The sequence below is a fragment of the Photinus pyralis genome, unplaced genomic scaffold, assembly GCF_008802855.1.
Source record: "Photinus pyralis isolate 1611_PpyrPB1 unplaced genomic scaffold, Ppyr1.3 Ppyr1.4_LG3b, whole genome shotgun sequence".
In the NCBI taxonomy this organism is placed as follows: domain Eukaryota; kingdom Metazoa; phylum Arthropoda; class Insecta; order Coleoptera; family Lampyridae; genus Photinus; species Photinus pyralis.
The window spans coordinates 25,058,225-25,130,313 of NW_022170510.1; the positions used below are offsets into that span (position 1 = coordinate 25,058,225).

A 72,089-nucleotide genomic window follows, 5' to 3' on the forward strand; every position below is an offset into this window, starting at 1 on the left:
TACCTGGAGCACAAGCTCTTTTGGTTACACCAGGAACCTGTGGAATTGCCAACACAATTTATCGTTAGCGGTGACGTACCTTCTACGTTTCTTTTTTTCTTGTTTGTTGTTAAGACCTAAATATCTATGAACAGTTTATTTCACCCACATATGTAAGTAGAAATTTTTACGTGTAATTAGTATGCTTGATGTTTAGGACTGTTTAACTATCAAGTACGAATTACTCTAGAGCAGTAATCACTTGTAGGGTAAAGAGCTCGTTACTCGTTACTTCAACACCTCTAGTTACCGATTATAGTACATCAGTTCAATTTTAATTTCTATTAATTATACTTGTCGTTGCTTAGCGGTACGAGGTGTCACATAACTTCAGGGGTTGTTGGTGGGTTAATTTTTGTGTTAATAGTTCATGGGAAGATTTCATTTTTTTTTGTATTTTGTATACTCTGTGGTTAATAAACAATAATTTTTCTTGTGGGTCAATTGTTGACTCTTTTTATACTGAATCTACCTTTCCTAATATCGGTGGCTGCAGATAAAATTGTTAGCGGAATTAGGTGGCGCCCGAAAGACTTGAATCGAAGCACCATCTAGTATTAGTGGCGGAGATTTACTTGGAACCTTTTATAATAATGTGTGGTCAAAGTTTTTAATTCACTTACCTACTACCCTGAGTAAGAGCATATCTCTTTACGCTGTTAGCTATTTGGCTAACGGAGCTAGCTGGCCGATCAGCGGCGTGTGGTGATTGCAAATTGCACATGGTATTTTATAGTGCCCTGCATTCTAAGCTTGCGCGTTATACCCGACTGCAGAAGTGTATAGATTCCAGTGGAGGACATTTGGCAGATGTCATATTAAAAAAATAATTACTCACTATTCTACACTAAATGGCTACCTTTGGACTTTCTATTTGTAACCATTAAATTCAAAAAATAAATTGTGTTTAACAATTAGGTACTTATTTAGATCTTCCCGTTTCACTGGCTAACCCTGTACTATAATCCAGAATCTGTTTTGCAAATTAATCGAAAAGTACGATCGCGTTGATGTTATTACGGCACCCTGTACGCCAAAAAGCACTCATTAAATCATTACTTTTTATTTGCCGTCTGGCATTTCGTGTTCCTCGGTCTTCGCACATTTAATCTCATCATTCGGCCAGGTTGAAATTGATCTCCCGAAAATCTCCCAGAATGAGTGCTTGTCAACTTTTTCCTTTAGCATGTTGCGGTCAATTGATATCCAATTTATTTAATGAACGTCACTTCAACTTATCACAGAGTGACGTTTTTATAAAGCTTTTAGCCTCGAAGGTAGCCGTCTCTTTTGTTTCGCAATTAGAAGAAAGGAAAAGCAAGTACATAACACGGCATTTTTCTTCTGTTAATATTTTATCGTTAAGTTATGCAAATGAAGGCCTATAAATAAAATTCATGACTTCATTTCATTACGTAAGGGGAATCTAATTTGAAATTTACCTGAAGGGCCATTACATTTTCAAGAAGGTAATCTTGCGGCCTCAATTTTTCTAGACTTCGCGCGGTTTCGGATCGTAACGCAAATGACCATCCATTGTGTAGTACTCAGAACTTGTGAATTTGTAATTTATTGCGAGGCGGGTAATCGTAAAACCGTCATTGCTAATTGTTCAAACCGCTGGTTTCGTTTCGCGTGAAAATCGAGAAGCCGCTCCATAAATAAAGGCGTTTCCGATTTACATCTCAAATTTAAATATTTATTATGCGGCAGCCATCCATCTCGCGTTAAAGCCGTTCGGACGACAAACGCATAAATTTTTTCCAAAAAAAGCAGACCCTTGATAGAGCGAGGGGTTCGAAACTAATTAATCCTTTACGAAGATTGAAAACGTGGCGGCGGATTAAAAGTTTGAAATTTAAAATTGAAATAATTAAGAAGTTTTATTAATAGGTCAAACTCATTTGGTACTCTTGAATCAATTTATCATTAATCTTTATTGTATTTGGATGATTGCTAGTTAATAATGAGCGGATGGTTTCATACTGGTAGTAAAATTGAATATAAATTATATTTAATGATCGGTAGTATGTTTCTTGTTTGGATTTTGATAGACGAGACCGATTGGAAGGCTTAGATTATCATCGTCGTTGTGGAGGTATCCCTAATCATGGGTCAGGTGAGTGTAGGAGTTTCATTTGTTTACATAATTTTCGTCGTCTATTAATCATCTCTTACTCATACAAGACTAAAAAAAAACATTATACAGAAAAGAATTTCCGTACGCGAATGGTCCCGAAACATTTTTTTCAGGGCCGACAGAATATTCTCGAGGGGAATATATGAAGGGAGGGAAAATGACAAACGTACATGCACAAAGTAAAACAAAAACACCAATAAACCAAAATAGTATATTAAAACCTCGAATGCGTTCCGACAGCCATCAGCTAAAAACTGAGATTTCAAAGTTATAAAGAAGGGTTTTAAGTTGGGTGCTTCGTTACGAAGGGTGTCGCTCCGAAAATATTTATTTCTGTGTGGAAATATAGAGTAGAAATTAGTAGGTTAAAGCCGCCCGGTAAGGAAAATAAGAGGCCGTACGTAATTTGCCGTTTGCAACCGTTCCCGTAGGAATAGGAATTGCTTTTACAGCCGCCGTAAGCCCAAATTACCCATTTTAGTGTTCTAATGGTATACGAAAGTCAGCATTGAAACCGGTAAGGTCGTGTAGGTCGTGATAGGAGACCCCGCCGTTGACCCAAAATTCCAAGGGAAAAAGGGCATTGCCGGACTGGCGAATGTGGATATATATTTAATCGTAATTAGTTGAATTGGTTACAGCCTCCGACTTAGTCGAGATTACATCCGTTAGGTGTGCCCTTAAAAAACTTGAATTTTGACACCGGTCCCGTATTTTTAAGACCTCTAAGAAGGACGTAAGTAATTAAGGAAGTTGTAATTTTTGAATGTAGGTAACAGAATTAAAGGTCTACTCAAACCGATGCGGGAATGCGGGCACGGGAGCAGGAGCGGTACGGATGCGGGATATATTTCTACAGCGGCATACTTGTGCGAACCGCCGCATCGGTATGCATATCCCGCTGTAGAAATATATCCCGCATCCGTACCGATCCCGCTCCCGTGTCCCGCCTCGGTTTGAGTGAGCCTTAAGCCGACCGATTTGGAAAACCCGTCGTAGTACCGTAATTTTGAGATTTTCCGTCAATTTATTTTGCATCCGTATCATTTAAATTTTGCTGTTACATTAAGTTTGCCACACTAAATCTATAGATTTTTCTTCCACAGTAATTTCTGCCACTCCGTTAATTGCAAGGTAAGCTTTTTTGTTACTTTCCCTTTCATTACTTATAATGTGTGGGGGGGGGGGGGGGGGGGGGGTAGTCTCCCTTCCTGTATTTGCTTTCCCGTAGAAACCGCTATCGAATCCGGTTATTTATTGTTCCCGCTTAGGGAAATTTCCGTGCGCTTTTTTAAGTTTGTTTTAGCGTTCACCAGTAACCGCCAACCGCTAGCCGCCGTCACAGTCTATGGATTTTGACCTTCATTTCATTACATTTTTGTAATTATATCGTTTACTTTTTTGTTTAAAGGAGAATCTCAATTTTATTTGTCTATATTAACATTTGCATTTTTATCGTGCTCATAAACGTATCAAGTCCATGAGCATTTATTTTTGTGAATTTGGTTTTAATAGTAGGTTAGCGTTAGGGTAAATAGAGATAAAAAAAACGCAGCGCCCAGCAACAGCGGTAGCCATTTTTTCAAAATGGCGGTTTTAGCACAAGGTGATTACTAATTAATGAGAATTATGATACGAAGTCGAAGAGCATTGAGGGGAACATTACGGAACAAGAAATTGAGCAAAACTTGAGCGGAACATGAAAGGAATTTGAGAAATTTATAGCGCGCGAGGAAAACTGTTATAGACAACTGAGATGAAGTTGAATGGATTGAGGGTAACTCTTAATCGATAGAGAAAATTGAAATGACTTTAGACTTGACGAAATTGAGAGAAAGAATTTTGAGGGCAATTCAGAAGAAATTAAAAAAATAAACGTGACATATTCTTAGAAAAATGTTGGAGGAACTTGAGTCAAGTTTAAGAGACATTTAAGAAGAAAGCTTGAAAAAAGTTTGAGAGTTTTAGAAGAATTTGTAAGAAACTGGATGAAGCACAGCAACTTCAGATGCGCTCGAGAAGAACTCCACTGTACCTCCGCACAGCACAGCGCTATTGAAGAATCACCAAAATATATGATGATTAAACTATTCAACCATCTTCCACAAGAAGCCAAGAATCTGTCCTCTCTCCACGCAAATAAAAGATATCTAAAAAAGTTCCTCACTGACTTCCCGTTTTAGAATATCTCACCAATTTTTAAGATGCTCTATGTACAGGGTGAGTCAGCGAATGCGCGGAGTAACTTAATGCCTTGAAGATAAGATTTTTCGATAAAGTGCTTTTGTATTATGATATGGTTGAATATTCTACTCATTTTAAAAATATTTGGAATTATACAGGGTGCGCCCACAAAGTAGGGCGCCCAAATGGTACATTTTTTAAATAGAACCCCCTGTATTTGAATGCATTTTTGAATTCTACGTGTAATTGAACGTCTTTTTTATTATATGGTTAATGTCTTGAAAAGCTAGTAGTTTTAAAGATAATTCGATTTTTAAGAAAAATTGGGCATTTGCAAGCGTCAGTATATATTGTTAAAATTATTATTTAAATTTTGATTCCAGGTTTTATATCTTATCCTGGGTTAAGTAAAAGTCAAATAAATAGATCTACTATGAGACATTAAAAATATAGCTTACAGGGTGTTTTTTTGGTAGGTCCAAAGTTGCAAAACTTCATATTAAAAAATCTCACTTTTTTTAAATGGAACACCCTGTATATTTTTCTGTCATCATTTAGCTCCTCCAAAAACCTTCAACTTTTGATAATAATGTCCTATACCTATCTCTGATAGTTTTCGAAATATCTTGGTTTTCCTGGGTTTTATATTCTAATCTTAAATAAGTTATATGTAATTTACATAATAGTGAGGTGGACATGCAAAAAAAAGGGAATTTTTATCTGCCTCGTTCAAAAGCTAAAATCATATTTATTAATTCATTTTTCTAATATTTAAGTCTATAAAAACTGGAGAATAAATTTGATAGTAAAAACAAACAAATATCTTGGTTTTTCTACTTTTTATATTTTAATCTGAAATAAGTTCTAATTTACATACCTAATAACGAGGTGAATATAAAAAAAATTAAACTAATATCACTGACTGGATGACATTAGGAGTTAAATTAAATTTGCTTTGTAGTCAGATGTTTTTACTTATTCTCCAGTTTTTGGACTTAAAATAAATCGTTTGAAAAATAAATTAATCGATATGATTTTCGTTTTGGACGAGATAGATAAAAATGATCTTTTTTTGCACGTCCACCTCACTATTATGTAAATTACATATAACTTATTTAAGATTAGAATATAAAAACCAGAAAAACCAAGATATTTTGAAAAATATCAGAGATAGGACATTATTATCAAAAGTTGAAAGTTTTTGGAGAAGCTAAATAATGACAGAAAAATATACAGGGTGTTCCATTTAAAAAAGTGAGATTTTTAATATGAAGTTTTGCAACCTTGGACCTACCAAAAAAACACCCTGTAAGCTATATTTTTAATGTTTCATAGTAGATGTATTTATTTGACTTTTACTTAACCCAGGATAAAAGATATAAAACCTGGAATCAAAGTTTAAATAATAATTTTGACAATATATACTGACGCTTGCAAATCCCCAATTTTTCTTAAAAATCGAATTATCTTTAAATCTACTAGCTTTTCGGATATTCACCATATAATAAAAAACACGTTCAATTACACGTAGAATTCAAAAATGCATTCAAATACAGGGGGTTCTATTTAAAAAATGTACCATTTGGGCGCCCTACTTTGTGGGCGCATCCTGTATAATTCCAAATATTTTTAAAATGTGGAGAATATGCAACCATATCATAATACAAAAGCACTCTATCGAAAAATCTTATCTTCAAGGCATTAAGGCAAGTTACTCCGCGCAATAGTTGACTCACCCTGTACATTCAACTTCCTGTTATTGCATGTATTATTTGTTGTCTACTTATTTATTTATTTTTGTGACGTTCCTATACTCTTATGTAGTCTACATGGAAAATAAAATGAGGAAATCTTCGGAATGGGTTGAGAAAAACTTTAATGGGTTGAACATAAACATTAACTGTAGTCACAGAATAATTGAAATTGATGGTAAAAAATATAAAATAGAAACAATGGTTTCCAAACGTTACAAATAGAAGTTGAAATATATGAGTCTTTGAATCCTGACCACGGCCGTCTGAATTCAGAAAAATGCTGTCAGTCAGATAAAACGCAAAACAGAATAGTAGTAGTATAGAGTGCGAAAATAAACCTAAAGTTTGGCACGTTGGGTAACTCGAACACGAAATATCGAAACTAAATTCCATAGAAAGCAAAAATTCGTTTTGTAGCATCCGACAGCCCTTGGCATGGAGAAAATGACGACGATTTAATATTTTAAGATTTCAACTTCATTAGGCAATTAACAACCGATTTTACATTCATGTGTTAAATATAAATAAAACCAGGATAGAAAGGCTGTTTTGACGACTCGAAGGCCGCTGTACAACACAGATGAGCAGCGTGCTATCTTGCCCTCGCCCATTGTATTTAAATTCCAATTAAAATGGTGTTAATTGGATTTACGAATACTGGGGTTGGGAGTAAGTAAGTAAATCCGTTGCAGAAAATCCGTCCGATTGAGCTTATCTCAAAAGCAGTGCTCTTAATTAACTTGAATTTTGACACCGACCCGTATTTTTAAGACGTCTGGGAAGGACGTAAACAGTGTTAACATTGTAATATTTGGTCTTTGCGTTAAGCTGAAGCACTAGCAGAATGCGCGATGGATCCAGCGGAGCGACAAATTCGAATATATATCCAGTGGCAGCGTTACTTATTATATTTTTCCGGTACTGGTAGACATTTCTTCAAATTTGGCGGGAAAACATGTACACGATGCTTAGTTTTTTCTAGAGTGTTTACCAGCTTAACACGGGTAAACAGACATATTAATAAAATAAAAAATTCATATGAGCGAGAGAAGGAGAAAACCGATTCTGAAGACGAACTTGCCTGGAGCAGAGCTGACCAAATACCACAGATAAATATTTCGAAAGCGAATTTTCTGGGAGCGAACAATAATATAACAGTTTCATAGGACGAATATTCAGGGCGGAGAATTGTTTTGAGCGAATTTTCCTATAAATCCGTGGACAAACAAATATCTTCGTAGTGAAAATACACGGAGCCCGTGAACAAAAACCGTACTTGTGAAAAAGAATATTCCGAAAAAGTTACCGGCAGAGAATATTCCTGGGATGAATATTCCTCGGGCGAATATTCTTTCGGTGAACTTTTCGGGACCAACGAATTTTACTGGGGATTAATTTATTGTGGAATGTCGAAAATGTCACTCTTGTTTTCGATGCTTTCCGAGTTGTCTTGGTTAGTTGATTCTGCAACTCAAACTCTAATTACGGAACTGTTAGTACAGTTTTTGCTTGGAATTTATACAAATTAGCCTGCGCAGCGACCCCCTTAGATTGTATAGCACACATGCTCTGTTGAAACGTCCTTTCACACAGGAAATTAATGAAATAGCAATGCCTGCTTATAGACAAAGTTGATCATGATGTGACAATTGTTTAAATGTAAGAATGTCTTAAAATGTAAAATAACGCATTAACCTTTTAAATGTGAAAGAAAAAATGCACACCTTGTTAACCTTTTGTTCCCCGACGTTTGCATATCCTTAATTGAAATTGCAACATTTAGAAAATTAATAATAAAATCGCCCACGACGATCAGTTTACCTATTTAGCAACGATACCGCGTAAATGATAATTGCACTAAGATCTGTAACACGACGTTTACCGTGAAAGTAAATTGTTCGCCGACGTGTAATTACAGAGAGTGATCTAAATATACTAAAAAAATTGGACAAGATCCCTAATTTTTTCTCCATTGTACTTAATCCATCAATCAGGATTATGTTTATTAGCGTAACGTTAAAAGCATTATCCAAGGAAACGTCTCCGTCAATCCCTTTACAGTTAATTTACATTAATAGAGATCAAATTAGTGCACCCCATTTTAACTTGTTAAGGCGGAATCGTATTTCACGTGATTTCGAAGGCTTTAAAAGCGACGTACAGAAAGAAGAGGAGCGGCTTTTAAAATAGCAAAAGAGGAATCCCTTTGATGCCTTTACTATATTAAAATACAAGTGACACCAAAGAGGTTGTGGAAGTTTCAATTTCGCCCTCTGCTTTTAATTAAACTTTTGGAAAAGCCACTAAATTCGTTCATTAAAGATACTCTTGCTTTAATATAAAAGAAAAAGAGTGATTCGATGGGATGGTGCTCAAAGCGTTTCCTTTCCCGCGCGACTTTGGTTCGGTTTCCGCCAAAACAAACAGCGGAGTTTTAATTAACGGAATACGATTACGAAGCCAATTATAAGAGTATTAATGTAAATAGTCATGTTCGTTACACGCTTTTTTGAATGGCTATTCGGTGTGAGCTATCCTACTTTTGATTGTAGAAGAGCAATAAAGATGAATTGCGCATCATCTGACAAGCGTGCATGTACAGTTGTAGCAAATGTTTTATTTTGCTAGAAATATTTTTTTGTGTCACGGACACACATATAAACAGACAGATAGACCTTAAGGCAGGTTACACACTGGTGTAAGACATAGTGTCTTAAGACATTTGTTTCTTTGCATTGTCTTATGTCACACGTCTGATGCCAAACCGTGGATGCTGTTGTTAGTCGAATGCACTATGTCAATATATAATATGTCATCAGAGGAGGATGAAGTAATGTTATTACTTGCAGTTCTCAGACGAAGGCGTTGTGGACGTCGGATGTACATTCCACCTAGATATTGGACCCACCTCTATTGGATTGCAGATGTTGAGAGTTCAAGCCAATCTGTTACTACTCACGAGCTGGAAAGAGTAGGAAATTTCATACGAGTTCCGCTTCGTAACGAAAGAGAACAGAACTAATATTCGAGAAATAAAGCGCTTTAAGATCAGAAACACGTGTTCAAGCAGGTAAAATTGAAACGTTACAGTATTGTCAACTCGAGAAACCGTCGCGACAGAGTCTGAGAAGGGCAATGTCCACCATACTCACCTATATATAAAAAACCGAGTGAGTGCTGACTTTGCGGTGGGCCCGTTTCAGTATATTCAATCGGCGAATAAACTAGAAAAAATTTGGTGGGAGAGCGGGAATTTACGTTAGTTGCGGGCGCAAATTTTACATCGCGTAAAAATTTATTCGTCGTTGAACTTTGAAAGCAACGCGATACAGTGCGTCTTTTTAGATCGCGAAGTTAAACGAGTTCGTGTCATAAAAGGATACGAAAGACGCGGTATTGGTCGTGGACCGTTACTCAAAAAGAATAGTTACCGAAGTCTGGACACCGGCTGATATAATTTTCAGCCATAAATACATATATTGCGAAGCGTTCCCATATTAATACGTAAACGAGCATTTCTCGTTTAGGCGCATTATTGGATTAATCTGTTCGTATTTAAATAAGTTGTTACTACGAAAGTGTTGGGGTCCAAGGTGCAAAACATTCCGTTGCGGTAGCGTAAATGTGCAAAACCAATATATAATTTTTTAATCAAAGTTGTGCTTCCAATTTGTTTATATGAGGTGTTACGAACAAAACGTCTACCAATTAATTCAAGCTTCTGTTAACTCAATACAAGGGAGCATTTTTGACATTTACACACTGCGGAACATCCGCACGCTTATTTATTTATGAAGATTTTTTTTGAAATTTTAACAAAAGATTCTTCTAGTAAAGACAAGCATATCGCATATTGTAAAACACAGATGTGCGCATGCGCAGACTGCGCAATGTAAAGTTTCTTATTTATGCAGATATTTTTTGAAATTTTAATGATAGATGCTTCTAGTAAAGATAAGCATATCGGATATTGTAAAAATTAGATGTGTCTAGTAAAGACAAACATATCGGGTTTTACATGTTTGATTTGGCATCTAGGAGGTGTGTGCATTTGTTTTGCCGCATTGATACAGCGGCTCTAACGAGATATCGAAGGCATCATGATCGGCCTCATTCAAAATATCCTTTAGAGCCTTGGAGGAAACCTCTCAACCTCTCAACTGTTCCGAAACGATGACCTTTCAAAGGAGTTTCCAAGCGAGGGAACAGAAAAAAGTCGGGGGGAGTCAGGTCAGGACTGTAGGGTGGTTGGGAAATCGTTGGTACCTTTGAATCGGCAAAGAAGCTGGTCACAAGAAAAACGGTTTTTTTCACTACTAGCGTCTGATGACATGATTATTAACCTTTTTTCCACTTGTAAAGTAGGCTTTCTCGGCATTTGTAGCGAGTGCCCAGTGGCCTCGCTTTAAAGAAAATAATAAAAAAAAGGGGTCGGCCAAATGCCGTGGATCAACGACGAGCAATGTTACTCACTGGCCATATCATGTAGTAAAATTTAATAATATTTAATTATAAGATTAACAATAATAAACAACTAAGGCGTACAAGTGAGTTACTTTTTGTTAACTATGATTCTAGGTGTCTATATAATTACGTAATCCGGCCAATACGTTGTATAAGATGTAAAGCTGGGTGTCAACTAAGGCGTACAAGTGAGCTACTTTTTGTTAACTATGATTCTAGGTGTCTATATAATTACGTAATCCGGCCAATACGACTGTATGATGTTAAGCTGGGTGTCGTGATGTCTTTGGCGTGCTTTATTAGAACTTAGAAGGTGACCATCATGCGCGACGACGGTGGTCACTAAGGGGTGGCCGCTCTTCCTCGCGTGGCCATCGCGGGAACGGGGTGTTATTGTGTCCACCACTGGTTACTACCCTTGGCGTCGAAGATTATTGGCCTCGGAGACGTAATTGGAATTCCAAATGCAGCAATAACACAAAAGGAAAAACCTTGTGAAGGCTCACCTAGGGATACGCCTAATATTAGTATTAAACAAGACTTCATGCATATAACGCTCCCTGGTCAAGATAAAGGGAAAATGATAGATCTGTAGATACGCTACAGATCTTTTGTTATCGCAGACCATGGAAAGCGTGTTATGATTTCACCATATAAGCAACAGTTAAAATTAAATAGCGATTACCCTTATGGCGCTTACAGAATAGTCAGACTAACAATTCACAAGTAGCATACAGTAAATAATACAGAACAAAATCACAAATATAATGACAAGTACACTTACGTCTTTATAGATTGAAAAATGTATGATCGAGCGAGCAATAGCACTCGTGCCGCTGGTTGACAACGAAAGAGGAAAAGCCCAATTTTGGTGCGGTGTATGTGAGCGCCGAAAATTTGTAAGTGGGAACGGAGAGATAACTTACGGAAAACCCGATCTATACATAATATACAGCGTGTACCGTAACACTCCCCCTTGCCGACAAAAGCGAAGCGTCGGTAGAAGGAAAAAAAAAAAACAAACCCGGTAACCAATAACAATAAATTATACAATATACAAATATAATAAGGCATTTAAGAGTTTCTTTCTTTATACGGACGTAAAAATTGAATGTGCGACCTAGTAATTTCGTTCGTTTCGATATCTTCCAATACCACTGACACTGGGGAGGTAAATCCTCTAATAATTTTAGGACCTGACCATATAGCAGTGAATTTTTGATCCGAAACCCTTGGCACAGAGGTAGGAAAATGTTTTACAAGGACCTTTTGATTGATTTTAAACTTGGTAACAGGTAATTTGCCTCGATTATAATATTTCTTCGCCTTCTCGTGGGCTACCTTAAGATGATTGTGGATTTCTTGGAGATTAGGAGGATCGGCGCGGGCTAGAAAGGATTCGAGGTTCCAGATGTTATCCAGAGGGGTTGCTATATCCCTATTTAGAAAAATGTTCGCAGGGGAGGTACCTATTGCCTCGTGGTGGGTACTATTATAGTTTAAGATAAAAAATGGTAATACCTGATCCCATGATTTGTGCTCCAAGGCATATTGCTTAATTAAGAGGGTTAAATTGTATTTTAAATTCCTATTGCAACGCTCACTCATATTTGATGCTGGATGATAAGGTGACGAGAAAGCTTGACGTACGCCCCATTGCATGCAAAACTGAAATAGTAAGTTACTGGTGAAACATTTTGCATTATCGGAAACAAGGGTTTTAGGGGGGCCGTAAGTTGAAAATAGTTCAGTCAAATATTTACACGTTACCTTTGCAGTAGCCTTACGAGTGGGGTATACCTTAAGCCATTTAGAAAAACTATCAACGCAAACGAGCATGAAACGATAACCCTGCTCAGAAGTTATTATGGGACCTACATAATCCACGTATATTTTGTCCCACGTAACAGTCGGCGAGGAACTGGCTAAATGAACATTGACCTGGGTATTAAGGGGCTTGCATGTCTGGCAAAGGTGACAACTCGAAACGTAATTCCTAATTTGTTTGTACATGGCGTTCCACCAAAACCTTTTAGCAATCGATCTGTAGGTTTTCGTAACTGAGTTATGATTACCAAATTTAGAATCATGAAAATAGTAAATAATTAAATTGTAGAGTTTTTCGGGAATGACTACCCTTTTAAGACGATTTCTTCCCACGTAACGTATTAACAGGCCGTTTTCAATTGCGAAGTTATTAACATCTTGCCCGCTCTGGAGGCGGTTGCGGATGAGTTCGCAAAATTCATCGGACTGCTGGTGTTTATTAATAGACACGAATGACTCGGGTAATTCAAGAATCGAATTCAAAAAAGTTATAGAGTGTTGGGTGTCTGCTGAAGGTGAGGGTTCCTGACAATCATCAAACAGTCGAGATAATCCGTCTGCCACATTATTTTGTGAGCCTGGAATATGTTCAATAGTGAAATTGAATTTGGAAAGTTTTAGGATCCAACGACCAAATTTGGAAAGCTGTGAAGGGTGGTTCACGAGCCAACGTATAGCGTCGCAATCAACCTGTAATGTAAAGAGTGAGTCGGTAACGTAATCCTTAAATTTATCAAGCGCGAACATAACAGCCAAAGATTCCTTTTCATACGTCGAGTATTTTTTCTCTGTATCGGATAACTTTTTGGACACAAAGGCTATAGGATGAATTCCGTCTTCTTGTTTTTGTAATAACACACCCGATATGCCTATGTTACTTGCGTCCGTTCGGACTATAAAGGGGATGGAAAAATCCGGCAGTCGTAATACTGGGGCTTCGCAAATTGCTTTCTTAAGATTATCAATGGCTAAAATGTGTTTATCCGTTATTTTGAATTTACTATCCTTTCTTTTTAATTCATTTAATGGCGCGAGTATCTCAGAAAATTTATCAATAAATTTAGAGCAAAATGACACTATGCCAATAAATTGTTGAACTTGCTTAACACTTTTTGGAATTGGAAGATTTTGGACAGCTTCGATACGTTGAGGATCCAGCTGTACACAACCTGATGAGACTACGTGACCTAAAATTCGCAACTTTGACATGGCGAAACGAGCCTTTTCAGGATTTAATGTTATACCGCACATGCGAAAACGTTCTAAAACTATTTGTAAATGTGTGATATGCTCGGAAGGGCTTTTCGAAAACACTATGAAATCGTCAAAATAATTTATAAGAAATTTAAAACGTATATCGGCAAATTCCCTAGCGATTAGACGGTTTAGGCCCGTAGGACTAATTTTGAGGCCGAAAGGTAAATAATTATACTCGTAGTGCGAGGTAGGAGTGACAAAGGCGGTGTATTTTTTCGAGTCTTCCGCTAGTTGTATTTGGTGAAATGCGGCGTTCATATCAAATAGGGTGAAAATTTTTGCACCTTGAAGATACGCAAAAATTGCTTGCTGATTGGCGGGGGGAAATGGGTCGTACTCGATAATTTTGTTAATAGCTCTATAGTCAACTACAAGCCGTTTCCCTGAATCCTTTTTTGGTACGAAAAAAACTGGACTGGCGTACGGGGATGTACTTCGGCGAATAATTCCCTTTTCCAAAAGATGCTGAAGGTGATCGTCCAATTCTTTCTGTTTGACCGGATTTAAGTAAAAGGGAGTTTTATAAATTGGTTTACTTGAGGAAACTTTAATTTCGTATTCGAAATTTCTAACGATACCCACTTCCTTTGTTAAAACGTCGGAATATTGGGTTATCAGGGAGGCGATCTGCTGATTTTGTACTTGATTAAGGTTATATTTGACTTCGCAAATGGAAGATAAAATTCCTTTTCGCAAATTGGGTGAGGAACTAAATGGAATTTTGATATCACGATTGAATTCAAAAGAAATGTTTTTACTTTCAAAATTAAGAATAACTTTCATTTTATTTAATGATGGGATCCCCAATATCACATCAAAATTTAAACTCGAAAATTCATAAAAAGATATAGGCCATGAAAGGCTTGCTATTCTCACAAACACTTTAACCTGTTTGCGGACCCTAACCATTGAGGAATCGGGCAACATGACTACTGATGAACACGGAGTGTACTTTACTGTACCGATCTTATTTAATTTAGAAACAAATTTAGCTGAAATAAAATTATAACTGGCTCCTGTATCGAGCAATGCTAACACCCTAATATTATTTATTTCTACCAAAACTAAAGGCATACAATTAGGTAAAATATTACCATGTCTGAGGCTAAAAAGGCAAACTAGTTTTTTGGATAGCTATCATTTTTATTACTGAGTTTGCGACATTCATTTAATAAATGACCGTAATTCCGACAGTATCTACAAAATTGTGCACGCTTTTGCTCCGGCGGCGGTGGTCGAGATTGAAAGTTTACAGGAGGACTAATGGTGGGTACGATATCAAAAGAATTAGGGTGCTTAAAATTTTCCTCTCTCCTGGCGATTGATTCAATTTTGTAAATTATTGTATCCAATTCACTAAACGTGGAAGGTTCGTAAAAATGTTTGATTACATCAAAGGTTTTTTTGCTACAATGTGCCCAAATTATTGAAATTAGGTGCGATTCGGGATACGTAAGGTTTAATGCACAAAATTTTGACTTAATATCCAAAACGAAGGATTCAAATGACTCGTCCTCCCTTTGCAAACGGTTAATAAATTTATCGCACATTAGGATTATATCTGAATTATTTATGTATTTAGAGAAAAGAGCTCCCCTCACCTCAGTCCACGGTTTACTCATCATAGTAGACCACCATTCTGTAATGTGATCGTCCACTTTAATCGATAACGCGATCAGAAGACTTAAACTATCGACGTTTGGGAGCTTGAAAATCTTGTCTACTGCCTCGATAAAAAGCACAATAGCCTGGGGATTGTTATGGCTACATGTAGGAACATTCGATATTAATTTATTCGAGTCAACTTTGAACTTAATCTTATGGTACGAGGTGATATTGTCTGCTGCCTCAATTGCGACTTTCAAAATTTCGGAGCAGTTTTGATTGGTAGTTTGAATATCTTGTGCAAGTGAATTTACAATTAATGATGAATTAGGCAAAGTTGGTTTAGGTTTAGGAGATAGTAATTTCTTAGATTTCGTTTTCAAAGTAGGGGCGGTGAGTACACGTTGCGAATGTACCGAAGAATTGACAGTACTGGCAGTACTTGCCTGCGGAGACTCATCTGGAACCTCTTTAAGGCGTTGAAAGGCAGTTAGGAGTTCCTGCTCAGTCATGCTAGCAACCCGACTACCTTTTGGGAATTGTAACAGTTGTTTAGGGTTGGCTACCGCAGGTGTGGAAAATTTCGAAACTGAGGTGACACCTTTTGCGGTGCTACGCGTAATAGGAGGTGGCATCAAAGAAGTTATGTAAAATAATAACTGTCAGTATGAAAGAAACCTTAAAACGCGGAAAATACCTATACGAGTAAAATATCTAATTGACTATCAACCGCACATGCTGCATAAATATGATCGATCGGTACAAGCGCGACAAATAAAATCGATAAATTATCACAAGGTTATTGCATAAACAACACATAAAAATAATCGTAGCTCACAATACACCAACAATTTTGATAAAGATTACAACAATAAAATTTACGTTACGCTCTGCTACCATTTGTAGCGAGTGCCCAGTGGCCTCGCTTTAAAGAAAATAAAAAAAAGGGGTCGGCCAAATGCCGTGGATCAACGACGAGCAATGTTACTCACTGGCCATAACATGTAGTTAAATTTAATAATATTTAATTATAAGATTAACAATAATAAACAACTAAGGCGTACAAGTGAGCTACTTTTTGTTAACTATGATTCTAGGTGTCTATATAATTACGTAATCCGGCCAATACGACTGTATGATGTTAAGCTGGGTGTCGTGATGTCTTTGGCGTGCTTTATTAGAACTTAGAAGGTGACCATCATGCGCGACGACGGTGGTCACTAAGGGGTGGCCGCTCTTCCTCGCGTGGCCATCGCGGGAACGGGGTGTTATTGTGTCCACCACTGGTTACTACCCTTGGCGTCGAAGATTATTGGCCTCGGAGACGTAATTGGAATTCCAAATGCAGCAATAACACAAAAGGAAAAACCTTGTGAAGGCTCACCTAGGGATACGCCTATTAGTATTAAACAAGACTTCATGCATATAACGCTCCCTGGTCAAGATAAAGGGAAAATGATAGATCTGTAGATACGCTACAGATCTTTTGTTATCGCAGACCATGGAAAGCGTGTTATAATTTCACCATATAAGCAACAGTTAAAATTAAATAGCGATTACCCTTATGGCGCTTACAGAATAGTCAGACTAACAATTCACAAGTAGCATACAGTAAATAATACAGAACAAAATCACAAATATAATGACAAGTACACTTACGTCTTTATAGATTGAAAAATGTATGATCGAGCGAGCAATAGCACTCGTGCCGCTGGTTGACAACGAAAGAGGAAAAGCCCAATTTTGGCGCGGTGTATGTGAGCGCCGAAAATTTGTAAGTGGGAACGGAGAGATAACTTACGGAAAACCCGATCTATACATAATATACAGCGTGTACCGTAACAACCCAACATTAGCCGCTTTCCTTTCAAATGATCTAAGATTTTAAGTGAACCACTCCCAACTACTCTATTCTGAAGTTGAATGGAACACTCATTTTGTTTACCAAAAAACACCTAACCTAAAAATTGGTTTTGTAGTTAATTATGGATTTATTACCAGTCATTATTAATCTATTGGAAGGTCCAGAAACTAGTGGGAGCAGTAGTGAAAGTAGTACTGATTCTGAGGTTGAGGAATATGCTAGAATTGTACGAATTGAAGGATATATTGAAAGAGTAGTTGTAAATTATAGTGAAACAACATTTAAATCGCATTTTCGAATGCACAAATTAATAGTGTACCAGTTAGCTAGTAGACTGGAAAACAGTGGTTTCATCCCTGTTCATGAACACGGAAAAATGAAAATATCAAGTGAAAAGGCCATGCTTATGACATTATGGTACCTTGGAAACACGGAATCATTTAGGCAGGTTTCTGATCGTTTTGATGTGTCACTGAGCTCTGCTCACCGTGTAATTGAAAGGGTATTAAATTGTATACTGTCTCTACGTACTGAGTACATTAAGTGGCCAACGCAGGAGGAAACAGAAGTTATATCTAAAGCTTTCGCCACCAAATTTGGCAGTCAAAATGTAATTGGAGCAATTGATGGATGTCATGTGAGAATTCGGAGGCCAAAAAATGATCAAGACTCATACATCAATAGAAAAGGATACTTTAGTTTGCTAATACAAGGAACTGTCAATAGCTTCAGGCAATTTATTGACGTGTATCGTGGAGAGCCGGGATCTCTGCATGATGCTCGGTTGTTAAGGAGGTCCTCACTGTATTCTAAAGCCTAAAATAATGTTAATTTCTTTGGCAATAAATACTTACTGGGTGATTCAGCATATCCATCTCTGAGTTGGTTAGTACCTCCATTTAAGGACAACGGTGCCCTAAGTAACAATCAAAAAGTGTTTAATTTTAAACATTCATCGACACGCATTATTGTTGAACATGTGTTTGGACTTTTGAAGGGGAGGTTCCGCAGGCTACAACATTTAGAGAACTTAAATATCAATATCTGTGTGAAAATTATGATGGCTTGTTGTGTGCTTCACAATATTTGTGAAAGCAAACATGATAATACAGTAATAGAACCTTATGACATAAGTAGTGATGTTAATAGTGAAATACCATTGCAGTCAGATGTAAAAAACGTAACCAGGCATCGGAGAGAACAAATATTTGAAGAAATGTTTTCGTAATCAGATTATATGTTTTATTTTTTATTTCATGAAATAAACAAATATTTATAGTAACATATAACATATTCCCAATGTAATATTACATAATTTAAAAAACGAAATTACTATTCATATTGAAACAACATAATTACAACTATTTATGAGTTTAACTTATTTAAAATTTCTTGTAAGAGATTCACTTTCTGTTCCTCAACTTTGTTCCTTATCTCAAGAAGTCTCATTTTTTCCTTATGTCTTTCATGTTTTCTCCTAAATTCCTCTTTTTTTATTTGTAGAATGCTTCCTTTTTTTTCTTTACTTCGTGTCAGTGTGGGTGTTGATGACCGTGATGATGACGGAGAGGACATTGCAGACATCTCGGGAGGTGGCAATGTGTCGGGTAAATTTTGTAAGTTATTAGATTCTAATGTATGTGTCGCACTGCTCGATGGTTTTTCACCTAGAACCCCATCCATTTCAGAAAAAAATAAAAATCTAGTTGGTCCTCTTCCGGTTTTTAGCATGTTATCTTTTGCAGTTTTATAAGATCGCATTAAGTTTTTCCACTTATTGTGGCACACGGTAGCGTTCACCTGAAAGCCATTGCTTATCAGATCATTTGCAACATTTTCGAAAATGAATTTCCTTTTTTTAGGATGGTTTTCATCCTCAATGTGCACTTCCATTGACTTAATAAGACACAACGTCTCGTCATGCGACCAGCTGTGACGGTCGTTTTCCAAGTACTGTTCCAAATTGTCCGATGCCGGTTCCAAGTTCTCTACACGACTTTGATTTGAGGCAACTGTACTAATAGAACTACCGGTAACTTTTGCGTGAAATAATAGACTTTGTGCAAATGCATGATCTATAAAATATAGTAATTAGCAAAATTTGATTACATAGAAATAGTTATATAAACCTGTCATTGCACGATTGTAATCAGTTTCTGATACACATAATTTATATTGTACGTCGTCTTCCTCTAGGATTAATTCCATTATTGTTTCGTGATATTACCCAAGCAAAATATTTTAAGCAAAGATGTAAATAAAGAACTAAGGTTATGTTTACTGATCTACTCTAATGCTCCCGCGAAAAAGGTCGTGCATGAGGGGAAGAGGGAAACATGAACCAGATCAAAATGATCTGTGGTAATGGAACACACCGGAGCTCTTCAGAGTTACTCGATCAGCTCTGATCAGTTGAAAGGAAAGCGGCTATTATCCTCAGGTTTTCCAAATAAATTACTGTGACACATGTCATTTTTCAAGGCTGCAATAGTCTTAAAACTTGAGCACTAGGAAAATTCCCCTAGAAAATAACTAAAACGTGCCGCGGTGCCACGCCCATGCTAGAGCCTCTATGCAACTGTTTGATCAGCAGTCCATCTTAATTTATAAGTTCGTGTTCCCAATATATTCCCTCGGTTTTGATGGGACCAAAAAGAGGCCCGTCTCGAGATAGGACAGGGGACAGCAGGCCAGATGTCATCAGTGTTGCAACCTCGAAGGATTTTTGAAAGGGGGTCATTTTAAGGTATCGACCTCGTGATGGCGCTGTGTGCCGGTGTTCTACTTGCGTGCACACTTGAAATCAGGAGTCTGTGACTCTCTTTCATTAATTTGTGAATCAATTTCAGACATACGCAGACATATGTCAAACTGTAACATCCATCAAGTGTGCGAAATCGACTTCAAGTGTATTTACTTGAACCTATTGACACGGATATACTTTTTCTAAATATAATTTACATTAAAAATTTGCTTATTTCAGTCAATAAAATTCTCTATGTGAGTTATTGATTTAAGAGTTGATTGTCAAAAATTCAGTAATAGATAAAAATTTGTACAAGACGTGAACTGTGGATTGAGGTTTGTTTTATAAATAAATATATTTGTGTCAATATCACGTTGACATCGTTATTGTTTATTAACGAGGAAAGAAGTAACCAAATTCAAAGGAATATAATATGTTTTCAGCAAAAAAGGAACGGAGTCGTTCCTTGATTATCGTTGTTACCGTATCCTCATTTCATTAATTGTTAGCCGGGCATTAACTAATCATTTCACTCGAAAAAAATTCAGATCCGAAGTAAAAACTGGAGGTCGGAAAAAATTCAAAGTGGGTCTTCATCCCCCTTAATATTATGTAAGGCCTATTGTCCTGGAAACGATCTTGTAGGCATAACGGCATGAGAAGCTGCCTAACAGTCATAAGTAGGTAGGCGTTGACATGGTGGATAAACGTATTAACATTAAGATTAACCTATCTAAAGAAAAGATGTTAGATATATGGCAACACAAATGGCAAACGGCGAAAATACAGTAAAACGACAAGTACCTAAAAGGAATGTTCCGCATAAAAAACGTATCCAGACTAGGTATGGTAAAAAACACACAGACTATGGATTGGTCATATTAAGATCACGCACGAGCATCTACTGAAATTCCATGCACCTTATGTGCGAGCTGTATTAATTGATTGAAGATGCTGGGCAGAAATACACGTAGAATGGTAGTAACAATGGAATTTTGCATGTTGCCCGTGAAATGTATGCGACAGTGATTGAAAATAATTTAAAAAGCGATGTGATCTTAACGTGCTTCAAAATTGTCCAATATTTACCACAATATGGGTACTGATTCTTGTAGTGCAGACATTAAAGGCATGTCTTGGATGCCGGAATTCGCCAAGAATTAAAAAAAAACGGAATTGCACTGTTAACCTTTAGCTACAAAGTGAATATCAGATAAAAACGCTTTTCGTATACCCTAAGTTATCATTTTCTGAAACTGATCTGATAATTACTGCTTTGATTACATAAGATGTACCCGCATAATTTTAGTAATAGATACATAATTGCCTTTAAGCAGTCACGATATTGGCGTTACGTTTCTAAGATAACGAAATATTCAAACTTTAAAATAATTTAATAGCAGCGGTAATTGGCAGCCGTATGCTGAAACCGTCCATTAAATCGCTTGTATTAGCTACTGGGTTTTAATTTTTATGGCTTAGAGTGCGTTAGCCGTCAAAAAGGTATGATTTTCATTTAAAAAAAAATTTGGCTCTTGTGCTAGAAAAGGTAAGCAGAGGTACACTGGATTGAATTTTTACATAATAACACGTGTTTAATTCAATAATGTACTCAAATTTGCCCCAAAAGACAATGCCACGGTTATTACATTTTATTGCGAAATATGTAATCGACCAGCATGGTAATTCTCAAATTTAATTTAATTTGTTCACTTTCATCTCAAATCAGATCTCAGCTAGCTTTTTAATAATCTGCACGAGACGATCTTTGTAAGGACAAATTGAAAGATGGTAAATTATGTACAAATTATATAAGTTCAACAAATGTTATATCTTGGTATTTAGAACCTTTCTACCTAACCAAACAGACACATATCGGTAATCTCTTCAGCAGTCTTAATAAAATGCTTGTTACCCTTATTAGGAATACAAAATTTATTTGTAGCGGTTGATTACTGGTACGACCTTACGCTTGAGAACGATTGTTGCAATTAAAAAAAAACCTTTATGGCGCGTCACGCCCTTTACATTGGTATAATTTTATACATATATTCAAATGCATTTAGATAAGAGGAAATACTAACACAATAATTTATATAGTTGTCTTACCATTATAGGGAAATAACTTGTTTTCAACGTGCAAATTTTTTTCAACGTATGTTTGTTTATATCGTTATATATTAGGCAAATTACTTTTTGATGCACAATAATACTGTAAAGGCAGCTGGGTAATTTGAAAAACTAGAAGCGCTTCAATTCCAACCACCCGGCTGCCAAGAAATTTCTTTCAAAAAGTGCCTTTTATTTGCACCCCTAAAAAACAAAGCTATACACGCGTGCTAAAATGTTAATGATGCTAAAATAACCACTTTACTTTCAGCCATGTAGTTGAATATGGAAGCAAAATTTTATTTGAAATAATGCAAGCTTTCTTAGAGGTAGAAGTCATGTGGTTATAAAAATCATCCAGTCTCAGCAACTAAATCAATGGCTATTTCAGCGTAGATGAAAAGTCGGTATAAAAGGAGCTAATATCGTTAGGTACACCTTTGATTAGCATTCTCTAGAAAATAAATCTCTGATCTTGGGAACAATCACAAATAAATCAGGCTTGTAGTATCGTTGACGAATAACTTGCCTCGTTTCAAAGTGCATGCCATAAAGCCACAACATAATAATGACTCCAAATGGTTTCTATGCAAATTGGTGGTGTATTTACGTATAATTTATATCCAAATCCTATCCTGAAAGCAAGCATCCGGCACTTATAAAGCGTTTACTAGATTGTTTCAATTATTCTGATAGTTAAATTAAAGGATATAAATTCCAAATTCATTATAGAACAAACAATGGACGATTAGATAAAAGTAATAGTCTACATGTACTTTCTGTTCTTTTATTACGCAGTATAAACAGTTCTGATATTATATACTAGCGACTACTATTTTTTTCAAAGATTTTTTTCTGTTTTGCATAGTTTTTACATAGTGCTACCGCAATTTAAAATAAATAATAATTTCCAGAGAATGCTAACAAATTCTATTGGAACAGTATGCACGGCCGCTAGGGCGTAGGTTCTTAGCATAGATAAAAATGAGATAAGGGCGCCAGGGTCTTTAATCACTGTCACCAATTCAGTACTGCTTACCTGACCCAGGATAAGTCCATTAAAATCTCTAGTAATAAATAGATAAATAAATTACGCGGTGCTAAGATAGTAGTATTCTATTAAATTAACTTCGATACGATTCGAATACAGAATTAAATTAAAACAATAAGTACGTGAAATTGAGTTGAATATTTGATTTAACAAATTGACGCAAATGAAAATCTACGAATTCTGGAATAACTATAATAATTGTGGGTACTTATTTTAATTATGGTACCTGTGATAAAACCAAAAAAAAAAACTGCAATAATTGTGCCGACGGAAGGGCCGTAGGTGTGAGTCGGGAGCGCTCGCAACCCGGTTCCCCAAACCAAGTTTTAAAATTAATAACTAAAATACTGTAATGCTGACTTGGTTTGACGATACCGCCTAAGGGAACACCCTAAATATACACGCAACCTTATAACGCGTTCAAGTAACTTTTGGAGCGACCTCGTAGATTCCCTGACAGAATTTTACTTCAAAATTTGACTCTAATTAGTGATAATAACTTAATAAAAAAAATGTATTCGTTCGATATAAGAAAGTTAAAGTTGATATTCGATGTTCGATAGTAAACGGAAATTCGGCGACTCCAATAGTTGGTGATAATAAATATAAAAGAGAGCTGACCTTAACTGAAGCTTAGCTTATCTTTGGGACGACAGCGGCCATTTTGATAAATTGGTAAAGGTGATAATGATAATCTTCTTGGCGTGCGGCATTTCCTGGGCAATTATCTTCAAGTAGAAACGGTGATAGGGTACGTCTAATTTTCGGACGAACTCCTTTATATACGATTCCAAATCAAAAGTAGGCGAAATCCCAAAATGGGAAAGAAAACGGAAAAATAAACAGGCCTAAAATAGTTATTGACGATAAAACCGCGTAATACAATAGAAATAATACCTGAGATAACGGGCGGCCTGCAGATATAAGTTGCTGTTTAAATCAATTAATTCTTGAGTTATCAAGTCTTCTAAGACAATGCTAATTAGATACTTCTAACTACCTTTACTAAGGATAACTCAATTACTTTTATATTCGCACTCGATTAATATCAAAATGGATGCAACAACGACCAAGTGCGAAGCAACAATACCCAATTATTCCAATAATAGCGATCGGCGTTATCATTTATCGCCTTAAATTTTACTTTAAAACCTTAAACGACATCTAACAAATTTTGTATAAAGCCAGGTACTAAAATGCTATAGGAAATTGAAATTTGAACTGTAACAATAGTTTATTTTGACGAGTCGGAAAAGTGAAATCTTGTCATGAGAAAGAAAGAATATATTGCCACTTAAAACTAACTTCATTGTTGCCTTAAGAGGCGATGCTTTATTTCTATTTAACACAATGTTTCCGTTTTGTGTATTTTTGTACAGCTGCACCAGGCAAGATTTTAATAATAACAGCGTCATAGTCAGCATCATGAGTTGCAATGGTAGTGGCTTTCTTTAAAGTGAAAAATTACTATTGGCTGCACTTGTCGTCCGTCCGTCCGCCACACGTACTCTTTCTACACCAATGAACCGATTTTGGCGATATAGGGCTCATTTGAAAGGGCTTGATCCAGGGATAACGATATTTTTTGGTTTTGCGCATGCGCAGTGACAAAAGTTTGGTTAAACGCATATGTGCAATGCTTACTTTTTATTTATGAAGATATTTAAATGATATGAACACAACAAATATAGGAATAATTAACGGCATTGTCAAAATCTTGTTTTGCACATGCGCAATGCTAATTTTCTTATTTCTGAAAGCATTTAAATGAAATATCATATGTAGGCACTTTGAATGAAAGTGAAACTAATATCGGTTTCCAAATTATTTTTTACACAATATACCGTTTTATTTATGAAGGTATTCAATTAATTTTCTAATCCCGGCCATTGGGCTGGCAGAAGTCGTTTTTATGAATAAACAAATATTTAATATTCAATGACAACATTTTCGTGACTAATGAAATGACAACCCAAAAAAGAGTCGCTGACTCTGGGTCTGTAATGCCTATTTCAAAATTTGTTTATATTTGTATATGCTCCACTATCTTTCAATAAACTATATAGATCTCGGCGATAGGCGGCCCATTTGAAAGAGAATGGGGTAAGGATCTCGTGCCTACTGGTATTTTTTCCTGGTCCTAACAGTAATATTATTAGGAGGAAAAGACGCGCTCGTCATTTATGTTTGCATAATGACTTTTTAACTTGTTTAAATTTGGTAACGTGATTCTTAAATTCGTGTATTGAATTACTCCGGCTTGCTCTTTCTAAATCTTCACCGTAGGATTATAGGAAGATAAAACAAAACAATAATATATATATGTATTTATTTATTAACGAAATGACTCTTATTCTCTTAATTGTCTCGCTGGAAGAAAATTACACGTTAGCAAATAGAGATGACTCACCTGAAATAGATAAATCGAAAACACATTCCTTCAACCTCAAATAAATTAAATCTATTGATTGGCAATGAGTAAAAAGAAAACATGAATGTAGTTTACCTAACTAATTTTTTTATGATCGGGAAATAAGTTCGGCTTTCTAAAATGTTTTCGCTGTTTAGCTTTACCGATGTGTATAATTAAGGAAACCTCTGCGTTCCGAATATTTTAAAATAAGAACAATGTACGTAAATCAGAAAAGGACAGAGACGGTCACGAAAATTCACTTCTACAATTATGCGCCAAGTACATATCAAAGCTACAGCGAAAGTACAATATCTTAAATATAAATTAAGAAATAAATTCTTATTCCTTATTGGTTCTGGCCTTCAATTTCATTAATTCTACCAATTTTTCAAAAAGGAAAAAACCGAATACTGACAAATCACATTGGTTATAATCACGCTCGGCGCCAATACAAGTATTCTGGTGGCCAGAGCAAGTTTGCGATCTTGTTTAGCATGTTTGTCGCTGTTTAGTGCATTTTCCACTTTCTGAGCCTGTCCGCCCGTCCGTCCGAGACCTTATCTACTCATATAGTTTTCAATGTATTTAGTTGGTTCTTTTTGCATTCGTTAGGTTATAGCTCTGGCACATGAGTCAAAAAATCTTGGCGATTAATGTCCGGTTGCGCAGATTTCGCAATCTGAGCTTTTTCAGTTCTGGAAATATTTCTTATTTTAAACAAAGATGTTTCCAGTAAAGGCTGTAACATATCGCATGTTATAAACACCAGGTGTGCGCTCATATGCGAGTAGCCTGCTCTCGCCTTCTTAGCTGCCGGTTCCTGTAACTAAACTAACTGCAGTTTATAAGTTATAATTAGGAAAATGACTTGTGTTATCAATCAGGGCATCTTGGAATAGCTACCTACTTAGTATTAATTTTTCTCTTTAATACTAGCAAAACAAAATGTTAGCATGGCCTATTTTACATAATATGTAGTGTTAGTTCAAGTATCTACTTATCTCTTTCACTAGCAATTATGGCCGGATTTTTAATGTTCCTTCGGGGAAGACCAAAATCTAATATTTTAATTAATAATTTGGTTACAGATGACTAACAGAACTTCTATAGCATTACTTCTTCCTTAATTTTGTACCGACTTGATTTTGTGCATATTATAATGAGAGGGTTAAAGTTTAACTCCTTCCGCTTCAGATACATGATTTTAATTTTTCTGACGAGCATCATTATAAGGAATAAATTCATTCATTATCCATCTATAAAGAAATCTTCCCGAAGTAAAATGCTATCCAATGATTACCATATTTAGATTATAATACATCTACACAAACAGCATGCTATTTATTATGGAAGTTCTTTTTATTGTTTATATTGTATGTTTGCCTGTGCTATTGTTAAATACCCAACGGATGAATTCAGTAATTTTCTGGACCCTTATTGTTTATTGGTCTCCCGCCGTTCGCAATATGTAATCGGTGTTAATCGGTTGGACTAACTCGCACCTTCCCCATGGTGAATATATACTTAAATAAACCTACACAAGTGTTCTGAAATATCTCCATACACAATTCATTGAAACGACTGCTTAAAAAATATGTTTGGTAAACACACATACTTCTCTTGGTCCTTTACAAAAAGTTGGGGGAAATTTTGTGGCTATAAATTAAATGCCGAGGTAGGGGTTGGTTATGCTATTATAATTACTCTTCATATGTAAATTTGTCACTTCCAAACAGATTACAAGTGTTTGGAATTTCCCGATAGGTATATAGAACCACAACAACCGCGTTTTCTACAATAGAAACCACACCGTACGTTTGAATAACAAAGAGAAAATTGTAAAAGAATCACGTTGATTTAAGTAGCGAGGAAGATGTCTGATGTCAGGTATATGAGTTTGTTGTAGCACCGAAATCGCAAAAGTATTGTGCTCCTTTTGTACTGACCTGTCCTTCATTTTATATTTTTTGTACGCTATTTCTCTAGAACTGGCTTTTGTGGAAACGAAACTATCATAGGTAGTGATGTGTAACGCAATGAACAAAGGTTGCGCATCTTTCAAATTTCTACGAGTGGAGTCTGAGAGTACAAGTTAACGTAGCACCCTTAATCTGCAATCTCAACCCCGTGTGAATAGTATTGTAAGCACTTGTGAACTAATACAAGTTATGCATGTCTTTAACCCGTTTGTAAAGAAGAAGTCATTGGTTGCAATTCTGCCGATGCCTGTAAAGGAAAATCCGAATTAACTTAGTTTAAACAGTAGAAAGGTTTTCGCCCCAAAGTGAGCAACTTTGGCCCATTTTCCATGCATTGATCAGTACTTCCCAAAGGCCAAAAGATGACAGAACGGACTACTTTTTCCTTTAGTAGAAGGCTAGAAGCATCTGTAACTGTAAATGAGACAGTTGATATTGCACAGCATGCACACATTAATCGTCAAACTTTTTCTTGGCTCAAGTGTCAGAGCTAGAACCTACCAAATTCAAAAAGAACGAATTAAATATTGAAGTAGTTAATGCTTCGGAACGGACGGAAGGACAGACGGAGAAAGTGGTTGCAATAGCGCACCCAACTATTAATGCGATTTGTTCAAAGCTCTGAATGCTCTGATGGTAAATACCGTACCGTAAGTGGTAGGGTGACTACAGCAGACCGTGTTACCAATGTAAAACCGTTAGCATGGGAATAATGCGCTAACGCACGGTACCCATATTTACTTGTCAATATGATATACTTTGGTTAAATACAGGGTATTAATACTACATGGTGAGAGCGAACACCGGAATTTCCGAGAGTTTCGTGAAATAAACAAAAAAATTTCCAAACAAGTTTTCAGAGTCAACGAAAAATTACCTACCAGATAACACTGGAGCGAGAGGATGGTTGCTACACAAATTGCTGGTGGATGGCCGGACTGCGTCAATTGTGAAAAATGTCCTGATGTGACATTGGTAAGGTGCGTAATGAAATTAATCAAAAGTTTACTCGCCAGTAATGTATCATTTTCCAAATAACTATTTCTGGGCATTTATTTTAACATCTCGATCGTAATATTTAATTTCCTGTATTTATCAAAATACACGTGGTCACAAAAATGGATCTTGGTGCATAAGTACCGGTGATGCTCAAAATACACATGGTCTCAAAAAAACCATTTAACATCTTTTTTATTTTAATCGAAACACAGTCATCAAGATCAAGGCAATGCGTTTGAATGCTTTTGCAAACCCAAATTGTTGTATAAATAACCATTTTGGGTATATTTTGGTCCAAAACTTTTGACCTAGACAAGTCAGAGGGACTGTATCCAATTGTTACATATTTATGGGTCATAGAGAATAATATAACGAAAATTCATACTCTACGCATATGTCCTAAGTTCTAAGTAATGAAATATACCTATTTTTTTAGTAATTAATTTTTACCCTGTCCAATTCACTTGAATTTTGAATTTGAAATTTCTATCTTCGGGCCGTAACGAGATGGTTTGATATGCCTTTCGAATATCCGCTTCCAGTCCAATTTCACCATCCATATACTTCAAGATTTCGGAAAGAAGATCCTCAATACCGTTAGGACCTTTCAACCTACAGTCATTTAAACTCGGTTGTAAATTGTTCTCTTGGATTCGAATTAAGTCTAGGTTCCAAAGCTTACGTACGTCTTTCATGCCCAAAAACATCTATATATTGTCCTGCGCAACGCTGAACGCACGAGTATCACCGAAAATGGTCCATCAAAATAATGTCTCCACAGCAGCAAGTTATTTTCTAAGTTTTTTTCCAGCGATCCAATCTATTATTTTTAACAAAAATGGCCGCTTTAATTACATTATACCTACACTAACATCAGTCATTGGTTTTTTGGATGGTAGGTATATACGCTCGCATGCGCAAAACAATATTTCGAAAACGTCGTTAATTTTACTTATATTCGTAGTGTTTACATACAAAGTTTCTTTTAAATATCTTCATAAATAAAAAAAAGTTAGCATTGCACATTCGTTAAACCAAATTTCTGACACTGCGCATGCGCAAAACCAAAAAATATGGGTATACACGGAATGCTTGGACCAAGCCCTTTCAAATGAGTCCTATATCGCCCAAATCGGTTCAGTGGTGTAGAAGAAGTACGTGTGACGGACGGACGGACGATCAAGTGCAGCCAATAGTGATTTTTCACTTTGAGGAAAATGCGCTAATAAAAGACACATTATTAATTAGCTGCCCGTTGTGTTCCGGTGTTATTATGATAGCGGTTATCCCCAGAACAGAGAACAGAAGGCTTCATTTCCTATCCCGTTCAGGTTACGAAAGAAGGATGGGATAAAATGCGAACATCTATTCTTCAGATTACGGGCAGTTACAATTTTATTACCATAATAAATATTATAGTATCATATATGAATGGCGTAATTTAATGTATTAGGTAGCTTTTATCTTATACCGATAAATAAGATCGTTAAATTAGAAATAATTTACTCAATAACAATTAATTAAATTAAATTCAATTTCAATTTACATTTATACTTATCAAATTCATAACCGTGAAATTACAAATACAAGTGTAGGCGTATTTGTTTTCACTATAAAAGAATTCTGATAATCATAACGGAAGATAAAAATTAATAATAATCATTTTTATGAGATCGCCATATACAGTTTCCGTCATATAAAGTAAATGATAACACAGACGAACAGAAAATTTGCCATAGTTTTCAAATGGACATTGTAAAAAAATGTTAAATTTAACGTAGGCTAATCGCCATGCAACAATCGCGTAAAGAGAGACAGTAAATATTGCCTCTATTAAAAGGGGCAGAGAACATTCGTGTTTAGTTTGTTATTACAAAGGCGGTCTCGGGCTACCGGTCTGCTTGCTGCTCTGAATTGCACGCTAAATTACCAATTAATGGTACCCGATAATTATGTGGTAAATACTAAAAGGTACGTACCTGCCTTGTAGCTACTGTACGAAGCGTATATAATTGCCACGTATTATGAAGCAGTTTAACATCTGTCTTAGTATTTTTGAGAATTATGCCACCATTCTCAGTAAAAATTTGTTAGCGGTCCGATCAGGTTACATTATTATCATATCTAATTCGGCTTTTCTTCTCGCTATAATCAAGATTCATTTTTCAATATCGACGAGATTATGGCCAAATTTTAATTAAAAACGCCCAAAAATAGATACCTTCGTGCTAACCACGACATAAAACTAACTAGGTATGTACCTTAATTAACGGTCGTAGTGTTTGCATTACCAATCAGATTCTGACATACAGTTTTTTAATACATCATGCTAATTAATTATTTTGAAATATTAATCTTACATCTAACGTGTATGTGTGATAAATTTATTGAATATTAATGTTTAAGTGGGCATGAATTCGGTACTCAAGCTAACCAATAACTTGTCAAATTAATTAAACATTTTCTATTCCAATAAATTATCGCTCAGCAGTCTCGATTTCAAATAACGGTTTTGAAAGTCGTACAAACAGCTACTGAATATCTCTTCAACGCGGTTCAGCTTCACAAATTAATTGCTATTGCAGGTTCAATCTGAAATGAGGTAGCTTATCGGAAAAGCTAATTTTGTTCTATTTAATCCAATTATGAATAGTAACAGGCGTGAAATGGAGTTTAGTATTTTGGCAAATTAGCAAAACATTGTATTGAAACGAGCGTTGATTAATCCTTTTATTTTTTCGAACTGAATATTGGCTAAAGCTTAAGGCGGGTCCACATCAAGCGCGCCATCCGCGCCTTGCCGTGCCAAACGTTTTCGAACGTTCGCGAACAAAATTCGTGTATGTTTGGAGAATTGTCTGAACAGAGCAAATGCGCGCACGTTTGGCTATGCTCGGAAAGGTTCCACAAGTTGTGCGTTTGTTCAATTCGTAAATAGGTGATCATCTCGTCCAAATCGAACGCGCACAAACACGCAATTTCTTTGATGTACCGACAACAAGTGGATAATGTTTGCGAACGTTTGTTCGTGCTTGTTGTTGTGCGTTTGTGCGCGGTAACCCGTCCACATTAAAAGCGCGACAACGTTCGCAAGCGTTTGGCGCGGCACGGCGCGGATCGGCGCGCTTGATGTGGACCCGCCTAGTTTACATAACATTTATGAAGTTGAGGACCAAATTTAATTAATGTAAAAGAACCGCGTGGATCAATATGGAAAATTTATGTCCATACTACAAGGATGAAAAAAACACAAACAAAATAAATAGCTTTTTTTAAGATATTGGATTGATGTGCCTCAAAAACTGACCAACTACACGGGATGCCGACTTAATGGGAAATAAAATAAAAATGTGCGAATTTTGACCGTTTAGCGACCACCATCATGACAGTATTACATTTTGCACACGCCAACGTGGACAAAATCCTCAATAAAGTTCAATGCGTTCAGCAGTTGAAGCATGTCAGTTGATTGAGATCGTAGGCGTTCCTGTAAAAAATTATACGTACTGCTGTGACTCTAAGTTCGAGCCCCATAAAAAATAATTGTACCTAATGACCCGGCCAAAATGAATCATGTACCTATAAAGCACCTTAAACATAGCTTGTTCTCTTTCTCTTAAGCCGATTCCCGGCACAATAACAAAATGTCAATCTCGACTCCAAATTCCAAACTTGACAAATAATGGCCGTGATCAAAATTCCTTAAATTCCATTTATTTTTATTTAATTTACACAAATTTTGAAGACATCGGACACAAACTTTTGATACTTATCAACAAAATTAATCATAATTGAGCATGAGACATTTATCTAAATCGTTAAAGGGTTCGAATAAACCCACGATTTACATGAATTCACACAAACATCATTTATTTTCGCCACACGAATTAAATTGAGCAAAATATTCCAACAATCAAAATTGACTATAACAAGGTCCGTTTACACACCCCGCTTAAGCGTTCTATTACAATTAAACAAATAATGAGATCTTAAACCTGCATACAGTTTTCTGTTAAAACCCCAAAAAATCCGGCAAACAAACCCCTAATTAAGATAGAAAAAACGCACTTAACAAAACTTTTTCTTCTTTAACTTATCTTCTCATCAGGTCGCAGAGACGTAATTTTACTTAATTTGAATTAAACTGGCTGGCCAACCACGACAGATAAAACGATGGCTGTCCGTAAACAGTAGACGACAACTTCAATTAAAAACTGCTCCAACCAAACTTGTACGTACGTCTTCTCAAAGATTTCACTCGAACAGCAACTTAGCTTCGAAATTAGCAAAAGACCAACTCCAGTATCTAACGTGTTTTCTCTATTTTTTACAATTCGAAAAACTTCATCCAATTAACGGGACCTAGCAACATGACAACCAATCTGAACGTTTCTTGACGCTCGTGTAGTCACGTATGTATTAAAATTTTACGCAGAATTATATTATTTCAGATAACAATTTTCTACGAAAACACGCAATTTTTTGGTCGATTAAGTGCATTCTTATTGCTAATAATAATAAATTACATTTTATAAAAATTATCAATGTCCATAAATTAGAACTATCACATAAATGATTTAACAAAGTAAAATTGATAATGAAAATAAGAGAGAAATTGCTCTACATTTAACAATTCTAGGAAAACATTTTTACAACCAAACAATACAAAACAAACCACTTGGGACACAAATAGAAACGCAATACGCCAATACTCGCTTTTTGTTTACGCATAAAAACCCAACCAGCTAATTAGATAACAAGAAACAAAAATTTGATTACCTAGCAATTATTAATGACCGGTCAGTAAGTTCAGACGTCTGGACCAAAAAATCAACGTCCATATCGATATTTTTTACATAGGAGTACATTGCTCTTAAAATCGGACGCGCGCCAATAAATACAATTTTCTACTCTTCCGTATAGCATCACCCACAATGCAAACCGGCATATTAACATACCTCCAATATCAGGGACACGAGGGGTATATACGTATCAATATCTGACGCCATCGAGTATTTTCATGTGACTATTTTTTTGTACATTATTAAAAAAGTGTAGACGCGCCCCCCACTGGTGGATCATATCGTTTTTTCTTTCTACCATCTCATCTACAAAGTTCAATAGATTGCTACGATGCTTAAGTAAATTCCCATTTAGCTTCGTGGGATCTCCTACTATTATGGTACCGGTCCCGGACGAATAGACATGAAATCTTATCTCTTAACAATGAATTTAATTCAGAAAGAACCAGCATTAAGTAATTGTAACTCAAGTTAAAGTCGGCGCTCCTCCAACTACAGGAACTATGAATAATGTATAACGCTAACATTTTTTTTCGTACTTCCGAGACTAAAGTGGCCACTTCACTCCATTATGACAAGTACTGAAGTGTCACTTTTTGTCCCGCCGGGATTAAATTTTGACGAAAATCCCGGAAGGATGAAATTACTAACAAGGCAATTTCAGTAGGTTGTTCCACATTTTGTATGCGGTACTACTTCTTAAACGCATCATACTGCTGCTCATATAGTTTTTTGGATTTCGGTGGTATCAATTCTTTACCTACTTTGGCTGCTTTTTATGAATATCAAATACACTTTTGTCACCCACCACCAAAATTATGACACTAGCAATGACAGTTTCCAAATTATTTTTGTTACCACAGCATAGGAATTGTCGTACCAACGCAACGTTCCTATGGTAACTTGTTAAGGAGCGATTTTTGAAAGAACGCGTTCTCTAACTCCATACATATTAAGTGTTTCAGTTTCGGAAGTACGAAAAATATCGTATATACCTTGCGACTGAAGTAGTGTTCTTAATCCCTCAGGTAAATTATGGCCCTCCCTTCGGTCGGGCCATAAACTTTACCTTCGGGATTAAAAGTACTACTTCAGTCCCGCGGTATATAATATACTATTTAAAGATCAGAAGCAAAAACCGGTCGATTTTTGTATAGTGGGTCGCCAATTTTTATGAACAAATAATTCCTGCAACTTGAACACTGTGATAGGCGTTGCAAACACCTAACAATTTTGAATTGGTCCGATGGTGAAATATCCTTGCATTGCATTATATTTTACATATGTACTAGCAGACCCGGCTAACTTCGTTCAGTCAATGTTCCGCTCCCGGATGGAACATAAGCCAGGTCTACACTACGCGGCTGCACCGTCACACCTCGCCCAAAGATCCTGCTCTCGGATGGAAAGTAAGTGCGGCTTCGGCGGCTGCACCCCTTCACTTCGCGTTTACTGCGTCACCGTCTGTGTGGCTCAGTGGCAGGAAGTTGGGCTACAAAGCCGGGAGGTCGGGTGTTCGAACCCGAGTCGAGGTAAATTTTTCATCTGTGGCGAGATGAGAATTTCCCCTGGAATTTCCTTAGACCTTTTTCGAGCATTCTGCCGGGTACCTACTTCTAATTAGGTTTTCCTGCAGTTTTCCTAATTCGTAAGGTAAATACCGGAGTAATATAGAACAACTTAAGGCCTTCTGCTGTCTGCAGGGACACTTCGAAAAAGCACTATGCGGGTCACTCTGTAATTGGGCGAAAACCTGTTGAGGGCCCATAACAAGAGAGGGACAAAAAATAAATAAATAAATCAGAAACCTTCGCGTTTGGCTGTCTATATTTTCGCCTCTCGCCTGAACTCGACAGTATGGATCGGTATGGATCCTTCTGGAGCCATAGTAGATGTCGCTTTGGCTTTGGCTTTGAGTTACATTAGGATTTAAAATGATTGAAAAGAGAAAAATTGTTTGTGTACGTCTATGAATTATATTACGATTTAAAACAAAGAAATTAGAAAAGGTCATTTGGCCGCTCTTTGCAGGTTTTAAACACTTCCCACAAACTGATATTACTTCACTTGTTTTATTATGATTGCTTACCTTCTGCTGTACACTTTATCTCAAAACGACGAACTGCGTCTTCAATTAAACAAATTGAGTAATCTGCCCTAGAAATTAGCGTAAACAAAAATACACCCTTTTTTACCGTCGAAAAACTAGCTAGCAGCCTACGTTGATTCCAGTATTAAAGGAACACCACTTCCACTATAAATTTTCAAAAAAACGGTTACAAACGGATGGTTCGACAGTTTTTGTATTTCTTTTATTCTAACTAAAATTGAGAGATTTTGTTATTAAAAAACGATCAAAAAAATTTTGAGCACAAAATATTGATATTTACGTCCGCTGTGAGCATTTTAAAATCAAGGGTCAATGCGAAGAGAAAAAACGTACCTGTGGGCGAGACTAGACCTCGTGATGTCAGTAGCCAACACATTTGCCGCCGCGCACATGACGCAGCCTACAGAAAACTTGACCACCCTATGTATAAAGTCACCAGTCCCTAGTATAAAGTCACTGTAATTACCATGACCATGACAATATATTATAATCTTGAGGAGGGAGGAATTTGATATTGTTTCTGTCACTGCTGGAGGACATATTGGAATTTAAAGTTGAGATATTCGCAAATATGTGTTTAAAATTTCCTAGTTCTATGATTACAATAATCTTTCTAGTGCGCGGTTGCATGAAAAATGTTGGGTTTCTTTTTAAGATACTGTAAACTTTTCAAAACTGTCGACTTTAAAATTCTTGTTTGGAACTTTGGTGGGACATAAAATTGAATATTGTATGAGTGTGGATGAGCGTCATAAACAACTTCTTGGAAGGATAGAAGGGGAGATTGTGTGCAATACCTTTGGGTTAATCTTAGTTATGCCAAAGAGATTACTGGTGATCTGTGATAAAACAAACATGTGTATATAAAATTATAAACAACCTTATATCAATAACTCCGACATATTAGCAAAACTTGATTTTCTCGATGTAAGTGAAATATGGGTTCATACCCAGGGGCCAGTTCCCCATTTTATATTGTCAGTTAGATTTAGCAGGTAGTGACATTCAACCTATTTAAATGACAATTTTATATGAAGAGCGCATTTATTTACGCGTTATAGTCTACGCCTAAAATTAAAGTTGTAGACATTTCGGCTGACAAACTACCATTTCCAGTTTGAGATTCTCTGTCCGATATTATTTATTTGTGGAATAGAGGAAGAAACTAATCCGAAACAAAACTGTTTAATTACTGCTTGATCGAATCTATAATCAATTGAAATTACAAATTACGCGAACCAAAATTGCCCATTAGAGAAATTTTCCTCTAAAGTAGAATCGTGATAGCCGCAGCAGTTAAAAACTTTTCATACTAAACCAAGAGGTATTTTTTCTGTAAATTAAACCTGCATTAGCCGACTTTAATTCATCTTGTATGAAGAAAATAGTGGTTAAGCTAATTATAGGCCGACTCATATGTTGTAACCCGAAGGCATGTCTATGGTAACTCCGTACGCGTGCATTACAGCTAAAAGTGTTAAAGGTACCTAACCATTTTATGCAGCGTATTCGCTAAGAGAAAATGCCCCAAGCTTTTATGCCATTGGCTAATCATTGGACGTTAGGTACATGTATCCAAAAGTTAAGTTATCCGGGTACAATACGTATCGTAAAATTGGTATATGGCTCGTATTAGACTGGGTAACCGGTTTCAAATTAGAGGTAATCCAGTAACTGTTCCATTAATGCCATTGTTTATTAACAGTATAAATATGAATCGTTTCTAAGGGTATTGAAATGGACTAAGCTTTTAGAGTTGGAACCGCCACAGCCACATGATTTAAAATTGACAGGAAAATTATATTTCTTTCTGCATGGAATTTAACAAGAACTAGTCTTCGGCTAGTTCATAAACAGTCCGCTTTTAGTTATATACGCACATGTAAATCTGTCGACATGCTATTTAGGGAGGACATTATTCGCGATCATTCATAATAAGAATTTATTCTCTGAAATCTCTTTTGATTCTACTTTATATCTGAGCTGTCTTTAATCAAATTGAGCCGAAACGAACAGGCCTATTATTTGTAGAGGTAAGTGCGCAATTTAAAACAAGTACGAGCTGTCGAGTAGTTATAACTAAGCTAAGGTCGTAAACAGCATACCTTGATATGGTAACAGCAGCACGTGGTCATGACAAGAAAGTAACACCTCCTAGGAGGCATACGTCGCAAGAAACTAAGCGAACGAGTGCACTTCATAAATAATTTTTCAATATCTACAACTTCTGGTATGAATTAAACGTTTTGTAAGATCAAGTATAAGAACTTCGTGAGTATGTATCCCGACCAGATGGACGCTTAGTTCATAAATCGTAAGCCGATAGTTCAAAATACAGGATTATTAATAAAAGTTAATTTATTAGCCGGTCCTCCGATTAGTCAATCTCGGCAATAATTAATTTTATTACTCAAGTACCTAGGGGGGAAAGTTTATTCTCAGGCATGAATATGAAACCAAGTTATCCTGCATAAGAATTACACATAATTTATTCGACATTACCATGCATTTGGACAAGTGACGCCGTCTTGTGATTATCATAAACGCGCAAAAAAAAATGAAATCGATATTTTCCACTGCTCCGCTAATAATTAACACGTTTACTTGCCATTTCTGTTACGCTTGAACATTTGTCCACTTCTTCACATATATAGCATCATATCACATATAATTTTATATTAATGAATTTTTTTGTAGTTTTTAAGCCATTTTGACCAGTGTACGCGAAAAAAACTTTTGACATATGGATCAATACCAAAATAGGACGTTTTTGATTTCCCATCCCACCCTATATGCACCCCAAATTTCGTCCAAATCGGTTCAGGGGGTTTTTAGTTATCGTGTTCACAAAAAACGAACCACATACACACCCTCATCCTCTTTCACACACGTCAAGCTAAAAATCACTTTTTTGGGGTCTGTGTGCTTCAAAACGTTCAGGAAACGCATTGGCCTATCGAAAATGTGTCACAATTACAATACTTTCCTTTATACATACTATAAGTCTATAGTCGGAAAGTAAAAAGCTTAGTCATTCCTCACTAAAAAAAATAGATACAAAAAAATTGACTAATAAATCATTATTGGTTATAGTATAGTCCTATAGTACCGTTAGAACAGAACCGAAAGCATAGGTGAAACTATTTTAACGTATTTAAACATTTCTGTCTCGCATACTTTCGTTTACATTTTCCGAATAATAGAGGAAATCTGTTCGCTCCTTTCTGATTAGAAACCAAGTTTCATCATAATAGGGTCTACAATTTTTCCATGCTAAGAGTCTAAGACACATTCTTTTCATATTTCTTGCAAGTGGCAACTGAGTTGTCGTATTAAAACATAAAAAGGAATCTGTTGAAAAACATTTAGAAAATGCCATAATCTATAACTCACATCAGTTTACACAAATAATTTTGTGATACCATAATTTAGAATTCCATCTTGCGTATATTTCGTTCTGTTAACGATGTTCCAACAGGTAGATGTCTATCTAAACATTTTCAGACTCTTCGATTTTATTCATAAATCCATAAAAATATTGTAGAAATTTTATTCTTTTTACTTGGGAATTCGATAATGTTGACAAATGCTGATAACAATCTTCTGTGTTAAAATACTAAGCATGCCACCATACACATTCTTGGTCCGCAAGAAAAGATACTTGCACTCGTGCGCTGTAAATCAATCATCTCGTAACTGATACAAGCTTGCAGAAGATATTCCCGGATTTACATAATGGTTGCGAGGTGAAGTAGCGCTTGGGCCCGTGTTCTGTCGCCCAGTCAGACTTCTTTCATTTGCCTATCTTTTGCATTTTAATCTTTAGTTCTGATGCGTATGTAGTCTTTGTAATTCTAGAAGACCATAACAAAACTCATACTCGTACAGTTACTGTTTGGAGAATCCCTATTCTGGTCCAATGGCCTCCGTCGCAGTAGCTACTTGCAACTTTAACATACTCGTAATTCGTGACGTAAAACCTACTACTTGTCTAGTTACCGTGTTTGTTCGTTTACAAAACACAAATTCTGCACGTGAAATCACCTTATCGTATTTTGTTACTTAGTACGACTGAAAAAGTTCAATTTTATTGTGTTATAGTTAGGTATATTCAAAATATAATAACGTTTAAGTAAGTTATAAACTTTTATCAAGCAGAATAATTTGCATACTTGGAAGGTATTTTTTTATTAATAAAAAGTTGTCCAGTTAAGTAAAAGTGTCCATAAAGGGAGAACATTTATTGCTCGTAAACCATTTATATTAAATTGCATGTGGTTTTCATTTCATACTTACTTGTATGAAGACTTACTGCGATTATCTTAATAAAGTACCTATATGTAGACCATCATAAAAGTTCTTCGGGGTTCACTTAGTTAGGAATCTAAATTTTTACTAGTAGATCTGCGAGTTAAATTAACCCTACAAGCGTAAAAGTATACTAATATCGCAGCTCAATGCCCGCAAATCGTCACAATTTATGCTGTGAATTTACACTCTAATGGTAAAAGTTTAATCAATAAAACACTATTTCCGTCAGTAAACTGAAAAAAATAATTTTTGGATCCCTTCGAATCATTGCACACAAGAAAGAGCATCGGAAACACATTTATTAAAAAATGTTGGTCTTCATTGTGTTTTGAAGCTTGTCTAATGGTATAAGCAAGGTCTGCTCTCATAGCTATCTCTTTATTTGGCAAAAGGTGATAGGATATTGAAAAGCTGGTCCACCAGTATGACAATAATGCCTCAATCAAACCGGTAGTTATGTTGAAAAGTATTGGAAGGTGTAGGCAGAGCTGGGTAATTAAATTATTTCAAATGAATCTATTTTAAATAGGTATTTAAAATACAAAATACCTACTATTTTGTATTTTGTATTTCAAATAAACTTATAAAAACTATTTTATATTTTGTATTTGAAATAGATTTCTCAAGGTATTTTCTATTTTATATTTGAAACATTTCTGAACTATGTAAGAAAAACTAATTTTGTATCATCAATTTTGTATCGTTCTATGGTTTTAGTGTTATCTATGGACTTGCCTATGTTGGATCAATATCCAATAATAAGAGAACTGTTTTTAAGTACAACAATACAATTCTTTCGTCGCCTCCTGTGGAACGAGATGTTCAACAGACGCGCATGCAAATGGTTAATCATGAGAAACGATTTTTAGCGCATTTTCCAACGAAGTTGGGTGCGCTATTGCAGCCACTGTCATTGTCCGTCCGTCTGTCCGAGGTCTTAACTACTCCTACAGTTTTCAAGATATTAAGTTCGTTCTTTTTGCATTCGGTAGCGTAGCTCTAGCATCTGAGCCAAGGAAAATCTTGACAATTAAACTGCGCATGCGCGCACTGCGCAATGTCAACTTCCTTATTTATTAATATATTTTGTTGAAATTTTAACCACAAATACTTCTGGTAAAGGCAAAATATGCGGCATTATAGCTCAGTGGTAGAGCGTTGGGTTATAAATCCGGAGGTCTGGTGTTCGGACCTGGTTTGAGGTGAAGTTTTCATCTGTGGCAAAGATGGGAGTTTCCTTAGATCAGTCTCGAGCATTCTGCCTGCTACTCCGAATTACGTTTTCCTGCAGTTTTCCTATTTGTAAGGTAAATACCGGAGTAGTATAGAACAACTTAAGACCTTCTGCAGGGGCACCTCTAAAAAGCATTATGCGGGTCACTGTGTAATTGGGCGTAAGCCTGTTGAGGGCCTAGAACAAGAGGGACAATAAATAAATATATCGCATGTAGTAAAAATCAGTTATGCGCATGCGCTGACTGCGCAATGGCAACTTTCTTACTCATGGAGATATTTCTTTGAAATTTTAACCAAAGTTGCTTTTAGTGTAAGCAAACGTATCGCATTTTGTAAACATCAGATTAATGCGCGCATGCGCAGGATGCGCAATATCAACGTTATTTATCGAGATATCTTTTTGAAAATTTAATAACAGATGCTCCTGTTAAAGGCAAACATAACTGATATTGCAAAAATTAGATGGGCGCATGCGCAGTCAGTGCCATCTTCTTTATTTATCAAGATTTTCTTTGACACTTTAACCATAGATGCTTCTAGTAGAGAAAATCACAGCGCTGAAGTTACTCGCCTTGCTTTATGAATATTATAATAATAACCTTCAATGTAACGGGGAGATAGGTACTTATTTGAAATATTTAGTTGACATACTTATTTTCTATTTGGTATTTTAAATTGAAATACCAAACCTATTTAGTATCTTGTATTTAAAATAAGTTAGCATTTCTTATTTTGTATTTTCTATTTTAAGTAGATTTTGAAAAGTATTTTACCCATCTCTGGACATATGCAACTTTCGGTAATATATTTATTTTTTCTTCAAACGTCAATAAAACATGACATTTCTCATACATGACATAATAGTTTGACATTTTAGACGTCTCAAAAAGTCTCCGTTGCCACTGACATTTGTATGACGTGACGCTGTCAGTAGAACATGTTTCAGATTCTTCACTACTTGTTAATTTTGCATTTGCATCAGAATCTTAAGATTTATATGATAACTTACCGATTTTTTAGAACCACAAAAAAGATTCTTCACAATCTTTTAATTTAAATTTTTAGATTTTTAGAGTCATGTGATTCTTCCCATTTTTAGCGCATCTTTTAAGAATTAAAAAAAATGTGCTATTTTTTGCGTTTTGTCCGTCCGTCCGTCTTGTGATACAGCAATGTAATCAGCATAAATAATGCAAAACGTGTACGTTAAGACATACAGAGTGTTGTATTTGACTTTGGGTCAAATCACATCAGGAATGGTGGGCAAAAATTTTCTTACTGTCAGTGGATTCTACGTGAAAATATTTAAAATAAACCGTTTTTACGCTTTACCCTCTAAAATAGCGGGCAACATTTTTTACTATTCCACTGGATTTTACTTAAAAATATTTAAAATAAACCGTTTTTACCCTTTTTATATCTTCATATCATATCATCAACAGGGCCCATCGCTTTACACACTGTACATATAATCAATTAATATTTTTTTGTACAATTATGTTGCTACCTATATATTTGGAACTGTGAAACCATGTCCCTATACTGACAGGATGTAGCACCTAAGACCCCTCGGGTCATATAATTCCTTTACCATAAAAGTTATTGACAAAAGCCTTAAAGCAAAATTGTACTCAATTACCATCGCCATATTTCTAAAATGTGTTTGATCACCAGGGGCGTGCTGCATTTTTTTTAAATAGAACACCCCATATTTTATTCCTGATTTGGAATCTACTTGAAAGGTAATATTTTTTTATGCAACATACCCAACGATTTCGCTGTTATAACCTTTTTTCGTCAAAATTTTGACAGTTTTTCGAAATTTTTTTTGGGAGAAACTAAATCGCGCAGGCGGTAAGTTTTGAACTGAGGCACGGGTTAAGACAGTCACAGTCACATAATTTTTTTAGGTATTTTATGGAAAAAATAAAATTTTTGATTGACTTTCGCCAAATGTAATGCTTTTTAGAAATGTCAAATTGCATCCTCCTAAACAAATGATACCTCGGGCTAGCCAAAACCACAAATTTTCCACTGATATAAACAAAACATATTTCCATAAGAAAATTTCAGAGAAAAACCAAATCAAAAAGCCAATTTTTTAAAAAGTTATTTTTCGAACCCAAGTATGCCATGATGAAACAAAAGATGTTCAATTCTCACAATTAACAGTACAGTATCGGCAATGTATGATTGTTTTTTAATCAACGTCGCAAAAATGTTCGAAACTCCAAACAAACAAGAATAGTTGATATAGTGTTTCTTCTTAGAAACCGTTACCGGAATTGTTTGTTGGCGTCACGACTCACGAGTGTATACGCTGGCTGGGAGCAGTGGCGGCGCGTAGTGGTGTGTCTTGGGGGTGCACAATTTAAAAATGGGACCACGGGCAAAAAGCCGGAGGCGAAAATTTTTTGAGTGTCACCGCAACACGAAGTTTTTTGGGCCTATTAAATGGCATAAAAAGCGTATTGATGAGACCTCTAAATACTCCAGGGTTTATTGAATTTTCTCGATTTGTCAATGGTTGCGGAGAGCAAGTTCCAAAGCACCACAAAATTTTATACGGTCTATAATTTGGGTAAAACATACCTGTTCTTTTTTACTTCCTCATTACGTTTTTCGATACTCAAACGGTATGCACTATTTAACTGCTGCCTTTCTTGCTTACCTAATAAATTAAATCTCAATTTAGCAGATATATGATGTGCCTTTGAAGATTGATATTTTTTATTTTTTTCGGATAAATGCACTAAGTCTGTAACGCCATTCTTTGTCCATTCTCATGCCTCATCACCGAGCTCATCACCAAACAACAAACACGGAAAACAATAGACTATTGTTAAAGGTACAACCGCAAACCAGCCAGTTTTTTCATACATGTCTATTTTAAACGATCGTTTATAATCCCGACTTCCTTAATTGATTTTCGATATTTCCAAACTCGGTTTTGGGCGACCCGCATTTTTTATTTTAATTTGATCTTCTAATTTTAGTAAATTAAATTTAATAATTGTCTTTAAACAATGAACGGTAACGTCGCAACGTTACTTGTTAAAACCGAAACGATCGACAAGCCCTAAGTCGTAGTCCGGCGAATACAGGTTCACAATGAGAGTGTGCTCTTGCTATACTTTACAACTTGGACCTTCGCGGGGCGCACGGGGAAAGGCGACGTAGCGTTTTAACGAATCAGAGATCGTAGCTAATCGTGCACTGCACAGGAAGGCGGAATGGGAATAATTCTTAATACACGTTCAGCGGTGTGTCAGTGTACCTTACCCGTTAGGTTTTGCATTTCAGATAAGATAAGTGAACTATTTTTATTGCGAGATACGAACGTGCAAGAATGTTAAATACATAAATAGGATTGTTATTGTTTTCGTTTTTTTAAAATGATTTTTGGGAGTGCACGTGCTCATGTGCACTTATTGAGAAACCGCCACTGGCTGGGAGATATACTCGCAGAACACATTCAGATCCACGCGTGTTTCAACAGGTGTTGGTTAGATTTACAGCTATAGTCTGTCTAAAATTGACGCGAAGTAATAAATTATAAATTGGTGAAATAGAAATAGTATTTTTGTATGGAAGTGATTCTCTGTCTCTGTCTATCAGGTACATTTATTACTTCGCGTCAATTTTAGACAGACTATAGTGGGGGTGTGAAACGAGCAAGGAGAGATAAACGGACGCCGATTTTGGTGGAAGATAATGAATTTCCGGTTCTCGTGGTAGCTGGTGTCAATCGTCATATTAGTGTGCGTAAAATTAGTACTCCCAGTAGTTGTAAATTTATCCAACAACTTTTGAAAAGCGTGTTCTGCCTGGATATCTCCCAGTGTACTCTTGTGACGCCAACAAACAATACACTGTACTGTAAATTGTGAGAATTCAACATGTTTTGTTTCATCAGGGCACACTAACTTGGGTTCGGAAATTTTTTTTTTACAAATTGGCGTTTCGATTTGAGTTTCTCTGAAATTTTCTTATGGAATGTGGGGGTTTTGTTTATATCAGTGGAAAATTTGTAGTTTTGGCTACCCAGAGGAATAATTTGTTTAGGAGGGTGCCATTTAAAATTTTTTTGAAAAATATGACATTTGGACAAGGTACCAATCAAAAATTTTTCGATAAAGTACTTAATAAAAATTATGGGACTGTGACTGTTTTAATCTGTGCCTTAGTTCAAAACTTACCACCTACGCGATTTAGTTTCTCTCAAAAAACATTTCAAAAAACTGTCAAATTTTGACGAAAAATGGTTTAACAGCGAAATCGTTAATGTTAGGGGCATAACAAATTACATACAAAAATAAGTACTTTTCGAGTATGTTCCAAATCAGTAATAAAATATGGGATGTTCATTTAAAAAACTGCAAGTTTGATACGCCACTGGAGTACACCACCCCCCGGGTGATCAAAAATAGTTTAGAAACATGTCGGCGATAATTGCGTATAATTTTGCACTAAGACTTTTTCGGCATCTTTTTGGTAAATGGGTTTTAGATGCTACACCCTGTATACCATACGTGAGGTAGTCGTAGGTATCACAATAAATGCTGTGATTATTCATTTGTCCCTGATTTTCAGCCTAATAGACAGAATCGTATACTTTGTCAGACTATGAAACATCACTGTAATACAGTTTGTTTTGGATGAGCTCGATTTCGCTAGCGTGTACTTCGATAATTTGACTGAAATGATGTGGAACAATAATTTACATAAGGAGGAACCTATAACCAAGTCCTTTTACCTGAAAATCTGTAGCAGACATAATGTAATTAAAATGTTAACCGCTATTTACGTAACACAAAAATGATTGCTTTAAGGTTAAATGTCGAAGTAATTTAGTTGGTAGGTACAACAAAGAAGCATGAAATTTCGTTTGCGTTTCTAATGCCAAGTTCATTTATAGCAAATCGTTGGCTTAAAAAAGCGCACTCAGAGAGGCGGGTTGTGTAATTCGTTCCCGAATGCCTTAATTGCACCTTCTTAGTCGTTAGTTTTATTTTAGTTGATATATTTAAATGATATAATAGCGGACGTCCCTACGCTTTGAGGTTTAAACAGAAAGCTATTTTTATATCTTAGTAAGGTGTGGCAATTTAACGTAAATGACATCTGGAGATTTTAACGCTGGATGGGAACACGAACACCTATTGTATCTTGAAAGATATACCAGCAGGTTGAGTGTTTATTTAAAGGAAATACTGCCTTATCATAGTTAAAGGTGTGTCTAGAGAGTAACCATCACAACACTCGTAAACAAGTCCACTCTTATATTCAAAAATCGGTTTTCAGTAATCAAGATCACTTTGTAGATGAGATATAGGGTAATTATGGAGCATACGCTAACCTTGCCTAGTTAATTTTATTCCAACCGAAACCAGAGCTTTACGTTCAGTCCAATAAACTGACGCAGACGTGCGCTATTTCAATTTGTCAATCGACACATTTTTAACGCGCTTCTTATCTGTCCACTTCATCTATATAGGGGAAAAAACTGCTTTATGTATTTAAAATGTTCGCAAAACCGGTCAGTAATTTTCAACGAAAGGGCGAGAAAAGCAATAACATAAACCACATTTAGTAATGTCGAATCAGTTACATATACCAAATCCTACACAATGGCAATTGGCAAATGGTGGGGGTATATAAATCTTAAAAGACGTTTAGTCTGTTAGTGCCCTGCAATTATTTATTGGAATAGACCTGAAAACAATCAACAGGAGATTTAAAACAATAGTAGGCGTGTCAATCAATTGTGAATGCTGCAGTTATTATTCTTAGATCGGTATGTCTAACACCCATCAACGGTCCAATTTTTTGTGAACAGTTTTATGCGTGCTTCAACGTGTATGGACTGAATATTTAAAACTCTAAATGATACATTATTACCTCCGGAACTAATGACAGGCCGAAGGATTTTATGTATCCTAGATCTAATAGTTTAGTTTTGTAGACGTTTGTATGCAAATGTCTGTTATTATCCCGACCAGATGTGACGTACACTCGTTTTGTTCTTTACTTTCATATGCCACTCTACAAGAAGATGTCAATTTCAAAGTGAAAGAAGAGCTGCGGTCCTTAATAATGAAAAAGCACAACGTTAACACACCCCTCTTTGGCAATATTTAAAACAATAACTCTACAACAATGTGATATCAATTTTGTTATGGAAACTGAAAAACGCATATTTATATCACCCTAGATTCCTGATTTTTGACGAAGAAGGGTTTTGAAGAAGACTTTTTTTTAATGTGATTTTTACATATAGGTTATTTATTGGAAGATTGCCTACTTAAATTTTATATGTTTTTCTATCAGAGATTTATTAGCGGAAAACTTAGTGGCGAGTCTGTCTGGCCGTCTGTAGGTAAATTTTTAACCGAATGGTTGGACATAGAGCTTTTAGCGCATTTCCCTAAACCAAAATTGCGTTATTAGGCTGTGACTACAGAGCACGCGTGTTCGCGGGAATTGAAGTTTTCCCGAATACGAGCGAATGATACAAATGTGTACCACTTGATGAGGTGGTTATAGTGTATGCAAACTGATGGCGAACCGTTCGAAAAATACGAATCCAAACACTACCAATTATTTCACGCTTTTTCGCTCGTATTCGCGCTATGTGTGGAAATTTGCGATGGTGTACACGACATTATTATTTATTAAAAATCTGGGAAGAACACCTGGACCTCAAACGTCTCCAACAACACCATTTGAAACTATCCATGGACAAGTGCTAGTTGGGGATGGCAAAGCTGATTTATCCTAAACTTCACCGTTCCGGTGCGCATTAATAGAAATGCTAGTAACTTTACAAACCCCACTCCTAAATCTAATTTGTTGCGCAAAAATCCTTTATTTATAATCTCTTATAATTTTAATTTAATTTCACAAAATTGTGATCTTCATTACAGTTCTTTACCGGAAATGTTACGCTCGGTTATTAACATTAACAGTAATTAATTTTAATATTTTCATAGAACATTATTTTTCCTATAATCAATTATGATTAATTAAACTTTTAGTATTATTAGTGGCACTTAGTAATTATTTAAGAGGACCGATAGATATTTTTTTCTTTTTCTCTTTGTTTGTTTGACTGTTTTTGTTATTGGTTTCGGTAGTTTAAGTACTATTATCAATATTACTAGACATATTTTTTATTTTTGATGTATTTTTAACTCTATTGTACTCTGGCAAGTTGTAAAATGTTGTTTTTTGCTCTGAAATTGGAAAGGTTATGTCTTTCTGTTGAGCAAATAAAGGATTATTATTATTATTATCTAGGGCACAAAATCTTCGCCGAGGACAATCAGCCGCTCCCGGCACGTGGAGGCGTTGCGCGGCGCCGAACGACTCACAATCCGCAAACAGTTGCTTAGCTTTCTATGCCTTATCAATTGGCTGAGCGACTGCGTGCACCGCTGCGCGGAACGACAATACCCGCTGAACCACCTGCTGAAAAATGGGACACACTTCACCTAGGCGGCCGCGACAGAGAAAGCGTTCCAAGAACTAAAAAAGGCGCCACAACAGTCGTTGTCACTTCAACCAGCCATTCATCTTTCAAACAGATCCCAGCAGCAAAGGAATGGTCGTCGTCCGATACTAAGATGCACCCGAGAGGAGGCGGATCATCAGTTAGGCAAGGGCGAAACTGACCCCAGCGCAATCTACATACCACTTGAACGAGAAGTGCCGAACGGTGACGCGGGCGATCAAGCGATACCTTGAAGACCACCGGTGCCAGTTCCTCCATCTCGGTCACGTGGGACGTGGCACTCCGGAAATGGGGATTCTACATTGGACAACGCCCATCTAGTACCCCCAAGCGAACCACGTCGAACGCCGTAACCAATAAATAAAGAAGGGATTCCGGACGCACCTCATAGCAAAGAACCGGAGCGCCTGAGTAACCATACCACAGGAGTAACACCAAACCACGCATTATTAGGCGTAGATAGTGGAAAGCTCGAGAACAACCACCCTTACTCACAGGGGAGGCGCGAGAGGGAGCAATATACACGGTCCACAGAAACTAAGCTCGATACTGCCGCCACTACGCGATCTAAAGGCCAGCCCGCATCCAAATTTATCGGAAACTTGAGGGGATTCTGGTGAGAAATTGAAACTGAACTCGAGAGGAAATTAAAGAGGAACGAGTTGTATGGAACTTTATGAAACCGTCAGATGAATTTGAAGGGAATTTGGTGGAAGTTGAAGGACTTGAACGAACCCCGCACCCAATATCCTGCGCTCTCATCGATCCTGTGTATAATTGTATATTGTTGCAGGTGTTTATAGTGTACTATTTTATAGTTGTAAATAGTTGCCCTTTGGGCGACCCCCACGTTCAATCCGATAACATCCGAGATTCAATTTGGAAGTGAAATTGACCTTCGAATTGTGCTATGCACGGACCGGTTATAGAATCCTCTCCGATATTCCGCCGTAGAAACATTCTTGCTTTATTCTTTGCCAATTCTACGTAAATCTTCGTCCGCAGCTTCACCGGCGCTAATTTTCCGCTGCGTAACGCCGATTGACGAATGCTGCTTTCCCACTATTTACTCTCATATTTATAGGTATCGCCTTTGTAAAATGTGACCCAAGAAAACAATAAACGCTTTATCTTACGGCGATGGATGATTTAAATATTTACTCCACGTTACTATAAGGGTTTTTTGTCATTCAACATTCGGTTACTAGTTACAAACGTATTTAACTCACTCTCTCGCTCTTATTTTAATTACAATGACCTGCGAATTACTGCAACGTAATAAGTATTACAGTAATGAAGGCATATGATAATCTTGTACCAATAATTGATGAATGTGATAATAATTTATAAAAAGATATTAACTTTCTTGATTACTGAAGTAAATTAGAAAACTTACAAAGAATGGTCATCGGATTATCTTGTGATGAGAAAAAGTATGTCTCATAGCAAGTTTTTGAGAAGAAAATTTATCGGAAACTTGAGGGAATTCTAGTGGGAAATTGAAGGTGAACTCGAGAGGAAATTAAAGAGAAACGAGTGGAAACTTTTGGAACCTTCAGAGGAACTTGATGATAATTTGGAGGAAGTTGAAGAAGGACTAGAAAGAAATCATTGAGGAACTTGAGAGTTCTTTGTGAAGAAATTGAGAGAAGTTTAGGGGAATACCTCTCGGAAAATTTTTCCTGATAGGTATTCTCACACGATTAGGGCGTTGCGCGTAGGTGCACCATCCTGTTGAAACCAACAGTTTCCAACTCTGGTTTTTTGTGCCGTACATTATTGTATTTGTTATAAAAAATGCGACTCAACACAGTATGTATTTGTTTTGTTTGACGATCTTAATGGTAGCAATAAGATAGTGTTTTTTCTTTTTTTTATATCTGTATCAGAAAAAATGAAAGGAAATTCGCAAATTTCGATTTGTTTGGTATATCTTTGTACGTGATCGGTTTTATTTTTAGCATGATAGTAACTGTTTAATTGCGCAAGTTTACCCTAATTTGACCATTCTTGTATCTTCTATGCTTTCGGAGATCCCCATGATAGACATCTTAGATACAGTGTATAAAGCGTAAACATGGTAAAATTTTTGACGAAAGCACACAAAAACGACATCAATAACCAAATAGAAAAAAATAAATTAAAACCAATTTATAACGGGAAAAAATTACCAACTATTTGGTTGTTAATAGAATTTTGCTTGCACCACGTGCAACCAAATTGACTGATAAAATTTTCCTTTGAGGTATGTCAAGAGCTGTCAAAGAAATATGAAAACCTATAAATTTTAGCAATAAATTAACCATATCCAGTAACACATTTCATATGCAGCAATTTCATTAATTAAATTATTCAAGATTCCGATAAATGCTACCAATTCAAAATTTTCAGAGCATAAAAGTAGCTGTACCAATATTCAAAATATAACCATTTATACTGCTAGGAGGTAACATAATACAGGTATAAACCAAATTAAAATCTTAAATTAAGCGGAATTGATCTATAAATAACATAAAATGGAAGTTAATTAAATATTCTATTCATAACGATTTTATCGATGATGTGCTTATTTTTCGGTTATGAATCGGAGACGTTATGCCTTTTTAATGCACTAATTATTTTACCAAGATTATGACTGACAGGTTTTTGAATACTTGACAGGGGTAAAACGTATAAAAGTTAATTGAACAATTTTTTCCAGTTCATTTCTGTGACTAATAAAAGATTTATCAACAATAAACGTTCCTTTATTTTTTAATTATCCCTGTAGGCTTTTTCCAAGTTGAAGGTTAGATTATCAAGTTTTGCGTTTTCTCTATCCAATTATTAAGAGAAACAGTCAGCAGGGCGCTGCAATAAAATAAAGGTGACTGGTTACATTTTCAATGCGAATGTTGAAACTTTATAGAATGACACTACCATATTACGCCGTTTCCTGTCTTTTTAAATGTTTAAGCAAATATGCGACATAAGATCCGATATCGGTAATATTGATGTCCTCCCTCTCGAGGCTTGTAGTAATGCCTTAGCGAGCTTGTCGGACAATCTGCTGCCGAGCAGCAAAGGTCGGGCCAGAATCGTAAATTTAGTCACCTTCTGCTGATCGCATCCTCCACCTTCACGACTAATCTGACTACCACACACCATAGCTGTTGTCAGAGCTTTAGTTTCGTAGAGGTTTTTTTCAATCGTTACAGTGAAAAGTACCTATTTCATCTATAGGTTCTTTGGTTCGTAATATACGAGAATCAGTACCTACATTACATTAAAGCCCATTTTAAATCTCACATCACTGCTAATTTAAGTACTAATTTGAAAGTAACGGTTTGGGCAACCAAATCGTAAATCATGTTGAAAATTACTGCAGGAGTTATTGAGCAGCAATATTCTGTAACGTGTTAATTTTAAAACAAATAGCGATTGTCGTTAGTAATTATAACATTAGCTTTTGTTGCGTCAGGTGGCATACAGATACGCTTTAATCTCTTACAGTAAGGCAGGCAAGCAGAGATGCTTGAATAATATAATTAAATGGAGAGTCACCTACCCCAGCCACGATTTGTTCCTGATGGTTAAAACTACAGGTGTAATTTTACTATATTCCCATCTATGGTTGAGCCTAATGATATCTGTTGGTTGCGTCTCACCATAGTTCTATCACCTCAGCTTCCAACATGTACCTTCTTATATGATGTATGATTCATGCGCATATACGTATTATGCGCATCCAACCAAAACGCCAATTTAACCCGTGTAGGTAATCCACACTAAGAATCGCCAACTTGGCGAGAAGGATGTGCGTTTGCGTTTAAGGGTAGTAATGTTTCATACCCGCAGATACATGAATCAATGGTCCAAAGGTCGCTGGATGTCGATATTCCTCCTATTTGATTGACAAATTCCTAGAAAGGTTTGTGACATAGAAGCTGATTTCTGGAGTAATTGTCTGTAATGTTATCAAAATTCATTCGATGAAGCCTAAGGTAGTACATTGTAACTCTACTAGCAGACCTCGCGAACATCGTAGCACCTTTGGGAATTCTCATTTTCTTGGATGGGACATACGCTTAACTCGCACACAAGGTGAACTATATAGTCACCTAAGCGGTATAAAATATAATTTAAAAATTACAACCTATTCTCATGTCTATCAAGTATACACAAAATTCATTATTCTGTCATCGGTTCATGTATCGGACGAGCAGTTTCGGAGGAGTGCAACCACAAACACCATGACACCAGATTTATATACAGGGTGTTCTTAAATATGATGTAAATACGGAACAGGATAATTCTTTGGCTTATTTTGTTACTAAAAGTTCATATATCCGCAAACCCTTCGTTACCGATCCACAGGGTGTTACAATTTCAAGATTTCTTTATATCTCCTACAGTTTTTGAGATATTTCGCTCAAATTTGTAATATAAGTTACGCTGAAGGGGAGTATTGTTTTTTCAGTAGTCATGTTCCATATTCTGCCGCTGAACTTTTTTCGGTGTCGGTGTATCATAATAAATGAATCCTCGCAATGTATGTCTCTATTTAGGGACTGTGTGGTGTACCAAAGCTGCCTTCTGGTGAATTTGTCACAACTGAAGTAGGTAGGATGGAACAACCTGATAGTAAGGAAGCCCGCTATACTGTGGATTAACTCGAGCGCCGTAGGGACCTATTGTCTCTCATATTGGAGATATCTGGATTCTGGATTACGATAGGAGGGACGCGTACCTACGCCTCAAATTCGGGCCCTTTGCACTACCTCCCTGACTAGAGTCGTTCGACCCTTCTACGTCACTCAAACCAATCCACACATGAGATGAACCTAAGGATGCTGGAAAGGTGAGGCCCGGTGAGGATACCCCCAACATGCATCGTCTCTGTTGAACTAGAGCGGGATATTCACAAAGTATGTGGTGTGCCGTCTACGCAATTCTACCAAACCCCTGAGGTACATGTGTTTGTTTAGTTTTCAGTGCCCAAAAAGTATTCCCACGAGTAACCTCAGGTTCTTTCGTGATAGCTCTGTGCAAAAACTTGCTCTAGTGCATGGTGACATTTTGGAACCAACCTAGATGCAATTTTACAGTGACCAAGTGTATGTAGGGCAGCTGTGCTGTCACTGGAAATTGTGATAGTTTTGCTCCTTATGTTATGCATAAGAACTTTTGTTGCAATGAGCTTTAATCCTACCAACTCTGATTGGAATACAGTACAAAATTTGCCGAGCGGTTGGATGATATGGAAGTTCCGTTCTTTAGAGTAATTACCAGTGCCTGTTCCTTCCATTGTTTTAGATCCATCCGTGAAGATGAATATATCCGTTTGGGATGCCACATCCTCATCAAGAAAAATGTGGTAGCTTTTCCCTAATATGAATTGAGGAGAGACTGAGTCAGGTCGCCCTTGTAGAATAGGCAATTCGCTCAGAATTTGAGAGTGGTCCACCTTAGTACCTCTGCTATTCGGCAACCCCTTATTTTTCAGGTGCAAAGATACTAGAATGGCCTGCTCTCTCACGTGGAGATTTACTGTAGGCAGGCCCAGAAGGGCCTCAATGGCGGCTGTGGGAGCTGTTCGCATCGCGCTTGTGCATGCAAGTTTTTGAGCTTGGCTAAAAAGTGCTACCGTAGTGGAGAGCCTAGGCACCAGGCTCCATAGCAGAGCATAGGTCTTATCACGGCAGTGTACAGCCACAAGACAGCCTTCGGGGATGGTCCCCAAATCGTTTGTTACCGAAAACCTTTGGTGACGTACAAGAAATTATGTTTGTTTTTATGACGCAACAGGCTCGCGCTACCAACTTAATTAATCGGCTAGTGCAGCATTCGGAAACCATTGGCCCAAAAAACATCAGACCTACAAAACTTTGACGAAACCTGACCTCTAAAAAGACCACCCTGTACTTCTTAACAACAGTAACAGGTGGTGGCTTCAAAGATTTCTTTGATTTTACAAAAGTTGCCGGTGTAGGAAATTTTATACGTGTACCGCTTCAGAAGGAAAGAGAACAGAACTAACCATCAAGAAAATACGAAATGTTACTCGCTACGGAGCATGAGAGGGGTACTCTCCGCTATAATCTACCCGTGTAAAAAAAGCCGAAGCACGGTGCTCTGAGGGGGCCGTTTCGGTTTTTCAGCTCGGTGAATAGATAATGAAAAATATGGTGGGAGAGCGGAATTCGTAGCCAGACCTCCAAGACAAAGTTACGTAACGTAAAAGCAGAAATTTATAAATGGCGTAGCACAAAATTCTTCGATAAGCTTTCAAGGAAAGTCATGAGAGTTGTGCACGCCATTTTTGAGAGCGCGTAAAAATTCATTGTTAATTTCGAACTGAAAGCCGTATCACTGCCGTATGGAGAAGAATATATAGCCGCGTGAAGATTTGTGCTACGATTTTCGAAGAATTTCTTGTGCGGACTTTATACATTCAGTGGTAGTTTTTATGCAACAAGGAAACTTGGTCGTGTAGTGAAAACTAATGAACTGCGGTTTTATGTTCAATTGAAAATACAGTACGCATTATAGTTATTTGTACAACTAGTTTTGAAAATGATACTTTTTTTCATGAATTTTCAGTTTGATTAATGAGAGTTTGGATTTTACAGGTTCTTCTGCTGTAGAAATAAGCCACAGAATGAACGGTGTATTATTTTATCCAATTAGTCATTTTCTTGACAAAGACGGCGATTAAACGCCATAAGTGACATTTCCATGGCAATCATGGATCTACGAATAATCAGCCTACTTATTATTAGAAATGTGATCGAGTATAATGTCAGTATGAGTTCATTTTATTTCTCTTACTTTTAAATCATATTACAGGCACCTATAATAAAAATACTCTAAGGAACGCGGGTATTATTGGTCTTTAAAGTTACGCGTCGTACATTTAAATAAACTCGTTGCGCGTGCTTTAAAGACTTGATTATACACTTCTATTTTTTCGCCGTGCGGGAATTGACTTATTATTAACCGACTTTTTGACTGATTCTTGTTTCGATGAATAGGAATGTTTGAATGTGTGAATAGAAACGTCGTTGTATCTTTAGTTTTATAGTCCAGTCAACCTGTGTCGTAAAACACCCGTTGAAGGAAAAAAATAGTATAAAGCTAATTTTTTCCCCATCGACTACTACCATTTAGACAAGTGTTTAGCCAAAAGTCCCCACCCCTACCCCCCCTTGCTTCCCTCCCTGTGCCCCCCTAAACATGAAAAGTGCAAGGGTTTCTTAAATCGCGTCTCTCTCGATTACTAAACGACATATCGGATTGCAATTTGTTTTATTCTCTTTGCTATAACATTGTCTACAAATAAGTTTCAATTGACTTTCGTCGTAACTTTTACCGTTTATTGGTAATGACTATGAAAAGGTAAAAAGTGGTATATTTTTCGGTACGTAATTTTACTTTTTGTCGCAGAAATTTTCACGCCGACATTTTATCAAAAAATGTTGCCTACAAAAGTTGTAGCTCCCATTATTACCTTTAAAATGATATGACATAGTATGTACTTTGTTGAAGAGCCTGCGAGATTCAGCCGGTGTAATGCAGAATGCGTACCCAGTCGTGGCGGGCTTCGTCGAGGTGGGCCCGGCGGCGCGGCGTTACAATGCTAATATTGTTGTATAGTGAGTGTTTTTTTTAACTTTAAGGTACACTATTGCATTTTCTCTAAACAAAACCTAAATTCCACCCTTTTTCAATTTGTGTCAAATGTTAATAAGTCCTTGTATACAGCTAAAAATCGTATTTTAAATAGTTTTCTATTACCCAAAATCGTCCTGAAACCTTCATTTTCATGCTTATTTTCTGTCAGGAAATTTTAGTTTCCATGACAGAGGCAGAGCAGACTACGTTTCCTGCCGTTTGTCACTTTACTGGCCGCACCTGTCACTTTACCGGCCGCACCGTCACTTTACCAATTATCGGCCGCATTTGTGACATTTCCAAATGTCTATAAAGACTCCTGTCATCACTGAGACTGACATTAATCAAAAGTTCAATATAAAAATTGAAATTTGATATTAAAATACGATTTCGGGTAAAATTTCATACAAACCTCGTCAGTACAATGACATTACCTGACTCGGAAATTAAAGTACTCGACAGTAATGTATCATTTACCTGACTTTTATGTAAATAACTATTGTTTAAAAATGCATGTAATATTTTTTTAATGTTATTTTAGAACAAACTAATTGCGGTATCTTAATTTGAAGTAAAAAATATTTTCAGATTATTCACATTAAAAAATAAATTGATGTTGACCATTTCCGATTTCCTAAACTTCCAGGACAAGTTCTTCATTTTCCTTGACTTCAACCAAAGTTACATTACTGCATGATCCGCCACAGCTTCCACACATTTCTGTTCAACAAGTAATGCTTTAAAGCAGCTGCCATTACTTTTGCAAGCCGTTTTGCAGTTGCAGGATCCAGTTTTGAATCTGATAGTATGCTCGATAGACGATAAGCGTGTTGTTCAGCAGCACCAGATGTTGGAGGGAGGGATGCGATGTTAAATTTGGATTTTAATGACATTTTTGCAACAGCTTTAAGTTACATTGAATATCAGACATGCAGACCTTGTGCATCCATATTTTTTTCAAGAAAAAAACCTCTCCTACCTCTTTGAGAATATTTTTGTCTGCCTGTTTTTCATAAAACTGTCATTTAATGAACTTAGCAACTTGTATGCGTTGATTTTGGAAGAGCAATAGTGTCTCCCGACTCCCAGATTCAAAGTGTGAGGCCTACAGTTGTTGTCGGACAGGATTCCGATCTTTTCGTTCTATTCTTAGGGCTACCACAGTGCCAAAATGTACAACTCTTCTTCCACAAACCCTCTGGCATACCATCAACCTATGACATCGGCAAGACTGGCCGCACCTGTCACTTTACCGGCCGCACCGTCACTTTACCAATTATCGGCCGCATTTGTGACATTTCCAAATGTCTATAAAGACTCCTGTCATCACTGAGACTGACATTAATCAAAAGTTCAATATAAAAATTGAAATTTGATATTAAAATACGATTTCGGGTAAAATTTCATACAAACCTCGTCAGTACAATGACATTACCTGACTCGGAAATTAAAGTACTCGACAGTAATGTATCATTTACCTGACTTTTATGTAAATAACTATTGTTTAAAAATGCATGTAATATTTTTTTAATGTTATTTTAGAACAAACTAATTGCGGTATCTTAATTTGAAGTAAAAATATTTTCAGATTATTCACATTAAAAAATAAATTGATGTTGACCATTTCCGATTTCCTAAACTTCCAGGACAAGTTCTTCATTTTCCTTGACTTCAACCAAAGTTACATTACTGCATGATCCGCCACAGCTTCCACACATTTCTGTTCAACAAGTAATGCTTTAAAGCAGCTGCCATTACTTTTGCAAGCCGTTTTGCAGTTGCAGGATCCAGTTTTGAATCTGATAGTATGCTCGATAGACGATAAGCGTGTTGTTCAGCAGCACCAGATGTTGGAGGGAGGGATGCGATGTTAAATTTGGATTTTAATGACATTTTTGCAACAGCTTTAAGTTACATTGAATATCAGACATGCAGACCTTGTGCATCCATATTTTTTTCAAGAAAAAAACCTCTCCTACCTCTTTGAGAATATTTTTGTCTGCCTGTTTTTCATAAAACTGTCATTTAATGAACTTAGCAACTTGTATGCGTTGATTTTGGAAGAGCAATAGTGTCTCCCGACTCCCAGATTCAAAGTGTGAGGCCTACAGTTGTTGTCGGACAGGATTCCGATCTTTTCGTTCTATTCTTAGGGCTACCACAGTGCCAAAATGTACAACTCTTCTTCCACAAACCCTCTGGCATACCATCAACCTATGACATCGGCAAGACCCATGAAGAGATTGGTGATATGAAGGATGTGATATTATTTTTTTTATGCTATCACAGAATGTGATACCACGTCTTCTTTATTCGGCAAAGGCAAAATCAACGAGAACAAATCGGAAATGGTCAACATCCGCAATTATTGAAATTTACATGCATTTTCAATATTTAAAATACGTTTTTTAGCTGTACATTATACAAGGACTTATTAATATTTGTTTAAAAAGGGTGGAATTTAGGTTTTGTTACTAGAGACACAATGCAATAGTGTACCTTAAAGTTAAAAAAAAACACTCACTATACAACAATATTAGCATTGCAATGCCGCGCCGCCGGGCCCACCTCGACGAAGCCCGCCACGACTGGGTACGCATTCTGCATTACACCGGCTGAATCTCGCAGGTTCTTCAACAAAGTACGTACTATGTCATATCATTTTAAAGGTAATAATGGGAGCTACAACTTTTGTAGGCAACATTTTTTGATAAAATGTCGGCGTGAAAATTTCTGCGACAAAAAGTAAAATTACGTGCCGAAAAATATACCACTTTTTACCTTTTTATAGTCATTACCAACAAACGGTAAAAGTTAGGACGAAAGTCAACTGAAACTTATTTGTAGACAATGTTATAGCAAAGAGAATAAAACAAATTGCAATCCGATATGTCGTTTAGTAATCGAGAGAGACGCGATTTAAGAAACCCTTACACTTTTCATGTTTAGGGGGGCACAGGGAGGGAAGCAAGGGGGGTAGGGGTGGGGACTTTTGGCTAAACACTTGTCTAAATGATAGTAGTCGATGGTGAAAAAATTAGCTTTATACTATTTTTTTCCCACTAAAAACACAGGTTGACTGGACTATTAGTACCTACTATTGCAAACTAATCTGTGCTGTACCACCCTTGTTCCTCAACCGTTCTTATCTAATGCACAATGCACTGCATGGTTGCAGTTTGACACATTGAGTACCGACTACGTAGGTAACTAAGGATCATTAGCAATACACACATGATGATGGACGATACTGATGTGCAGTTCATTTTTTAAATGCAAAATGCACAACAGGTGTCTGTCAACAGAGACAATAACTAATGCGAATTTTATTTAATGTTATTCTCGACATCCCGGACACAAGCAACTATATACTTATCTTGTGGTAGAATTTAATAGCACAGTCATTATTAACGCGTGCCATCCATTTATCTAACAAGAACAATTTTAACATTAAGCACGCTAGACATTCCGACAATCTACTTCTATAAAAGAAAAGTATAAACATATAATGAATCATTAAGACTTACATCGTATACAAAGAAAACATGGACGACAGGAGGTTCGGCGACAGTGTAATTTAGCTAAGCATTTTAGTACAGTATACCTACCTAATATTCTACAGGAATGTGTACTGCCATTGTGTGGCAAGAACCGAAAAATCTCATATTTGCTTAATCGGAAACATTTTCTCGCTTAAGCTTCATGAAGAGTTCATTGAAAATTAAAATGGCCATTACCGCAAGGTACAAATTAAAAACAAGTAATCAGTGAGTAGAAATAAACGTTTTTATATAACCACGTCCAGTGTAATTTACCGGCGCCTTGTTCTCAGGAATGAAGGGGGTCACAATTAATGTCAAATGCGAAGCACGCCAGAGCATAGTTTAAATTGATGTTTAAGCACGAAAGTTTAGTTTCCTGTTCCATTATAAGCTTGCATAAAAACTCTTTTATTTAATAATTAAATCGTTAAAGTAGTACTAAACTAATTACATTCATTATTCCAATTGACTTAGTAAGTTCCGTAATATCAGTCAGAAGTCACATTCTTCGTACGTTTATTTGTGATCGTTATACGTGTCGTGCCAAGCGCAAAGATAGGAAGTTAGGATTAATTAACTTTTCTCGTCAATAAACTTTACAATTATATGAATCAATACATAGACGGTGGCGGATTAGCTCAACATTGGACCCTTAGGTCACGATAATTTGTCTCCTCCACCACCTTGGGTTTTAATTTTATTAATATTTCTGGTATTTTACTATTATACTAACACTATACAGGGTGGTGCCTAGCGCGACGCAGTATAGGGATTTCAATGGTAATTTCTTTATAGTCAATTACTAGCTCCCAAATTATTTTAGAGCAAAAGTCTAAATAGGTTTTTTTTAGAGAAAAAAATACTGCATCTGTTCATACTATTAGTTATAATTTTCCATTTTTCGGAAGAGGGTACTCACAAAGGGCGATTGAGACGTCTGCAAGAAATATATCCATTAGTGATGTCAAAACAAAAGCTATTTCGGTTAAAAAAAATGCAATTTATACTTGTTTTCATTCTATACCTATAAGCTTTTGGTAATTTAACATCCTTGTTCTAAAGTTCCATTCAAGTTTCTCTTAACCTCCCACAAGTTCTTCTTGATGAAACTTCATTAAAGATCTCACGGTATCCCTTGAGAACCTTCAGAGAAAGATTAAAAGAAATAATAGTCCAGGCTAAATAGCTCTAAAATAATTTATTTTCAAAAACATTTAGTTACCGGGCGAAACCGGGTTTTTCAGGCAGGTGAAATGAATAGAAATTGGGAAAAAATAATTAAAACAGCTGAATTTTTCGCGGGTGAAATCACGGGGGTTGAAAGGGGTGGAAAGTGGTGTTTTGCAAATTGTGGCAAAACTATTAATTTTAGACGAAAAATTTAAATATAAGTTATAGAGATTTAAAAAATGAGCAACTTTTGTATCTACACTATTTTCACATAACCTCCAATTTTCCTAGAAAAACCGGAAAAATTGTTTTTTTCGTTTTTTATTCTTATTTTTGCGAAAAAAATGTCGTAGGGGTTTGAAATTTGGAGGAAACATAGATTGTTTTATGATAATAAAGAAGATAATGGCCTGTAAAGTTGAACTGTTTCCAAGATCTCACGATTTCTGAAAAAAACGACCTATTTTTCAAGGGGATGAAAAATTATTTTTTTTTCATCGTACAGAGGTGCGTGGAGTAGCAAAATTTTCATAACGACTTACATTTTAATAATGTAATAAAAAATATTATTCCAATAGAAAATTTGTAAGTGTACACATTTCTATGTAATGTAACCTATAGGTACTTATTAAAGACATTTATTATTATTATTAAAAGCGGCAAAAACGTGGGGAACAGTTTTAAGATATACCGTTTTTGACAGTAGGCAAATAGCTTTTCTTGCAAATAAATTAACGTATTGGATCCGCACTAATAAACAGTTTTTGAAATCTGTCGTCTCTCCCCTCTTTAATGTTGCTAAAATATGTTCTTTTATTTCCCAGTGCCCAACTGCCTTAAACATTTTTATTATTTCTTTTTTCTGCATTATTGCCGCAATAAAAGCAATTCGAAATAAAATCGAATTCTTTTGCTTCCCGAACAATTTGTTTTTGTTCAATAACTCTTCTTCCTGCCTGTTTTACAGCTGATGGGATTAAGCTGGCCCTGTTGATCGTTTTATAGGAATTATGAATAAAATCCTCATAAAGTTTATTCCAGGTTTTACATCTCAAATCATTTGCTTTGGTCAATGGCCGGTAAAAGTAACGTTCTTATTTCAGATTTTGCAAGTTTTCAACAGGCCCAACACAATTGCATCAGCTATAAAACAGGTAGGAAGAAGAGTCAGTGAACAAAAAGAAATTGTTCAGGGATCAGGAAGCAAGATAATCCGATTTTATTTCGAATTGCTTTTATTGCGGTAAAAATGCAGAAAAAATAAATAATAAAGATGTTTTAACTAAAACAGTTGAGCATAAGATAACAAAAGAGAATATTTAAGGAAACATTAAAGAAGCAAGAAGACAGATTTCGAAAAAATCTTTATTAACATCCAACATGTTGATTTATCATGGCAAAAACCGTGCGTATATCTTAAAACTGTTTTTCCAGTTTATGGCGATTTTCTCGAATTTTGCTATGGGAATAATATTTTTTTATTTTTGTTTATTAAAATATGTCTTCCCGAAAATTTTGCTACCCCGCGCACCTCTGTACGATGAAAAATTTTTCATCCTCTCGAAAAAGAGGTGGTTTTTTTTCAGAAATCGTGAGATCTTGGAAACGGTTCAACTTTACAGGCCCAAAAAATTATTTTCTTTTTTATCATATAACAAGCTATGTTTCCTCCAAATTTCAAACCCCTACGAAATTTTTTCGCAAAAATAAGAATAAAAAACGAAAAAAACAGTTTTTCCGGCATTTCTAAGAAAATTGGAGGTTATGTGAAAATAGTGCAAATACAAAAGTTGCTCATTTTTTTAATCTCTATAACTTTTACATTTAACATTTTCGTCTAAAATTAATAGTTTTGCCACAATTTGCGAAACATCACTTTCCACCCCTTTCAACCCCCCTGATTTCACCCCTGAAAAATTCAGCTGTTTTAATTATTTTCTCCCAATTTCTATTCATTTCGCCTGCCTGAAAAACCTGGTTTCATCCGGTAACTAATTTTTTTGTCAAAAAATATTATATAAATCCTGGACTAATTTGGATTTTCTGAATATTAAATTTCCCGGTGTTAAAATAGTCCCCAACTCGAGTCTCCAATATTCGAATCATGCATTCAAGAAAAACAATGAGAGTGAAAAAGGTGGAACGTTAGAAGTCTAGTAGAAGTTTATTTTATACAGGATGTAAGTTCTAGTTTTTATTACTTTTTTTAATCTTTGCAAAATTTGGTATCAATTTGATATAGGGATCTTAAATTTGCGCAAAAAGTATCAGGAACTGACGTATGATAGCCAAAGTTTTGGCAATAATTACTATTCCCAATTTGGGCTAAAAATCCCTCAAGTAAGTAGTTTAAAACAAAAGTTTGTAACATTTATCGTTAATAAAAAACATGCTGGCAACATATCTACGAATTTTCACCACAAAGCTATCGCGGAAACAGTTACCTCTAAATTACATACATAATTAGGGATTTTAATCATTTAATACTTGCAGTAGACGATAAAGTCTAAATCAAGTACGTTGATAACCGGTCACGATTACACATTCTCTCAATTTATATCCTATTCTTCTTCGCGAGGAACAATACATAGCGCAAGCTTCATATGCAAAGATTCTGGCGGAAACAATAGCTGGGTAAGGTAAGCGTACGGAGAATGCGTTCTGTTCTGACCGGGATAAACTGGAAAAATAACCGAATACCAAAGCGTCCCGTTCTAGGATGTTATCACGCAGTGTCGGCGCGTCTTATATGTCGGAGTGAGTGCTTTAGTGCTTCAACGGTACTTCATTTAAGCCCGGTAGATGAAATTATTACAAGGCTAACCTTTGATCTCATGAATCAATCACTATATGGCTTCTGTAATAGAACTACACTTATCTTAATTGCAAATTGCAGTGTCGGGTCGACGTTCATGAAATTTCATAGCAAACCTCGGACATGTATGGAAGGAATTTAATTAACATCGATGGTTCAATTATTATTGAAAGAACATAAATAACTCGTAAGATGCTGCTTATACCTTTTACCGTTGACTTTTGATCGTGTTTAAAATTGTTTCATAATGCACTAAGCCGAGAATATCAAAACAAATCACGTTTGGACACTCTGAGCATATAGGTATAAGCGAAGGTATAGGTGTAGTGTATGTAACGATCAAGACTTTGGATACAGTATTCATCAAGTTATTGTAGGCCACTGTGACGACAATTTAGAAAAATTGGAAATTTATTTATTAATTTATTGTTGGCTTTATTTTTGAGTGGTTGGGGTTTCAGCCAAGGTTGCTCTACCCAACCCAATATACATTTACAAATATCCATACCTGAACCCGGATTCGAACCACGGACTCTTTAGTACCGCAGTCCAGTTTTAATTGAACTGCGCCACGCGGACCGGCCGGAAAGGTACAGGGTGATTCCGTAATGAATTCATCTGGGTTGTTGTCAGTGTTTCCACTAGTTTCTTCGGGTGTATCTTTTCGAGCGATAAAACTCTTCACTACATGATTCCACATTAGTTTATGTCCGGTGAACTGTGGAGTGGCTAATTCTCATAAGACATGCCACATTCCACGTGGATTATTTTCTGTAAAATACAAAACTTGTCTAAGTATACGTTGTAGACACGAGACCTCTCTTTTTGTAAAAGATTAATGCCGCTATCTGTAAAATTTGTGACTGTATTTACTAAATTCGGTGCTATTTAAAAAGTTGGAAGCAGTAAAGAAAATTTCGTGAGCAGTAAGAACGCTACCAACCCCCAACTTTTCGTTATTTTCAAAATTCTACGCTGAATCTACAATTTGAAAGGTAGCTTAAAATAATGGCCGTTTAGTCACCCCCGATACAGCCGACATCTTCTAATTGTAAGCAGTTTGTTCCATTGTACCGTAAAACTGTCCATTCAGAGCCCGTCGGCAAATGTAAATTTTAAGACAGTACAGCTAGTTAAGGTCTTGTGACAATTTTTATTTATAATGATCGTTGTAACTTGTTCTTTAGTTGGATGTGGATGAATAAATAAATAAATAAATAAAAACTCTCTTGGTGTGATAATAATAACAGGTACTTGAAATAGTGAACATTAAGGGCCCGGGCGACAATTTTGAGATCTTAACTTCTAACGGAAAATCTTGAGACATTTTGGTGACAAGTGTTTTTAGGGTAATTGGACCCTGCTGAATCCAATTTTGCTTGTTACCACTTCGAACTCCTGCAGCTAAAGCTCCAAATCAAGATGGCGGGCAAAATGGAGACTAAAACGCACTATAAGATCTTTTCTTGTTGTAAACGAAAATATTATCGTAGTACATACGTTTTACTATTTATTAGGTACTAGTTTATAAAAAAAATGTGTAGTCAAAAATCAAGATGGCAGGCAAAATAGCCGTAGAAACTTGAATTAACTATAATTTCTTTAATTATGAAGAAAAAATTTGCTTCTTTGATATGGAGGTGGTACAAATAGGTTAAAATGAGTTTGTCTACCCACCATTGTTAATAATACTTTGCAAAAAAATAAAACAAAATGGTTCCCAAAATACCTGTATTGTTATGACTTGATGATATTTTAATAGCAAATTATCGAAATTTTTTTAGTGTAGAGAAGTATCAATAATTTAATTTGATAAATAGAACGCCATATATTGTTTACACAGCGTTTATAACACGCACGTAATTATCTAAGGACTTTCCGGCACGGCAACAACGCAACGCGCGCAACAACCGCGTTTTTCCGGAAAAATTTTTTTAGTTTTTTTTTGAGTTTTTTTTAATAAAACACAATTTTTGTAGGTTATACACAAAAAATAGGGTAATTAAATTCCTTCAATCAAAAAATTTTAGGTTGCTATTTGAAAAAAAATTCGATGCCGTTGCGGCAATCCAAATTTTTTTACAAAAATCCGGGTCCTTTATATTTCGTTTTGTATGCCTAACATAGAGAAATGAAGAATAAGGTATATCTTTTATCTTGAGATTTTAATAAAATTTTAAATTCATTATTTAATGTTCTAAGAAATTTTATTCAAAGAATATTATTTCGTTAAGGGATTAATCATATAGAGAAAGGAACATATCCAAAATTTGAACAAAATCCGTCGAGCCGTTACCTCGGATTTCCAACGTACGTACTCACGCACGCGTACATACATACAGACGGAAATAGTTATTTGTACAACTAAGCTGTAAGACAGTGGAGTTTTTCAACTAAAGTTCAAAGTTTGACACATGGGCGTAGTTGAAAAATACTTTCTTCTCCAGTTTCCAAATAATTTGTTCTGAAACTACAATTAAAATTCAAAAATTATCGTATGCAATAATGAAGTTTGACACATAGCAATCGAGATACGGGTATGTTTCAATTTGAAAAGTCATTATTAGGATTAACACAGAAATTTGTTTTTTTACTTTCCTCACTAGAGAGGAAAATCGCATTTTATCAGGCATTTTATTCACCCTTTTTAGAGACGAAAGTAGGTAGTTGTTTCTAAAGTAGTTTCAGAAAAAAATTTTATTCTTTAAAAGTTGCTTGAAATGATTAACATGTCCAATAAATGGTAATCACAATAGCCACTTAGCTCATGCTAGGAAGCTAATTATTAACTACCAAGTTGGAAATACCTATTTTAACCGTGGTTGTTGGTTTAGTTTACATACTGCTTAATAGTATGCTCAGAAGATTATTGATTGTAAGTAACGTGATGTTTAGTTTTTCTTTCAATAATTGATTTTGCTTACAATTCATGCTAGCCGGGAATTATTTTGAAAACGTTTGATCGATAGCATTCAGATAAGATGGTGGAGGTTCATGTTTGTTGTTCAATATAATTTTTAGGTAGATAGGTATATCATGATTCTTTTTTGTAAAGCTTTATTAATGGTCTCTAGAATTACAGAAAGAATAATAATAATTTCTTATCTATTCTTTTAATGTTTTAATTATGAATGATATGAAATATGCGAATATTTATAGAAGTGTCTGTATCTTTTAAATTACCAACATTCCGATTTCCTAATGCGAATCGCATCTATATTACGACATTCGAAGAAACTCTTTTTTTCACTACTAGCGTCTGATGACATGATTATTAACCTTTTTTCCACTTGTAAAGTAGGCTTTCTCGGCATTTGTTCAAAGTGGTTAATAATTTTTTATTATTAACTAGTAGTCAATAATGAGAACTGTCACGCTGTCACTTTTAGAAAACACAACCCGAAATTTCGCTCAATGAACGTTTAGACAAGTTCTCTAAAACGAATAATTGCCACCATTCACAATTTCCAGAGAAATTACATACCTAAAATTATCACATTTTGAAAAAATTCGAACGAAATTACTCTTTGAAAAATCTCAATGACAGAACAAAATACGGCCTGTTTGACTTGTACTTCCACGTACTTGATTGACATGTTAAATTAAGAAACAAACAATTCTGTCCAACCGTTAACTCTCTTATCAATATAATATGTTAATTTAGAGGATTTCAAGTGCTAGTAGTGAAAAAAATAGTATATATACCACGGTAGAGAAGTCTATTATTGCCTTCGCACCTTACACCCCTCGGCGCAAGCGCCTCGAGATGTAATCTTGGTGCTCAGGCAATAATAGTGGACTTCTCTACCTTGATATATAATGTACTATTTTTTCTATTATACACATGGAAACAACTTTAAAAATACGGCACTTCAAAGGTGTTAAAAGTATGTAGCTATACTTTTTTGTGGTCCTTGAAGTTGCCAAGGCACCCAACAAACAGTTGTAATACTTGCAACGTACACACCGGGACACTACTGGATGCAAGTATGGTTACATAAAATGAAGGTAATAATGCAAGACTGTCTTTTGTAATAAGAAGAGGTTTTAGGGAAATAATGCCAATTGGATACCCGGCATGTTCAATAGTAGTTTTAATGGAAAGGCGAGCCTAATAAAAATGTAAACGAGATGTCATCGCGTAGCAAAATTGTGATGAATTTAACCGTAACATAAAAACGTGCATTATGATATACAGGGAAGAATATCGCAAGAGGTGAGGAGCGGCTTATTGATATGCAGGGCGCTCGACACATGCTATGTTCTCGCATGCACCTTATATGGAGCATCTCATTATTTACATCCAGAGATATTGGGCACTTGTAAACCGTCGAGATACACCGCTTGGCTTTTTATCTTATCAGTCTGTCGACCTGTGCCGGTGTAACTACGACATTCATGACGGTGACATACTCAGATTGAAAATGCTAAACATACTTTTAAACCAGATATAAACTTGTACCTTATTATACAGCAACAGGGAACAACTATTATACAAACGTCTCTATTGAAGCGTTTTAAAACAATGTACGCTTGTTTATAAAATAATCAGTGTAAGATGAAGGTATGCATCGATTGCGCTGTCCATTGTTGTGGTAATTTTATAAACCATTCATTTTTTGTAATACTTACCTTCAACGCGTTTGAAGCTTTTTGCGGAAGATGTGAAAATTGTATTGGCCGACCTCTTTTTGCTAAGTGCTAACTTATTAGTAGGTATAGATATTATTTAAAACAATACGTCAATGATGTGACCATTTGGATCGTATGTCCTTCTGGAGGCATAACAATTAAAATTGGTAAATTGAAAAAGAAGACGTTCTTTCTTGGATAATTTGCCCAACATGGTCCCAGGGTTTGTACCGACTAAGAAATTTTTGATGTCACATCGTCTGAAGGTTATTACAAAACGTTCATGCAGAAAATTGTACATTACAGCGTAGACTTCAATTTGAGAGTGAATAAAAAATTAATTACTCAATGGTATTACCGTGTGTCAGATTTGAATAGATCTGATATCTAAGACAAACCCATAAAGCCGTTATTTAGATATAACAAATATCATTATTTTAAAAGATATTGAACACCAACTTTTGAACGCCAGTTTCTTTCCGTGTTACAGCTAGTTTTAAAATCTCATGAAATGGAATTCTGTTTAACTTAGATTTCTAGAGAATATGGGTTGTGCAGCTTGTAGATATTAAAGCGAAATCATATTTGCATGGTGTAGCTTGATTGAAGGGTAACTTATAAATCCCCGAAATTTCAAAATGAAATTGTTTGTAGGTGTTTTCATTATCTTTTTATTTAGTAAGTTTGTTTATCATTTTATTTTGTTATTGCAACCTGAACCCCGACCTTTGTGTAATTGGTAGATAATAAATTTATTACAAATCTAGAAAACAAATAATAAAATGCCCTAACGACTGAATATGCTTACAGTTTGGTCATCGCATAAATAGTTTATTTTACAATGAAGAAAGACTAAGTGCCAAGCAAAACAATAAAGGTTTTGTACTTAAAACCAACTTCAAATGGACCGTAACTTGACCCCCAAACTGACAAAAGGCCTCTAAAAACTGACGGCCCTCCAGCCGCGAACTTGGCAAGAAGCGCATCTGTCGTATTTAAGCAGAACTCTTAATTCTGGTAAACTCTAACTATCCAATAGAATTGGCTACCAACGATTACTGGTCAATAAATAGGCCTTAGAAACCTCCCGTAGGCACTTAATATTACGAGATAAAATTAATTCAATTCTAAACAAATTCTCCCAAAAATTCAATTTTTTTAATGATTACACTGACGACATTAACTAATAAATTAACTCGACCTGTCGCTTATGGCTAACAAGCAACTTGATAAGAAATAAAAACAAGTAAAAAGGTTTTCGCCCTAAGGCGAGTAATTTCAACGCATTTTCCATGAATTGATCAGTATTGTCCAAAAAGCCATAGCTATGTGCGTTATGTTTTTCCTTACTAGCGGCATATGGTTAAAATTTCAAAGAAATATCTCTATAAATGATAAAGTTGTCATTGCGCAGCCTGCGCATACGCACATCTGATTTTTACTATGTGCGATATGTTTGCCTTTACTAAAAGTATCTGTAATCAAAATTTCAACAAAATATAATAATAAATAAGAAAGTTGACATTGCACAGCCTGCGCATGCGCAGTTTAATCGTCAAGATTTCTTGGCTCAGGTACCAGAGCTATACGCTACCGAATGCTAAAAAAACGAACTAAATATCTTGAAAGCTGTAGTAGTTAAGGCCTCGGACAGACGGACGGACAGAGAAAGTGGCTGCAATAGCGCACCCAACTTCGTTGGAAAATGCGCTAAAAGTTGGAGATATGAATATGAATAATTTTATAAAAACTTCCAAATTCAAACACAAACACCAGAAACCAACTGATATTTCTTCTGGAACTTCACTTCTTTACTCTAATTCCACTCTAAACTCGATTTAGATGGCACTGAGTTCGTTACAGAGGTGATTTCGGCTCTATGATGGTGATAAAAAAAACTCACTTTAACAGGTAATTTGGATAACCTTAAAGAAAGGCTTTACATAAGCGAAAAACGCTCAAACGACAACACTGCTTCGTTAAGTTTCACTTCTTTAATTCGATGTAATAAAAATCTCCACCACCTAAAAAATCCATTAAGGTACGTTTCGCTTATTTCTTTACCTCTTAAGTTTCTACGCATTTTCGAGTAAATTATACACATAGGTTTTCTTATCTTGAAACTAATTAGTTAAAGCAGCGATAACAAGTAGTGTGCAGTTGCGGGACAATGATATTTAAATTTTCATGCAGCTTATGCCTACAATCTCGTTACCCAGCAATCACAAATTGATGATTATCTAATTGCTCATCATCTGGTGATAGTGGCATCTGAACGTTTTAACGTATGTGTGCGCCGACTCATCTTGGTTAGAACCTTGAAGATGGAGGGCTTCCCTCCACCAATTGCAATTGAAATCGTACAACAGTCTGTTTGAACTTGAGAGATTTAACTCATATGTCGAGATACATGCGACAAATTATGGAAACATCTTTTGAAGTCGTCTTTGGAATAAATCTTACTATGGTTTCGAATTAATTATGTTTTTTAAATGTAGATGTTTTGTGATAAACTGGAAGTGCAAAACAAATTCTACAGTGTATATTTCGCCGAGACAAACTGTCCAGTTTTCCTAGTAAATAGCTAATGCAAATTGTCGTGGCATAATAAATTATAATCAGTGTAAAACACATGCATCTAAAAAAAGATAAATGGAGTAGCTATTATAGCATGCAAGCCAACTTTTTTCCCGCTTAGCTCTTAAACGCAGCGTATTAGGGCATGTATAACCGCGTCACGTATCCATTGTTAGCGGCTATCCATCTGGACAAATACGACGTGTAAATCGAAGCCAGCGAAACAGGAGCAGAATTAATCTGTCCATTGTGATATAAGGGCTGAGATATAGCGATATAAGAGTGACATGGGGGCGTGAAAATCGTCGGTGTCACTTATAGCACAGGTTATAGTGACAAATCAATTTTCGTATGTATAAGAGGCAAAGCGGACGCTATCATCGATCTTTTTTGTACATAGACGAAATAATGGCAATAACAGATGTTATCATCGCAGATTAGTCGCTACGTTTATACTGGCAGGTTTGTTCCATCAAAACGTAATTATATTTATAATTCCTTTTTTTATAAAGGATATAGTGTCGGGCAACCATAAGAGATACTTTACTATTTACCCCATGGCTATAGGAATAAATTAAAATCCTTACAATAAATCCTCAACATATGATGCATATAATAGCGAGTCGAAATCAAGAATGTATTATAAATGCATACTTGTTGCGGCCGCCGCCGCAATTAATATTTTTTCCAGGTGCTACAAGTTTGCTATTAGCAGGTATGGGTTGGACGCGACCGGACCGCTCATCTAATCATGACCTGTCACCCCAAGCGGTTAGGTTTCAATCGTTGGAATATTTTTGATAAAACAAAATTAAATCAATAATTATGAATCAATTCAAGCTTGTCATGGTAACGTCAAGCGCATTTGTGGCGTTTGCTAAGAGTTTTGTAAGTATATTCAATACTTCCCAATCAATAATTAATTGAAGTTTTTCTTTGGTTACTCCGGTCTAGTGAAAAATACAGATGAAAATTAAAGTAACACTAAGACAACATTGTAAGGTTTCATTGTCTGGTTTTATGATTTTGTCCTACTAAGTATGGTTTTTTTTTTCCTTTTTTATTAAAATAGAAACCTGGTGATTTGACGTGTAATACCGTAGTTTTTATTGCGTTGTGACGAAGAAAACTAGAAGGAAATAAGAAACCCAGCACTACGGCTCCAGCTGCTCTCGGTGGTAGGGGTGGTTCGACGATCCTGAAAGAAATACCTATAAATGCTCCGAAAATTTAGGCGCCACTAATTTTTCGATAGTTCCAAGCCGTACAGGAAAAAAATTAGAAACCTGCTCCTGTT

The 72,089-nt window shown here is 36.0% G+C and overlaps 1 protein-coding gene and 3 long non-coding RNA genes across 4 annotated transcripts in view; 2 read left to right on the top strand and 2 right to left on the bottom strand.

Annotated features, from left to right (window-relative positions):
• Positions 1–14,765: 14,765 nt before the first annotated feature.
• Positions 14,766–17,866, bottom strand: LOC116166646. The gene is made up of 2 exons (XM_031481673.1): positions 16,930–17,866; positions 14,766–16,654 (listed from the first exon to the last, which is right to left on the bottom strand). Exon 2 carries the CDS (start codon positions 15,903–15,905, stop codon positions 14,784–14,786), a length of 1,122 nt encoding a protein of 373 aa, XP_031337533.1. The 5' UTR covers positions 15,906–16,654; positions 16,930–17,866; the 3' UTR covers positions 14,766–14,783.
• Positions 17,867–23,734: 5,868 nt separating this feature from the next.
• Positions 23,735–24,259, bottom strand: LOC116167076. Its single transcript, XR_004144447.1, has 2 exons — positions 23,938–24,259; positions 23,735–23,888 (listed from the first exon to the last, which is right to left on the bottom strand). It is a non-coding gene; the product is annotated as an uncharacterized LOC116167076 (long non-coding RNA).
• Positions 24,260–30,155: 5,896 nt separating this feature from the next.
• LOC116166493 lies at positions 30,156–49,538 on the top strand. The gene is made up of 2 exons (XR_004144325.1): positions 30,156–30,402; positions 48,190–49,538. It is a non-coding gene; the product is annotated as an uncharacterized LOC116166493 (long non-coding RNA).
• Positions 49,539–71,907: 22,369 nt separating this feature from the next.
• LOC116166492 overlaps positions 71,908–72,089 on the top strand; it is a 344-nt gene continuing 162 nt past the window's right edge. Inside the window, exon 1 of the long non-coding RNA XR_004144324.1 lies at positions 71,908–72,089. This exon is cut by the window's right edge and continues 63 nt beyond it. This is a non-coding gene — a long non-coding RNA (uncharacterized LOC116166492).

Excerpts from the sequence above, each read along its gene's own strand:
- LOC116166646 (XM_031481673.1), bottom strand. The coding sequence starts at position 15,905 with ATGCCACCTCCTATTACGCGTAGCACCGCAAAAGGTGTCACCTCAGTT.